Source organism: Coturnix japonica, chromosome 21 (genome assembly GCF_054131305.1).
Source record: "Coturnix japonica strain WE chromosome 21, WE-NBRP24, whole genome shotgun sequence".
Classification (NCBI taxonomy): domain Eukaryota; kingdom Metazoa; phylum Chordata; class Aves; order Galliformes; family Phasianidae; genus Coturnix; species Coturnix japonica.
The window spans coordinates 3,658,219-3,730,307 of NC_140683.1; the positions used below are offsets into that span (position 1 = coordinate 3,658,219).

A 72,089-nucleotide genomic window follows, 5' to 3' on the forward strand; every position below is an offset into this window, starting at 1 on the left:
TTACTAATGTATTGTCTCTTGTCCCTGATCCGTCATTTCCCTGACTGGAGGAAATATATTCAGCTGCTTCGCTGCCTTTAATGCTACATCGTTCTGGAGGAAAAAAAAACCTCCCATTTGGTGAAAATCTCTTACAATTCTGTCTTGCAGAATATCACTCCTGGAGAATTATGTGCAGATCATTAATAAATACATTTTTACAATGACAGCCATTTCTTCTTTGGTCGTAATTTGTATCCATTATTTGCCTCAGCCTCTCCAGTTCCCAGAGAATCCAATGGTGAGAGTGGAGGAGAGGAAGAGGCAGTGTGGCTTCGCACCAGAATCCAGATGGATTTTTGCCACGTGGATTCAGCCAGTGGTTATAAAAGAGCTGGAAATCAGTCAGCCCTGAGCTCACCATGTCACTGGGTATAGGAAGATGCTCTCACCTGCCTCCATGGTGCGGAACCGCAGCATCTCTGGGGCTCACCATGGTGAGATAAAGCTCCTTCCTCAGGCAGGGCCTGCACACTGTGCCTGGGCCCACAATGATCAGAGGTCCTGGGTTGCCCTAAATAGTCAACAAACAGGGAATGCATGAAAATATAGGAAAGCAGTCAGGATATTCTTGCTTTCAGCACTATAAACCATCAGTTTTAGAACACAGTGATTCTAAGCAGTCAGGATATTCTTACTTTCAGCACTATAAGCCATTAGTTTGAAAATACAGTGATTCTAGTCCTGCAAAAGCACGTTATTTTAGAAGGGTGCCAAATATTCCTTCTTTTCCTATGTTGTCTGTGTAACTTCCTTCATACTGGAGGCATTTCTGAAACTGCAGAATTTACACTGTTTCTTTCTGCCCCTTCAGTCCACAGACAAGCTCATTTCGCTGTTGCTGGCAGCGTTCTGAGGCCGCTTCACTTTTGGTTCTCTCGTGTTTCTCATTACATTACAGTGCAGCTATATTTTTACAGCCATACCTAAACCCAGCTATAACAGAACACGGAGAACTTTGGGAGCAGCCAGCCTTTAACAGCCCCTCTTTGGCAGAGGCTCAAGACTGCTCCAAAAAAGAAGAGGGGGAAAGAGGCAAAAGTGTGAGGGAAGCAGAAAGCCACGCAGGGAGCTGCCTGCTGACCTGGGCTCTGGTAGAATGAAGTTGCAATATTTGTTTGTGAACTTCTCAGTGTAAGAGTGAAAACTCAAAGTTAGTGCCAGGGATAAACAACAACAAAAGAGAGAGACTTTTGTACTTGCATTAATCATCTCCAACATCTCCTGCTTCTGCTTTTCATTTCAAGACCATGTGAGTTTTAGAGTGAAAATGGTCTGATGTTCTGCTAAGAGGTAATCCAGCCCGATTCTGGGGGTGAGTTTACTCCATGTGCTGTGCACCCAGCAGTTGGCCCTGGGAGGCAGAGAGGCCCAGGGACACAAATGCCCAAACATGCAGCTCTCTACAGATCTGGGCAGGCTCTGAGTGATTTTTCCTTTCCAAGACAATCCTGGATCACAGTTAGTCCAAAAGACATGCTGCCCTGGCAAAAGATAAGTCCAGAGCTCTCCCAAGTGTACTGCTGATGAATCAACAGCCACAGCACTCAGCCAGCTCAGAGTTGTGCTGGATGTACAGCAATAAATGATGTATTTTTGCTGCACAAATTACAGTAGCAAAGTTACACCGGGAAAAAGCATTAACTATTGAAAAGCAATTAACACACCAGTTCACTGCAACATTACAGTGCTTCTTTTCTCATTAGATTTTCCATGATATTTTCTGCTCCCACCAAAGTCCTCCTCAAGCAAAATGTTTCAGTACATTGTGAAAACCACTCCATTTCCTGATACAGAGAAGACAAATTGTTAAGGCTACCTGTGTGGATTCACTCTGTAAGGATGCGGTGTCTGCTCCAGGCTCAGGATGGCACTTCTCACTGGTGTCAAACTTCTTCAGTTCCTCTCAAGTACAGGATGGCAGAGCAAATTGTGGATCCCAGGGAAACCCATGCAAAATCCCACCAGCTCCTCTGCAAACTGGCTGGCTGCCTTTTGCTGCTGAGGCCTCCAGCTTGAAATGCCACAGAGTCCTGCTTTAGGTCAGTCCTTTCTATATCAGTTATTGATATTTCTGCATTCATGTCTCCCACGGTAGCAATGCTGTTTTCAGGGCTCAACACAGCAAGAGGCTCAGGGTGAGCAGGATCCAGAGGTTCCTGTGCCAAGGAAGCTCCTTCTCTCTCTGACAGAGAGTCTTAGCAGGTCCTCATGTTTTTGCATCTTGCTCCAGTGCTCATTCTCAAGGCTGACACACACAGCTGCACCCTGTGAGGCCCCTGGTAATTCATTACAACACTTGTGACTGACAAGAGCTGGCACCTTCCCCGTCAACACACACTCTGGGCCAGCATGAACAGCATATCTACAGTCAAGGAGTCTCAAAGTAAATGCTGGAGTGAGTGCTCATGGCTGAATCTTGCAAACACTGTTCAAAAGACTTGGCTCCTGGGGCTGGAGTGTATCATCTCCAGTGTGAGCTTTGCTGAAGTTAATATTAATGCTATGATATTAATGCTACAGCTAACCTAGCCAGCTGCTGCACAAGGCAAGAGGAGAGTTTATAGCTGAAAAGTCCCGGCAGCCTATTAGTTCTCTGCAGGACAGCAGTCTCCTCCTTCCAGATGCGCACTCTGGCATTCAGCTCCAGAGCATCTGAGTGCTGGGAAGATGGCAAGCTCTGCACGTGCCAAACATGTGTCGGAAACATTTCTGAGAAGCTTCTGCTCAAGCTACACATCCCACTCCATCCCACGCTGTTCCAGACATGACCGCAAACAGTGGGGCTGTGCAGCAGGGCTCCAGCCCTGAGGATGAGGCGAAGCCACACTGCTGGTGTCCAGTCCCAGCCCCCAGGGCTACTTCTGCACCAGTGTGGCTCTGAATGGCTGCATGGGGACCTACTTCTCTGCTCAGTGTGGGCAGATACTCTCCTCTGACCACATAGGCATGTATCAGCCCACGTCTGCATTGTTAACATAGGTGGGTTTGTGTTTGCCACACACAGGCCTAGCAGGCCAGAGACCAGTCCAGTACCTGTAAACAGCTTAATAAGTTTCAGTAAAGGAAATGTTGCTTGGTAGAAGGGTATGATCATAAAAAATGAGCTCTTTTTCTCTGTGTATTTAACTACCATGAAGTTACGACTTTGGTGGATGCTGCATTTAATTCTCATCCCCACAGAATTAACCAGCTTGCCAAAGCTACATATTTTCATATCCGGAAGTGCTTTTGGGAAGGGAAAACAGCCATTGGCGGAGCGGCGATTGCTGTGTTCCCACCCTCAGCAAGTTCACCAAATGAGCTCCTTTAGGGAGCAGCAGAGCAGAACTGCTGGCAGCCACTGTCCCCATCATGGGCACGTCATAGCCCAAACCAAAGCTGAACCCTGACAGAGAGGCACGTCAGTTTTTATTTGGGGGTAAACAGTATTTCAGTGAAAGAGAATCCATTAACTTAATGATGGAGACAGAGAAGTTATCCAGGGTACACCAGAGGTACAGTGAGCGATGTGCTAGCAGGAAAAAGAGGAGGAAGAAGGAGTGATTTTTTGGGGTATTCGTGTGTGTTTGCAGAGAGAGTACAGTGAGACCTCTTGGTGAGCTCTGCATCAGCCTGTGGGGTCACCATCTGCCCCTGGAAGACCGATGTTTCCCACTCTGCCTCTCTTTGCACAGATAAGTTGTAAGTGACATCTCTGTTGGTGGAGAACAAATTCTGTTCCACTGAGTTTTTGTACATTAAATATGCAGGAGATGCAGCGGTATCTAATGCTGTGTGCTCATTGCCTTTGTGATACATCACTACTAAGCAGAGTGTAGAGTGAGCCAGCCCAGAGCAAAACTATTGTTTGCAATTGCCTTTTCCTTTTGACATTTTCATTGTATATTCTTTTAGGATTGTAAATCTCCTGCAATGTCTTTACAACTCAGCTGTGAAGAGGCAATATCTAAAAGGCTGAAGAAGAAAATGTCCTGCCACCTGGGAGCTGCACGTTTTATCTCCCCAGTAACATTCAGGTGTCTTGGGCCGTTTCGGCTCTCTTCTCTTACACTGTGATATTTTTCAGTCAATGCATGCCTGATTCTTTTTTTGTTCTTTCCTGAATTGCAGGTAGCTTTGAAAAAAACACGCATGAACCAGCCCTGCCAGGTGGAAAATAAAGGCTCCTGATTGCTATCATTATTATCATACCACTAGACATTTTATTAACACTAAAGTGTGACATTTCCCTCCAAAGAAAGGCCTTCCTCTGCCCTTCTGCACGGCTACTTTATTGAATCCAAACTCCGTTTCCGAGGATCTTCACCTGTTTAAACGCTGCTGTGTTTCTAAAAGCAATTTAACCTTTCATCTTTTATGGATGTATCCTTTTTTTTATCAAAAATCCTACAGGGCCATTTTTCTTCTCATCTCCTTGTGATCTCAGTGATATTACGTGATGTAGCTTTTGAAGAAGAAATGCCGAAACAGCAGCTGCACCACCTGCAGTTAATGCAGCGGGAAGATGGAAAAGGCAACCTGGAAAAATCCCTTTTCAACATTTCTCTCACAAGCTCCTGGTAAGAATCCCCCAAACTGACAATGTCTCTTGCATAGAAATTAAGGGCAAGTGCTCGGGAAGGGGATAATGGCCTGGAGATTTTGCCCATACAGAACCCATCAACTTGTTTTCTAGCCCTGTATCCTCTCATTGCAGCAACAAGTCAAGCACCACCCAGCTTTAATTATTTATTCTTGGCCAAGGCTGCGTGTTGTCCAAGGTAACACGGTCTCCTGGGATGAAGAAAGCCATTCTGAACACAATCAGTGCCTGCGAGATGCGGTGTTTAGAGACAGAACTGTTTTCAAGGCATTGTTGGATGATTTTACTGCTTACTTACTGCATGGCACCCATGGGACTCTCAGCTCAATAACAAACAAGCAAGCGACAGACCCGAGTATGTACTTTCTTCCACCAAATCCTCTAATGCTAGTTCTGTGGAAGGGGACTGTTAAGTGCTGCTAATCAAAGAGCTCTCCTTGGTGTGGGCATCAGTCCCGACACAGGAACGATACCCACTGACCCTCAACACAGGTTAGTCGGCAGATCTTCCTCCTCTGCCTCTCCCCTTCTCTGCTTTCTCAGGTGTCAGTTTATGGTTTGGGAACTTAGCTTTAGTAAAACTTCTCCTACTTGTGCCTGTGAATGTCCTTCCTTGCCATGGAAGATGCATTTCACACTTGGATGCATGGTCGAGGTGTCTCCCAGGTGTGCTGTCTCTTAGCTCTATTCAAAACCTACATTTAGCTGAAATTTACTTTATAAAATACATTAATAAAAACAATTAAAGCCACATAGCCAGAGCATCCACCAACCAAAGAGACATCATTAACATTCCCTGCACCTGAATAACAAGCGAGGAAAAACAACATGGGGATTTAGAGTTCAACTTGCAAAAGATAACACCATGCATTAGAAGCGAATGAGCCTCCCATTGGGAGCAGCACTAGAGAATGGAAAGAAAATAAAGTAGGGCAGTGTGCCAAATTCAGGAGGTTTAAAAAAATAAGCAGCACAGCCATCACAAAAGAGTCCCCGTTTCAGCCCAGCATGGGAGGAAGTATGAACTGAAACCCAACGAGGATTTCCACGTTACTGTCTTAATTTGTAAAGGCTTTGAAAAATAACACAATGCTGAGCTGGTCTTTCTTTTTTGGGAAGAGGGGAGAGGGTCAAAGGGAACTGTATTGGTTATCAAATAATGACAGAAAAACCTATTCTCTCTGGCTCTCCTAAACTCCCAAGTGACTTGAAGGGACACAAAACACATCCAAAGAAACCCTTGCTCAGGAAAGCAAAGCAAAGCCAGCACCTTTCTCCAGCACGCTGCTCTTGTGGAGCTGCTCTGGGCCTCCTTGCTGCGCACTGACACACAGCAGCTGTCCACCAGAGGGACGGGAGCTGCACCTTGGATTGGAGGCTGGTGCTTTCCCTCATGCGGGAAGACAAGCTTTGGAGACTATAAAGCATATGGCAATAATGGCAGGATCAGATCTCATGCACTCAGGGACAATTCTGGACTCATGCCATTAAGCACACACGCCTTATAATTACTTGTCCAAGCAAGAAGGAGGTTATGCTAATGACACCCACAGGTACTGGACACAGCCTATTTGTCCACACTGTTGGGGGATGCTGCATCCATACCAAACTTTTACTTTTTTCCTCCTGTTTTCATACCTGTTTAGGATTTTTTGCCTTTTCCCCATTCTTATTCTGTCAATTTTAATTGTACAAACCCAGCTCTTCACCTTTTGTTGCTTAACAGATATAGGAGAAGGCAAAATGCAGGTAGGGCACCACAAAAGCAGAAGGCAGGTGAGCTTTGAAGGAAAAGGGATCTGGGAAAGGGACAAAAAGAAGCATAGAAATGGAGGGTTGATCTCTGTTGTACTCACAGCATGCAGTAAGCCAAGCATCAGCTACTGTACCTTAACTAGGAGCCGGTAGAAAATCAAACCTTCCCTCTGATCAATAGTATAACGGTGAGAGTTTGATTAGCCTTGGAAAAATTACAATAAGGAGAGAACTTTTTCCCTCCATGGGCTGGGTGATTTCCCTGTGAAAGTTTTTACAAGAATGAGGCTGCATATAATGCGTCTTGTTAACCCAAATTACATACACTCGAATTCCCTCTCTTTCCCCAAAGAAATCAGAGAAGAAATCAGGCGTGAAATGGCATGTGGGTGGGGCTGAGCAGAGCAAGCGCTGCACTTGTAATTAAATGAGATTGCTGAGCCCCTGCTTCTCAGAGCCTTGCAGGTTTTGTGCTGGGCTCTGCTCACTACCCAGCAGCACAGTGATGCAGTTTGTGTGCAGATTCGGAGGACTCTGTTCAAGAGAATTCATGCTGCAGGAAGGGGAGGCTCTGTCCATTCTCTAGGTCAGGAAATTCTCAGACGGAAACGTGATGCTGCAGCCCCAGCTTCTCTGCTATTGCTGTATCGTCCATTGCTTTGCCAAGTCTACTTCCAGCACCCCAAGCAGCCCCGAGCTTCTGACCTGTTCACTGGAGACAGGAGCAAACTGCAATTTCAATTTCTTCTAATCTTGCTCATTGATTCTACCAGCAGGTAACTGGCCAAGTTCCTCCCCTGAGATGCTGGGTGCCCTTCCTGCCCTGTCCTTTCTGCAGAAGCCCACACCTGAGGGTGCTGTCTGCCTGCTCTGGCTGGATGAAATTCCTGGACCTGCTTGCTGCAGGTGGGATAGTGTATGTGATGCTGCTTTACAGCACACCGTGTCTGCATTTCACACTTGAGAGTCTTTTGAGCCTTTGGTGGCATAATGCTGGAGTTTAGAGTCTGCACCTGTAAAATTTTGCAGGAGAGAGATGCTAGATCTGGGACAAGGGAAGGCTGAAGAAGATTCATTTTAGGCCTTTGCAACCGCAGTTTGTGAGGAGTTCTGCTTGTGAGAGGATCAGCTCCCCTCATTGACTGACAGCTACTAAATGTACCAGTAGCTCCAAAGGAGATGTTTTCCGTGCATGTACCTCAGGCTGCCCCTGCTGATCTGCTGCCCGGGGTCAGGTTTATCTTATACTCTATAAAATAGCAGCATCTTCAGCTGCTTCTGAGAATCTGCCCTCCCCTGCAGTCATCAAAATGCACTCCTCATTCACAGCCTCCTTCCAACACTGGGAATATTTCGACCCTTAGCAACAGGTGATGACAGGGCACGACATGTTGTATCAGTGTTTCAGTCTCTAGAAGATTAAGATTAGATTTCTCTCGTTTTTGCATTAATGTCCTGTGAGATACGCAGGGCTCAGCTTTCAATCAAAGTATTGTGTTTCCCACACACGGACATACAGCTGAGCTCTGTGCGCAACGCTCATGTTGGTGTACTGGTAACTCTTTTATCTTTTATTTTAAGAACACTTTTGCTTGGGGGCCAATGTAATTTTGACCATCCAGATATCACCTCAGGAATTCACAAAATTAAACCAATTTTTTATTACTGTTCCCCCCATAAACAGTAGAAACAGCCTTGATGAAGATGTGGGCAAAGATGCATATTTTTAAAAGATACTGTGTGCAGCTCGTTCCATCTAAAAATGGAACCCCAGACTAATGGACACATCTGGTTCTGTTTGGTGAGGACACAAGCAGCAGGTTGGTCTGCTCTGCTGTGTGCAAGGTGGCACAGAGGCAAGTAACCCAGCTGGCTCCAGCTGCGCTGTGTCATCAGTGGCCTCCTGGGACAGACTGAAGCCACCCAACCAACCTGGCCAGAGCATCACCTGCCAAAAAGCTGCGATGAGGTGCTGCAGACCTGTGCCAACATATTGGTCCATTTTTGAGAATTAATGAAAATGGTTGGACAGGTTTGGGATGGGGCAGGTCAGTGTGTGTCCAACCAAGGGAGCTTTCCCAGAAAGGTGACAGCTACAGAAGGCTCATCATTCCTGAGCTGTGCAGATCATGTGCTGTATAACTGCAAGCCATCAGCCTCCCTAATGAATCCCATTAACTGGATCATTAACAATGATCAGTTATACAAAAGGCAAAATGGGTAACCAGTTATTAACAGAGGACTCTTTTACTGTTTCTAAATATATGCCTGAGCAGCTAGGTGTTTTCTTGTTCTCTATGCACACATTAAAGAGAAACTGCAGAGCAATAAATGTTAGTATTTAAAAACAACCAACTTAAACAGGGCACTTCCAATATAACTTCCTCTTTATGGAGGAATAACAAAGAATCCCCAGGCTTCTATGGTTCTACAGAGACTATAAAATGATTGTGAGTTTAACTGAATCTTTCCTGGTTTTGAAGGTAAAAGATTAGTGCATGTCAAGGGAATACGCCTTGCTAATACTTAGGCTCAGTCCAGCTGCATTTTTCCCGTGTTTTATGGCATCTGTTTTTGTCACTTTCAACAGCTAGGTAAAGCCCTTAGATAAGAAACATACCCAAAATTAACTCTGTAAAGAGACGAGAAGTTGGGCTGACAGTTTCCCATTACAGGCTTTGTAGAGCTGGGAACTCTGATAGCCAGAGATGTGCAGCACTTGTGCAGTAAATGACACCTTTCCTTGTGAATTATTCATACTTAACAATCAATTTACTGCTCGGTAAATGTATTTAATGAAGAAAACTGGCTTAAAGTAGTGAAGCGCAGTGCTGTGTTCAAGGGCAACAGATGCAGTGCCCTGGGATCATCCCCTGCACATTTCTGACAGAAAGCTCGGGCACATGAACGAACACAATAAGCTCTCTGATGTACTCCTACCAGTATTTACTTTGTGCTAACAGCACAGGCTGGGACACCAACCAGTTAGAAAGTGCTGAACATTTAAGTATACCTACCCCCAGTACAGCTGGTTTTCTCCATAACCTGCTCAGCATGAACCTGAAATCCTTCCTCAAACCACAGCCTTGCTGGTTTGTGTCACCTCTATTGCTGTGACTCCTTATCAGAGTAATCCTGTGCTCCTGAACTCTGAGACTCATGTTCTCCCCAAACATCTCCCAGCTGTTTTTATACAGAAGTGCATCCTTACCTTCTTTCCATTGTAAAGCTCCTGGGACTTCTCCTGTCTCTCAGGGAAGGAGAACAGAGAGCTCTTCATGCTCTCCCAGCCTTACCTCCTTTATCCGTGTTTAGTTTTCCACAGCCCTGCTTCACAGGTCCATGCTTTCTGATCTGCAACTACCAAATGATATGATCTAGTGTCTCCTTCCCAAGAAGGAAGATTTCCTTCAGTACCAGCCAGTATAAATTCCTGTGTTTGTTATATGTGATAGATTTGTGCGTTCTCACATAACTTGCAAATCCCCGAATGGAAACACAGTAGTTTATGGTTTCCATTCCCCAAAATAACACAAATCAGGTTCTGCCTTTCCCAAAATAGCATAAATCTGGTTCTGCTGTCTCCAGTACGGCTTTGTGTAGCAGCAGTTAATGCTCAGAGGTGGAACAAGAGATACACACACATGGCCGCATTCATTTGCTGCAGTTTCTTTTTTTGCAGCTTCCCACGTGAAATGCAATAACTTCTGCTTTGCAGTCACACACATTCTGTGCTCGTTTGGCGCTGCTCGCTCAAAGACTTCAAAGAACTGTCTCCAAATAAAGTTAAGTAACCTCTGGACAGCCTCCATGTGGCGGCTACAAAGTAAACTCACGTCAGTGGTGGAAACCGGACGCAGGAGTGCTGCCTTGGTCTCTGCTCCAACCCATAGAAAGAGAGAGAACAGAGAAGTTTGGAGTCCTGCCAGAAACTCATTCTCCCTTTTAACACCTGGCATCACCTCCAGTATAATTGTGGAATTAAAATGGATTATATTTATATGCAGATCTTGTAAACCGTAAGAGCAGCCTGGCTTTCAGTCTTTTCTAAGCCAGCAAGTAATGATGGTGTCTGCATGTAAGTGGCAGCAGCACACCTTACATTCCAAACACAGATCCCCAGGAGCTGGAGCTGTTTTGTGCAGAGAAAGTAGTTCTACAAATAGCTGCAAATGTCTTTTCTGTGACTTCTCTTTTGTGCTGGAGCAGCTGGGGGGGTGAGGTGGGGGCTCTGGAGAATCCTGTCAGTGCTGGTGGGTGTTGGTGCACACAGGCTGTAACCTCTGGGACAAAACAGAAAGGCAAAAAAAGAGAGTATGCACACAAAACAAGACAGGGAACAGCCTGCACTCGGGGAGCCAAAGAGTAAAGATCCACAGAAAAGAGCATTGTACAGCTTTTGTATTAATCTAAAATGGATCCCTGAATTCTGTAGGCACAATGGAGGTAGAACTGGAAAAGACATAAAGATAAATGAAGGCCACAAATGGGGATTACATTCAAAAGGCTTTTGGGATGTGTGTGGTTCCGCCTATTTCTGTAACGTGAATGATACTGGCTGCAGCATAACTTTTGCCATCATTTATTATGTCGGATTATGTTTTTGGAGCCCGTGTCAAGTGTATATGAAATGGAGAATGTCCAGGTCTGTATTAATTAGGATCGAATGAAAGAGATCGTTGGAACATTCGCAATTGATTTCTTTAAGCATAATACAATCTCCAAAAGGCCCCAGCAGCTGGCCAGTGCAGCAGGCCGTTCCAAGATTTCTCTTCCAAAGCCTGCCCAGATGAAAGTGAGCACTGCAGACAGCGCTGGAGGGGAAGAGCCTTGTTTCAAAGAGCAGTGCAGGCTCGTGGGTATGAAACATCTTATCTCCTGAGTCCATGGGTAGCTCACGCTTGTCTGCCTGCCTCTCCAGAACCAGTCAGATCATACACTAACAAAAATGGATATAAAAGCTTTTGAGCTAGTTCTAAGGGCTCTGTGCATGTGCACTAATAAAGGCAAGTCTGTGGTCAGCTGGGTTAAATCCACTGACAACAGTTTGTAACTCAGTACAAAATGTTCAGCAGGTCTAGTAGAAAATCTGAACCTGCCTGTCCAGAATAAATGCTAAAGCCACGTGAAATAAAGAGTTCTTCTGCCTTGAAAAAACTGTTATCCATCCATCAACAAACCCTTGGAATCTCTAGGTGTAAAAGATGAGATTTCCACAGGGACGTGGTCTCGGCAATGCCACCCGTTTTCTCTCCTGTCTGACTGTGGGTGACAGGTCTGGCCTCTCAGAAATCCTTCTTCCCTACATGCACAGAATCCATGTCCTGACTGCTCGGTGTCAGCTTCTTGCCCAAACACAACCTGCAGAACAATGTTCCAGTGTAGCTTCTTTGTTAGCCTTGATTTCCAGAACAAGGACAACAAAAAGTGAAGGATCAAGCATATGGAAATGATGTGAGAAAGCTAATGAAATTACTGGTGGAAAAGCCACTCCCGGATGCTAGAGGCTGTAATCAGAAAACTCGGTTGAAACCTGTCTACAATGATCTCACATCTGCACTTCCCACATGCTGAGGTTAAGCAGATGGACCACATCACTGATGTCACGTTAGTTAGGCAAAAACCTGGTGCTAACAATATTCTGAAGGTGTGACAAGCTAAGGTGGATCTGCCTGAGCTGCTGAGTAGCTCCAGAGGCACAGCTGTGTGGGTCAGAGCCATTCAGCCAAAATGAATAAACCAGAGCTGCCAGAATCTTCTTGTAAACACACCAAGATCAGAACTGATCACAACATAAAATGTCTCTTGAACTCAGTTCTCCCTTAGACATGAAGAAGAACAAAACATTTGACAGAGCTGCAGATCGGGAAGGAAGAATTCAGATGTTTGACCCTGTGTAGGAATCAGAAGGAACAAACTGTCTGTAGCTTTAAAAGTTCTGGTCAATACAAATAATATATGGATTAGAGCTTCTTATCGTCATTATCCCTTACTGGACCAACATGCCTGTGGAAATTCAAAATGCCATCCTAGGAACATTCTAAATTACCAGAGAGTGTCTGTCTTCTCACTGCTTTCAAACAGTAACCACAGAACATTATGGATACTATGGATAACAGGCTGGTTAGTTCTGTGCCAATGCAAGAGAAGGAGATGGTTATTTCTTTGCTTACTGTGCTGCAGATTCACTGTGACTTCCCTAGCGATACTTCCCAGTAATCTGTCTGCACCTGGAAAAAGTCAATGCTGATTTTTATCGATTAAATCAGGTCAGCACAGAACTGCGCAATGCTTTCCAAATATTTATATTCTTCCTATTTTAGTTGTTACTTTTTTTTTTTTTCCTTTTTCTTAAGTACGTGGCTGAACTACGCAATGTCTGGAACAGGTCTCTCTTTTTGATGAAAAGCTTAACTACTTCTTTTTCTCTGGAGGCTGGTACAAAAACTTTACCTTCTGTTAAGTGCTGGATTTTACAGTCTAATAAACTGATACTGTGCCATGTAAACAAGCTGTGTAAATATGCAGAGAGAGCCACACCATTTACAGAGATCTTTATAACAGAAGAAGAGCTCCCACAGAAGTGGCATTCCCAGGAAGTAATTGTAATTTGCACAGCATTATGCATCAGCATGCTAAATGGTATTGTTAGATCTGAATATACTGACAGCCATCCTTTCCCCATTTACAGTAATTTTCAGACAAATTACTGGTAACTCACCTAATGTCATGACAGAGTCAAACTTGTTTCTTTGCCTTCCAGACTGCAATCACATCATTTTAAGCATCTCAGCTAAATCCTGCAATGAATGAAAGACCATCTCTCCATTTATGGAAGTGAAAACACGAGCGCTTGCAGCCCGGCTTCTTTGTTGCTTATCTTCATAACCACGGCAGCTTCCTGTGTGTCAGAAAGATGCCCTCTTTATTCCCTTTTTAAAGTGACTTGCCAATCCTAAGATACTCTTAAAACACCTGTTTATTAATTGTAGTACAATAATCTAATTCTTCTGCTTCTCTTTAATTAGGATGAGGACAGGCTGTGCTCTGAATAGCCCCTGCTGTCCATGCCAGTAGTGAAGTATGGCAACGGTGAGTGACCAGCCTGAAGTGCAGTGTATGGGTGTATGAACAACTGCTGTGGTTTGCTCCATGTAGGTTTTAAACAAAGATGCTGCAGGCTCAGGAATAATGATTTCAAGTATGGAGGTAATCAGAGTTCCAGTCAACTCACTTGCAGAACAAAACAAAAAGGACTGGTAGGTCTGGAAAGGGAGATGTAATATTGAAAACTTGGAAAGCAGAAATGCATACAGCTCGCTGCTGTATAAATTGTACACACCAAATTGTAGATGCATGAGCATTTCACACACAACCAAGCCCTGGCAGCTAATGTGAATTGGGGACCTCGCACAATTATTTCACTCTGTAGCTTTTTCAAATGCAAGTCAAAATGGTCTGGAAAATGCACAGACCACCATTTTGCCCGTTGTTATTTTACTATGGATATTAGTGTTAAATACACTTCCAAAAACAAAAAACGTTTTTCCATATTTGTTGTGATAAAATAATTGCCACCAGGAATGATGTAAATGTCTGAAACCTCCTTATTCAGAGTGGACACATTGTAATTCACCTACATTCAATAAAAATCTCTCCTACAAAGCATTATTAATTCACTATGAAACCCATAAGCACGTGCACTTGGAACTTCTCTTAATCACCTGATGTCTTTGCTGCCATCATGCCCAACTCTGAAGCCTGTTTCTTTCTTTTTATTTTGTTGTTGTTCTTTTTCTTCTGATCAAACAAGGTGACTACTATAGCTGTCTATGTTTTAATCTTTACATTTCAACAGGGAAAAATAGCAAAGTGTTATAAGAAAGAGTTCTAAATGTGTTCCTAACAGTAAGAAATTATAGCTTGGAAAACAAAATACTCTAGAGGCACACTCACAGAACCTTCCATCAATTCACTTTTGCTTCCATAGCAAGTGTTCAGCGTTGTTTCTATAATGATCCTTAGCATCCTCTCCCCAGATTCAGATAATATGAGTGAAGAAACAACTCTAATGAACTGTAACTCTGAACTGCATTGCTGCCCAAGTAAGCTGTGGGTGCTCAGCCCAGTTGGTGTTTCAGGGTAGGCTGGATGGGGCCCCGGGCAACCTGATCTGAAGCTTTGTGTCCCTGTCTGTGACAAAGGGTTGGAACGAAATGAGCTTTAAGGTCCTTTCCAACCCAAACCATTCTCTCATTCTGTAATTACAAATCACTTACAACGATACTGTCCCTCCGTACTGTACATCAAACTATGTCTATTCAGCATTCTTAATATCAAATATTCTTTCTTTGCTTGACAAGAACAATCCAGTTCTGTACCAAGGTGACTGGAAATTTTTTCTAATGTATGTTCTACTTGTTTACTCTTTATTGTGTGTGAACTCGAAGGCAAAATATCTGCATTATCTTAAATAAACTAGATAAAGTGTATTTCAAAAAGTTTCTTGAGTCAAAAGGTAGCAAATCATTGTATGTATTTTCCATATATAGGTTTCATTATATTCTCATTCTAAGTTACTCTTTAGTCTCTTTCATATTTAAAAAATGAACTACACACCTATCATGCAAAATGTAAAGAAGTATGTTCAACTAGATCAAATTAGATATACAGTAAAAATACACTTCCAAAGAAATATCATTTCCATTTTTTGTTCATGTTTTTAACAGAATTTCAGACTATTACATCAAATGTGGAACTGTACAAGTATGTGAAGAAACATTAGGATTGCAGTAGTAAAAAAATGTACAGCATTCAAAACCAACAAGCTCTAAACAACCAAACAATACCACAGGATTGAAACAATCATGGGGACAACATAGGTCATCGGAGCCAGTGAGTGAATCCTAATGCACCTACATAAAGACCCTACGTAGAATATTGTCTCTTATTTATATGCAAAATCCCTGATTTGATTAAACTGGACAATTTATCTAATTGTCTCCTATAGGTTTCAGGTAATATTAACACCAGAGGATTCCCCTTCATAAATTTCAGTCATTTGAAAAGGCAATATTGAGAATGGTTTTGAAAGGTATTTCCAGCTGTGTGGATTCAGGTAGTTAAAACACAGGGTCACAAATGAGAACCATTGGAACTGTTGTCTGCTCTATGAGCCGTAGCACTTCTGTTTTTTAAAACTTCTTACAGGTTAATACGCAGCGTTTCTAATTACGGGCTCTATCCATTTAACACTGGACCAACATTGCCTTTTAAATCAAGAAAAGAAACAGCTAAGCATGTAAAAAATAAAAATAAGAATCTCCAAGGTAGTTGACAATGAGCAAAACTTTACACACAGCAGAATCTCTGTGCCTGAGTATCTTCAAAAGGCAGATACGTTCTCTTTTACAGTTTATAACAAGTACAATTTACTAATCAGACATTTCTGCTATGAGGAAAAAAAAAAAAAAAGCAAAAAAAAAAAAAAGCCTTGAACAAATCTGTAAGGGCAATAATTAAACCTAAATTAGCTTTTAAAATGTTCCATGATTGTGCATGAACATAAAGAGCTATGCTAGTCTATTAGTTTTAGAGAGCAGAATGTAATCCCCTTCACAGATCTAAGCTAGTTATGATTTTTAGGACTATCTTGCCTTTCAGAACTCACCTGATTTTTTTAAAGCAAAAGCATGAAAAAAGGTTAATAAATGACTTGATTATGTCAGCACTTCTATCCCACAGTCCTCCTTCTCTGAGATCTCCAGCCAAGCTTGAAAGGAATGTGGCTTGCACAAGAATGGCAAATTTTCAGCTGAGAAAGCTGAACAAATACAGTGCTTTTAAAACCAAAACATCATTGCCAAAAGGTCTGGCCCAATAAATCATCTTCAGTACTCCAAAAAGGGCAAAGAACACAAATCCTGGCACCTATAATTTTGATCCAGTGGGAATGACGGATTAGCGTTAGAGAGCCACGTAACACTGACCGAAAACAGTCGGACTGCAGCGGATTTGGAAAGGAACAACCACACACATGTGATGTGCAACTCAATGTCTATAAAACTACTGGGCAAACAGCAGAGTGTATACTCATTCTTACACATATTTAAACTTTGCTGAGGTATTTCTTTAATTACAGAAAAGCATCTTTAAGAACAATAGGAAAAAGAACTCAAAATATCAGTTATATTCTGCACTATTTTTTTTCTCCTGGAGAATGAATTCAGTCATATTGAGAGGTCCATAACAGTTAAACGAATAATCACTTTTATTGGTATTGATGATAATGTAATATTCTTCCTTGGCTTTTTATTCCTTCAAAGCATTAAAAAAAAAAAAAAAAAAAAAAAAAAGTAAGGCTGTGACTTCGTAAAACATAGTTTTGCCTCATTTTTGCCCACCAATTTTGTAAAATTACCTGAAATACATCTGTCTTTTTCCTAGGGAAAATATTACCTAATGCCACCTCTGTAACAGAGCGCTCGTGGCCGCACAGCCATCAGGTACCTCGCCTGCCTCCACCGTGGAAGGGGACAAGCCATCTCTTTTGCTAAAGCAAGACTGCTTTCATAAATGCCAGCTGAAGTCAAGCTTTTTTCGCACAACAAAATTAAGTATATTTTGTCTGTTTGAATTTTAACAGTATCTGACGATTTCTATCTGCAACTAACATTTATTTCTCTATACTGAAAATAGCTAGACTGTTGCACGAGGCAGACTTCTCACCCATATATACTTTAGGAACAGGAGGAATGTATACATCACGTTAGAGTTATTCTAGGCAGATATAATGTTTGAAGTGCAATTTTCTAATCCTTTTAAATACAATCAGCCTATCTTGATTGTGAAATTCACATTAGACGTAACTGTAGCCATTACGAAGTAGTTTCCATAAGTGGTTTTATTATTGGTTAGATTTTACAAATTCTGGTATTCAAACAGACTTTGACTTTAAATTTCTAAAACAACAAAACAACCAATGAAAGGCTTAGGACTATTCAAAGTAACAAACTCTTAGCATTTTTGCCCTGGTCATAAATATACAGAGAGAAAAAGAGAGAAGTGGACATGGAATTCAAAGTATGTAGATAAAACAGTGTATAAGGCACATGGCAGTCTTTGAAAATACAGAAGCTTTAGCCAACTTAAATTAATTGCTGTTTCCCTTGCTCAGTCCACAAAACTGTACAGTTACACAAATGTTGTGTTGCAATAGATCTTCCAAGTTATTCTTCAGTCCATACTCTGTAATACCAGAACACTACATTTCCTTCTGTTTGCTTAGGAGAGATCCTAATGGTGGTTAGTCAGTTGCTCAAAGCCTCTATTAAAATACACTTGGAATTTCAACTAATAATAATTTCTTTTTTAAAGAAATTATTAAGAAAGAGTCATCAGAAAAGATTTGTAAGAGTTGTCTGTGAAGGACTTCGGGATTCATGAACCTCAAGACTTCCGGGCACTGACGTCAAGACAGATGTCACAGTAGGCATAGTAGGATTAGTCAAGTCCGTTAAAGTAGTGGGAGTGCTGGATGGACTCATGGAGGCATTGGATATTTCTGATGCAGGACCTGATGGGGTCCCTGCTTGGAGTGTTGAATCTGAAGTCTTATCCACCCCTGTGTTTTCTTGACGTAAGAGGTTCCGTCTGAATTTGGCTCGAGCATTTTGAAACCAAACCTGAAATAGTTTAATATAACAGGGTAGCATTTAAAGAGCTGCAGTGTTCAAAAAAGCAAAAGCAAACTCACAAATTCATGAAAGCTTGAATTGGGGAAGATGCTTTTATGGTAACATGTAAGAAAAGTAGCCCCAGTCACAAAAAGCGTCCCCTGGATGCCTACAGAGTGCTCCTCTTTCCCTCTTCTGCAGTTCTCTGTGTAAATAGTCTGCCTGGGACAGAAACGGGCTGAGGAGGGAGAAGAGTCATTCTGTTAAGGCTGCATGTGAAGATGCCTGTAGGTTTTGGGGTCCCTGCAAATGCTTGACTTCTCTCACTCAGAGAAGTACTTCTCAGGACGAGATAGAAATCAAGTGTCTGATGAATACAAACTAATGGGTTCGAGCACCTCACATCTCAAGTCCACCTCCCATGGCATGCAGCAGTGACCAGGCCTGCAATGCCCTGACTGCTCGCGCTCCAGGAGCTTTCCTGGGGTATTTCTCACACCTTAGCCTCAGCAGTGCTCTCGCTTTTCTAAAAGGACTGCCCCTCTTACTCCTCTTTCCCAAATGCTTCAGCTCCTATACCACGCTCAAATTTTTAAATCCTGGATTAATGGTTGAAAATGTGTCCTGAGTGGTATTAAATAATCACATCACATTTTAAAAAATGTTATTTCAGAATAGATGATATCCATATACAGCAATATTGTTTCCAAGATTTCTACTTCCTGCATTATTTATCTAACTATACGTAAAGGACAAAAATAGAACTTCAGCTTTTTCAGTTAAATTGCAGCATTTAGGTCTAAGTTAATAATGTTTTCCATGCAGAATTTGTTTAAAGATATAATACTTTTCTGACCTATTTGAAAATAGATATAATAAAATTTATTTCTGAAACTCACACAAAATCTAGGTGCAGAATATTACACAGATTACATCTGAGAATGTCATTAAAGACTCCACATTCAACTTGTTGATGGCATCCAATTTTACTGCTACGATTAGCCGAAATTTCACAGCGCTTGTTTATCAGGAGGCCTTCTGTCACTGCTGCCTTCTTTACAATTGACTCAGTGCTGATCCTACTGTTCTCATGTAGACCTATTTAAGGAATAAGACCAAGTCTTTCAATTCCAGGTGTAATTAGCTTTATCATCTCTGTGTCTGTCAGAGAAAGGAATTGAGAGAGTCAAAGTACCTTCACAGCCTTATTCCATCAGATTTCTCCCCTGTGGCTCATACAGGAAAACTGAATGTGCAGAGCTCATGAGGCTGTGATGTGGTCACAACATCCTACACTGAAATTCTGACTTTAACTCTGAGCCAGCACAGCTCCTGCTGCAGGATCTGCCTTAAGTCAGACTGCTAGCAGAGTAATGATACACAGTGATGATGTAGTCCTGTGAAGTCTCCTTTTTCTCCTCTCATCTCACCAGCTGCAATTAGAATTGATGAAGATGTCTCAGATATTTTTCCTCTGACTGGTTTAATTCTCATCTACGGATGGTCCAGACCCAAGTTCCACCTGTTTCACACTCCTGCTTTTTCTCAGGAAAGCCAAGGGTCTGTAAATGCATGCACTCTCCCCTGCACTTTCTCCCGCCAGTACCACAAGGAAATGACTCTCAGGCACTGGTTCTAGTGGTGGCCATGAGAGCTACATTCATAACTCACACATCCACAGGTCCTTGTTCCTGAAAGTTTAGTATTTCAAAGCAGTTTATGACAGTGCTCCCTATGTTAGAACACTTAAAGAGTAAATATTGGTTTCATATACATCAAGAAAGCAAAAAACTTCTCCTAGAACAGCACTTGCAAAAATATATGCCTTATGTTTTTATACAGTTCGTTATAGCGGTGATGCTGTTAAAGGCCAGTGATGCGGTATAAAAACAATAAATGCAGTATTTTTGCCTGAAACATTCTCAGCCAGCATCTTCCTCTCGCATGGCTGCTCATTCAGCGCCCTGCAAGGAGTGGAAGAGCCACTGCACGGCTCTGAGCCAACCTCCTGTGCGGAGTGTGCAGGTGAACCAAATGACTTTGCTCTGGTCATTCAAGCTGTAAAGTCTCAAGCACCAATGAGTAGGAATGATAAAAAAACAGCAATTGTATCTCTTTGGGACTGTTTTACCTCTCAATAAGAGATCATTTATATTTGTACCACAAATGAATTAATTTGGCTTTGATTTCTTTTTAATACCCTTTCCAAAAAGGATCACGTGTACGAAGTTTAAACATAAGTTTAGAGAGTGCCACTATTGATATGTACCATAGTTACATCATAATTAAATCAGAAATAAGTACCAGTCCAGTTGTGTACATGCACTCCTCTGTGTAATTTTACATTTGTGTTCACTGAAAATAAACATGTTTATTTACATAAGAGTCTCAAATATGAGTAAAATTTGCATTCCTACTCACAGACAGTTTTCTTGCATAAAGTATGTAGAACTGCAGAACAGTATTTTGTTCAGTACAGCTGCTCCTTAACTTTCATAGGGCAAAAGGCTCTACGATATTATTTCTGATTCTGATATTAAATGTAGTAAGAAACTGAGCGAGACAGTTGGTGCTTCTGTATTCCCCTTCATCTTCCACTAAACATGAAAACCTGTGCTCAGATGTGCTCTCAGCCACTAATGCTGCTCTCAGGAGCTGTGTATGTGAAGTGATTCATCCTCTCTTTAATAGTGTTAGCTCACATCAGGAATAGAAAATATTTCATATTCTTGTAAGCATTATAAAAATTATAGACAATATGACCCTTTCTCCTTCTTCCTCACTGAGTTATTGTCAAGGTTTTTCAGCTAATGACTACAGAGCTCTTTAAATTTGTCTAATGATAAATATTTGTATTATTACTGAAAAGGCATCTAAATATTTCTTAGCTGAAATTCTGAAAATTCTGTGTTTTATTATAGAAATGAATAACAATATAATTACTGTAACAGTGATATTCCAGTATGCAGGTAAGATACAGAAGTATTTAGCAAAAGCTTCACATTGAAGAGCAGTGAGAGAATTGGAACTGTTGTTTTGTGAGCTGTAGGAATGCAGCCCCAGTTCTCTACTGCTCTGCATTGTTACTCACAGCTGAGCAAAGCAGTATGTAGGAGCTGCCAAGGCAGGACTGCTGCCCCATGCAGAATGGTGGCAGCGCTGCACCTGTAACAGCATTACACTGAAGTAAAGAAATAATAATCCAAATATACATAACTGAAAGAACTGTTCCTGAAGGACTTAACTCACATCAATTACACAATTAGGAATCTGGCCTTCTGAAAAATAAATAAAATCATTGAGAAGTATGTAGTGCTTTTCTGCCCAACTGTATCATTATAGGGCTGAGCTATTTCAAACCAAAGGGGGAAAATATGGATGAAAACTCCCACTGAAAAATAAAAGCAGCTGTGAGCTCCACTGATGCTCCTACACTGCGGTGAGCAGAGCTGAATGCCTGTTGCTGGTCACTCGGCTGCTAGGCAGAGTGGTGCTGCAGTTAAAACGTTATACTAGTGCTTCAGAGATCTGCACGACTAGTTCATCTCTCTTTGTCTCCATTCTCCAACTGTAAAATGGGAATAAAATATTATCTCCATAAGAAAGGAAAATATTGACAATAAATATGCTAAGTACTTTAAAGAATTTTGATACTGTCCTGAATGAAGCCAAGTAATCGCCTTAGATAACTTAGTTTTTTTGTCTGTAATGCCTCTATTGTTGCAATGGTTATATGCTGGTTGTACAAATAAAAATGTAAAGGATGTGCCACCACATAGCAAACTGTTCAATCACTGCACATGCATTCTGACTGTTCTGTCCCCACTATTAAAAGCACAGTTGAAAAAGAACTGTAGGATATTAAAGGAACGAAGTCTCAGTAAGTCATTTGCAGTCTGCTGTCCTAAAGCAAACCTTCATCACAGAGGAGTGCAGGATACTCATTCATGACTGAGAAAATGTTCATATTTGTTGACTACTGGAAAGTTAGCAAGGTGTAAATGTATGCAGTAACCTTTGTAAGGTCTTCATAGCAACATTACTGGAGAGTGATTCCAAAAGGATAAGCAGTGTACAAGACACCCATTGAAAAACAATGGTTCATGTTCCTAAACTGCTTCTACCATAGGTTATAGTATTCCAGACTCCTGGGTAGAGTGGATGTACACATAACTATAGCCAGCAAATCATATGTTCTTACATCTACCTATTTCCACCTTCACTTTCTGACCTCACAAATATAAATATCAGTTCCAAATGAGTAACATTTTTGCCATTTAGTTGGCTTACCATTAACTGGTCACTTCAATTATGAATGATAGATCACAGCAGCGGGCTTGTGCTCCCTAGCTACAGTACCAGATACATACACAATAAATTGCAAACACAAGGCTAAATGAGAGTCAAAATAAATAAAATGGGAAGTTACTTTAGGAAAACAGTTTGCATTACAAGGCCATTGAAGGAGATGTCATTCTTGAAGCAGGATGTTACATTTCCCTGCCATTCTGCTTCTGGTCTTGGCTAGCCAATGACTGATTGTATACAAAGCCAAGACAGAAGTCAGGTCTTCCAAGTCTAATATTACAAATCACTAAGAAGATGGACAAACTGTGTACTGATTTACAGATAAGCAACCTTCATTACATATTATATGGCACTGCCTTTACATTAAGGGCACTATATCCATTTCCTAAAACATTAGGAACTCAGCTATGTGTGCTTAGAAATCCCACTGGTTTCAGAACAAGAGGATTTGTTTTCACCTCATCTGCTTCCTTATGCTTTCTATTAAAATACAATCTGCTAATGATATATGAAGTCATTATCGTTCATCAGGTGAACTGAGATCTGAACATGCAGAAAATAAAAGAGCTTACAGGTACACCTAGAAGCAGCATAGGGAAACCAGAAAATTTCTCCCTACTGGAATGTGTGCACATGCATTTAGGAATCCATGTGCCTCTAATGTGTAAGACAGACTAATACTGATGATGCTTGTTTAGATCAATAGTGTCAGTGAATTACTTTGCGTTCAGTAAATGACACAGATAGAATGCCAATCTTTCTGGCACAGAAGGATTAACAAGTGACACTATCTCAGTAACCAACATCATGAAGAGTTTTCCCCAGCAAGGAGCAACATTGAAACTCGTACAGCTGAACTTCAGTGTTTGAAAAATTACCTCCACAGCTTCACAAAACTGTATTACTTTCTCTCACAGGTCAGAAATAAACCAAGTGGGCACAAAGGTTCCAAAACAATTTTTTATAAATTGTTGTTTTCATGGCCAAATTAATTTTCAAACAAAAAGACCAGAAGAGTATGGAGAAGAAAATGCTCCTAACAGACAGGAAAACTCAAGTGATACAAGATAAAGTATCGCTCTGAGTCATTTTCTTGAAGAGCCTCCAACAGATCATCCTCTGTGTGCAGTCCTCACCACCATCTATTACCTCACAACTCTCTTCAGCTTAGGGTGCCCAGAGATAAAGGGGTATTTAACTGTGGAAGTTAAAGAAGTGAAACACTGATTACCAAAACCATGAAGAAAAAGTTAGTGAAGTTGTAAGGGATTGCCAACAAAATAAGTAAATAAATAAAATAAAATAAAATAAAATAAAATAAAATAAAATAAAATAAAATAAAATAAAATAAAATGGAAACAGAAGCAATCAAATTGAAATAGAGACCGAGTGGAGACACGGAATCCAGTTTCGGAGATGAGGAAATGTAAATAGGAAGAACAGAACAGATAACATGACTTAGAAAAGAGTTGGAAGGACAGAACCATGATGTGAAATAAGAGGAGAGATGGAAGTTAGAAGTCTGTGCAGACTGAGGAAAGAAGCCAGAAAGATGACCAAGACAGAGGTGTCCTCCAGACATGGAAGGGATTTCTTCACACACTGTGAAATTTCTAAGATAATTCGGGTGTGAATACACTGTAACAGACAGCAGATGTTACTGAAGTGTGCAAACCAATGATGAAATGAAGAAGTTTCAAAATAGTGATAGCTAAAGGCAGAAAATCCTTTCCACCACACGCATGGATAAAGGAGAGCTGCTACAAAAGACACTATGCCAAGTGCCAGGATGCACACCAGTAATGAAGGAGGAATCCGTTCCACCACCGCAAATCAGCTTCATAAAAACAAACAAAATCCAGTTCTGGAGGATCTAGCCAAGAAAATGAATTACACACAGTCTTTTATTAGCAGTTTTTATTAGGAAGCCTACAAACCTTTAGGTATTAACTCTGTAAGACCCACAGTCTTTCCAGTAAAGTCAGGTTTTTCTATATTTTCTGTCTGCTGCCCTCCATTTGGCTGTGAGTGTGTGAGAGCTATCCACTGTGCTTTCCCAGGAGTCCACCTCTGAGCTCTAGCTTTCTCTATGAGGCCCCCAGACTTTATTTTTCTATTATTAAGATCCATTGAAAGATTTCAGTGCTGGATCCTGGAATATCACAGCTCCTACATGTCTAAATTTATCTCTAGTTACAGTTATTGAATAAGGCCCATTAAAATTAACTCATTGAATAAAAACTATAAATTAAAATGGAACTGAGCCAACTGATTTTCTTACCTTTCCTTCTCATAATAACTCAAACAAAACATGTACCCTCCCACATGAAAAAGTACTTCCAAAATACTGTCTTCTTTCATTCTAAGGTCTACAATGCAACTAAACGAAACATATCTTTGTGAAATCAAATATGTCCTCTTGCATTTTGACAGAAAAGATATCTTTCCTGTCCAGAAAAAATAGATCCAAATGCCTGATTACTTTCTTGTAAAGAGAACTGCTCACATTAATTTCTAAATTAAAACCTATTTACATTAACTGAAATAATTTACTTTTTCTTGCAGCAGATCAGAAGTTGCACTAGAATTAACTGACTTCAGGAAAATAAGTAGACCCCACAACTTCACAGCTGCCATTAAAAATTATAATGCAAGTGATCTGCTTTTGGGAAGCTGAAATCAAACAACTTTTCTCATACTTTCTAGAATTAAACTGAATTCTCACAGAAAGTACGAATGACTATGAAAAGCTCAAGGATAAGCAAAATCCACAGCATTTCCAAGCATGAAATTGATATTTTATTTACTTTTCAAGACAAAATACTGCTCTTCTTACCTGAAGAACTCTTTTGGTCAGGCCAGTTTTCTGAGCTAGCTGTTTCAAGTCCTTGGCATCAGGATTGTGGTTAATAGCAAAGTATGACTTCATTGTCCGCAACTGGTGATGTTTGAATGATGTCCTCATACGCTTTGTTTTTTGATTGCTGGGGTATTGCTGGTCTCTATCCAGGTGGTCACCATCGTTTTCATTGCAGCTTAAAGCTTAAGGCAACAAGAGGAAAAGGCGTGGAAATCTATTGCTCCGTGACCAACATTGTTTGCAGTTCATCTGAGTGCAGCAATTAAAATAACATACCATGGCATGTATTGTACTGGTACAAACCCTACTTGCCTTCCCCTCCATTTCTGCATCTTCTATGTTTCCCTTACAATAACCAGCCTGCAAGGACCCTCACCTGCCTCTTTATGGCTTTTAAAATGTCAAGTCTGCTTCCTTTTTTCTTTCCTCCATCTCCACACAGCCTTTCCTCCACTTTCTGTTTGTAGGACAGTAGCTGTCCTCAACTCTGTAAAGTGTTTTAATGTACTTTGTATCACTATAAATTGCATTGTAATGTACAAAGAAAGCTGTACAATAGAGTCCACTTAAACCTCGATGGAACAGACCAGTTAAAATTATAATTATTTCCTCCATCAAACTAAACCCTGTAGAGTACAAGAGAGACCATTAAATGAAACACTATAAAAGAAATAAAGTTTGTGGGTACCAGACAGCAAATTATAATTTGACTAGCTTGAGAAATAAAGCTGTTAATACAATATATCAGCAGCTCACCAAATTAAAAAAAAAAAAAAAAGCTTTTTATTATTAATATTTCACTCTTTAAGTATTTGAAAGTAATAGTTTGAATGATCCGTTCTGTTGAAATCTCTTAAGTCACTGAATGGGAATGACTGATACATTTGCACAAATCAAAGTCTGCAAGGGTCCTCTACGACCAAGGAACACTGCAATCATTATCCAATTGTATTACGTGTTGAATGCCAAGAAAAACAGTCTCATAGACCAAAAGTCGATCTTGATTTACATGTGCACACAGCAAATCATAGAAAAACTCTGGGAAAAAAAACCCCGAAAACCTAAAACCATTAAGCATCAAGCTTAGATTCACTAAAAAAGTCATGGATAGATCTAAAAATTAGCTCTGACAAGATGTCATCAATGTGCTTCTTCTGCACCAATATCTGCAACTCCCTTTTAATTTCCTTGTAAGTCTTATGTTAAAAGTAATGACAACTCACTACTGTCTGTTCTCTGTTGCATGCAAAAAAACCCACCCTCACAAGCACATTTTAAAATGTGAATTATTGCTGAAACTCATAAGCAGGTAAACAGGTTTTGTTCAATTATCCACTCCAGCTGGTACATGGGTACATCTCACGGACATGCATGTATTTGTAGTCTAACCTAACTTCATACTATTCATCAGTTTTTCATCCCTGCTGCATACATATGATTTCTGGACAGTATGCATTAAAAATGCTTTCTAAAAACCTATATAAAATGCATGTGCTTATAAGAAAAAACTGCAAAGAGATACATTGGAAAGCAGTTCAGCAGCATGTACCGTAACTGCTCTGTGAACTTCAGCTTTTCAAAAACTTTTTACCAGCTGTGGCACAGTACAGATGAGGCCTGTGAGAGCTCAGTGCTACCCCAACAGCCATTTGTTCCATAGAGCGATTAAAAGCCTTGAATATGTCTGTGCTTCTGTACTGATACAATTAAAAAATAATAAATAAATTAAAAAAGACAAAAATAGCACACGTGTATATGTTTGTATAAACCCTTCACAGTTATCTTCCATATGCCAAATTCCCAGCAATAAGAAGCATTTCTGCTTCTTGCCAGGTATAGGACTGGAAGCGCCTGAACTTAGAAGGTGTAAGACACACAAAAGAAGATGGTAAAATTGTGGTATCCATGGAGCTGGACAGAGCACAGCAAGATCTGTCTTTTGGCTGAAGAACTGAGATCCTGGGCACAAAGCTGCAGCGATCCCACCAGCCCCAGACTCCTTCACAGCTACAGTTCTTCCTCTAAAGAATACTGTGAAGAATAACTGGAACTATTTTGCTTATAGCAAACGGCACTATGGAAATGTAGAACAACATGGCGTTTGTTGTCAAACACACAGAATTTCATATATTAGGAATAGAGAAGATCTCTGTGTTCTCTTAAACTCTTTCAAATTCTCCCAGAAATAACAAGGCCAAGAGTTGGGAGGAAATGCACCAAAATATCTGTCCAGAGGACTGAGATCTGTTCATGTTGATATGTAACAAAACAAGACCTACAGCTGCAAGTAGCTGGATTTTAACTTCTGTAAAGAATGAGATACAATCAGGACCCAAGAAAACAGACTTGATTCTAAATTCTCCCAGAAGGGAATGGGGAATCAGTTTTTCATCAAGCCCTTGCTTGACAATGAGCAAATTTCTCTATAAACTTTTCATAATTCTTAATAAAAATAATACTAAAATAACAGTAAATGTGCAGCGCTCTTGTCCTTTGCTGGGAAGAAAGTCACAAAGCAGATTTTGAAGTACATGAGAGTGTCAGCTGCTCCTCACCAGGCACCACCCGGCTTGACATTAGCGCTGATCTTACATGAGGCTGTGGTACTTGGCACCATCTCCAGAATGTTGTTTCATTAGATCTGTTCTGATGTACTTTTCTTGCACAACATGCAACGTCTATGGGCGCTGCAGGCATGGAGGTGCAGAAGCACATGGAGATCTGCAGAGTGGAGTTTCTGCAGAAGACACCACAATGTCAGACACCACACAGGCTCCTCCTGCAGCCCCCTGTTTTCAGGCACTTGCTCCCTGTTCCTTCATGTCATTTCTGTGTGTCTCCCAAAGGAATTGCTCAACCACTCGTACTTACAGTCCCCATTCAATTGCATTACCTAGGGCTCATGCTGGGAATTTCAGAAATACAACTGGTAAAATTCAGGTCAGTCTGAAGAGTTTTAAATTAACCAACATTTCATTTCTGCTTTGTGATAAAACAAATTCTGAAGTGGTGCCAAGTATCTCTTAGATCCCAGATCTATTTCTGCCCCAGTCCCACACCAGACCATCACCCTCTCATCCCCTGGCTGCTCTCAGCTTACAGCCTCATCACAGCATTGTGACACAGATGTTCTTTTGGCCACAGAAGGTGAAGTCCACTGAGAGCATTACTAGAAACTGGGTCCTGCTCTCTGAGTTCGACACTGGTGATCAAAATATCCTCTGCAGAATAATGTGCACAACTGTCCCTAAAACCAACAATGTGAGAACAAAGAGGGATGCGCTGCTATCCTTAGAGCAAATACTACTTGAAAAAGAAAACTTGGAAGCATTGTTTCACACACTGATCACCAGACTATGCGTGCTGGGAGTCAGAGCAAATCACGTGCTTGGTAGCTAGCAGGTAGGTAAGTTATGGCATGTGAAGAAGATGGGAAAGAGGAACTTCCCTGGAAGGAACTTCTCTTTTTAATAGTTTGTGTGACATGCTAAATTACCCAAAAAGAAAGCAAATGAATCCTGATGCTGAAAGAATGATGAAACAAGAGGCACATTAGGAGCATGCATCAGCCCGCCATTCTCATGGCTCTGGAACATGCACCCCTTTCCTTCTGCAAGAGACCACTGCCTGGACAGGGAACTTGGGTTAAGGAGATGGGGCAGGGCTGAGGACCTGTTTTTTGCAGGGTAGGAGCACGCAAAGGACCCCGTGGAGAAACAGTGGCGTTGGAAGCATCCTTTTTCCCCAGTGGCAGGAGAGGACATTCAGCCACCGGAACCCTCATCACAACCAGGATTAAAATGGAAAGGCTTCCTTGCGGGAGCCTTGGGATGCCCGGCAACACCCGGGAGAAGGCACCGGGCAGGGCTGCAGAGCGAGGGGCACGTAACGCTGCCACAGCCCGGTGCACCCCGAGAGCGGCCCGGCCCCACGACGCCTCTAGGGGGAGAGAGCGGCCCGGGCCGGGAGCGGACAAAGGGCCCGGGCGCTGCGGGAGGAGCCGTCCGCGGAGGGCTTTTCCCCTCAATTAAGCCAATTGAATGGCGCTGAATGGCCGGTGCGAGCGCGCCGTCAGTCCCTGCGCTCCGCTATTAACCCGGCCGGCCGCGGATCCGCACTGCCCTCAGGGGCCGGAGCGGGCGGAGGCTGCACGGGGAGCCCACGGGCCGCGTCCCACGGGACAGCGCCCGGCCCACGGCGGAGCCTCGCGCCAGCCCCGCGCCCACTCTGCTGGCGCTCCCCCGGCCGGCAGAGCCCCCCGGAGAGCGGCTGCTTGTGCCCGGGGTGACCCGTCGGAGCGGTGAGGGGAAGGAAAGGAGGAGGGAGAGGAGGGAACTCTCATTTTTCCTTAGGAAATTGCTGTGAAACGTCCCCTATTTTATCTGTGACTTCTGTTTGCTCGCTCTGCAACTGTACCCGCGGGAACGCTTATTTTGAGCTTTCAGTCCCAGGGGGCGTGAGGAGAGAGAAGAGAAATTAGCTCTGCAAAACTTTCCGGGTTTTCCCGAATTCTGTCGGGAGAAAACTTTGGGTAGAGGCGCCTCGCAGGGCCGCAGTCCGCACAGCCCCGCGCTGCCAAGCGGGGCGCCCCGGCCCGACCCCGCAGTGCCCCGCAGCACGCAGCTAGAGATGGAAGGAAATGTTTCTCGGCACCTTTTCTGTTTGCACAAATCACGGGTATTTTATCAGCTCGTGCCGCCCCAAGCCTCTACATCTATCATGTTAAGGGATATTTTACTGTCTTCATATTAAAGACAGACCAGATAGATATGAATAAAATATAACAAGCTGTGGGAGGTTTGGGGCCTAATTCACAAAGGGAGTGTTCAGAATTCTTTACAGGTGCGTCTGTGTTCAGCAAGCTTTCAGCCATTGATTTACTGACCTAAAAAAAAACAAAACACAAAAAACATCAAAATCCAACCCAACAAGTGAAAAAAGGGATGATGATCACAGAACACACTTTGGGGGGGGGGGGGGGGGGGGGGGAAGAGGAAAAAAAAAATCACGAAATCTTTTTGAAGTTTCGGCATCCTTCTAAGCTATTTTCCACTTGTCAGGCTCCATCCACATCCAAAACCCATCGTCCCCGTGCAAACAGCGTTTCGTTTAAGTAGAAAAAAAAAGAGGCAGCGAGCCAGACCAATTCACGTCGCAGATGAATGTTTGCTGCTATTTACGAAATAATTCCCATCTCAACCCCGGCTGTATTTACGGGTCCCCCTTTTCCCACCACCTCTGGGTGTAGATTTATTTACACGAAGTATTCTACACAAATTACCAGCAACAAACACTCTCGGAGGACAACACGGTTCGTTTCTAGTGCAGTTCTCATAAGGGAAGGAGAAGGTCCATTAAAGATAACTCGAGAGAAACGATCACACACTTTTCAACGGTCTCCTTTAGAAGACACAGAATAGAAGGCTTTGCAATCATTTCCTGCTTTGTGAAATTTTAAACCAACAGAACACCCGCTCTGATTTCCAAGCTCAATGGCACTTATTACCATATAAATTAATTGATTATTGGTTTAGTAAGCAGTTAAGTAGATAAATAGTTTCAGTAGAGAAGCTGAAGATTCCTCGAAGACCCGTTAAGCTCCAGTTACGGGGTCTAACCCAAAATTAGAAAAGCAAAACGGGAGGGCAATTAATTTGGAAACGATTTGTTAAGGTACATTTAAGGACGGTTCCTTCGGGAGGTCAGGGAGCGGCAGGACTTTCTCAGGCTGCGCTCCCAGCCGGGACAGATGCCGCCGGTTCGGTTACAGGTCCTTTGAAACTGAACATCTGCCCTGCACAGGGAGACAGCGGAACGGCAATTACAGCCTAATCCCTCCGAGAAGGAAACGTTTCTAAACGGGCAGGACGCACATTTTCTGAACGTTTGAAAGCTCGCAGTTACACACACCCTTCACCACTGGGACACCTACGGACTTTTGTACGGATTTCCAAATTATTCAGCTATCGGTCAAACCCACGATAGGTGGCAATTCTGTTCCTGAGGTGTACTTGTCACTCGGAGGTACTTCTTTTCTCCTGGCCATTTTCAGCGCAAACCATCGGCTCTCGTTCCCCGTTCCCCACACACTCTCCCTCCCTTCCCGCTGCCCGGCCCGGCTCTGCTCCCCCACCCCAACAACTCCACCTCCGGGAGGCAAAACGTGACGGACAGACGTGCGCCCTACGGGACGAATCTGAGCCCCGCAGACTGAAAAGAAAACGCTCTCCAAACAACGGGAAACATCGCAAACAATACGGAAGTGGCACAACGAAACGGGTGCAGGAGTTTCATCCCCGAAGACTGACGGGACGCCTTATGGGTGCTCACGTCTGAAGGAAACCCCACCTCCGCCTTGAGTTCTAACAACACCGAGATCTAAACGTTTTCTACCGTCCACTTTTCCCTATCGCACACAGGGAGCAGCGCCGGCGATCGCGACCGCTCTGGCGAGGGGAAGAGGGAGGGAGGCAGGAGACTGCTCGAATTCCTTTTCCTACAGAATTACAGTACTGTTATGGTGGGGAGGTTAAACGAGGAAGGACAGGACATCAGAAAGTTGGCAGCTCAGATACAAAGCCTGAGACACGGAGTTCCTGCGGAGTCCGCAGGCTTGTGGCTGCCGCCAGGTTTGCCCCCTTTCTTCTTACTGCTGCTCTCAGTTAAGAGGAAGGGGCTGCGACCCGAGGCAGCGAATGGAGATGCTGTGAATATCCTGACTCCTCTGAATCACCTCTGATGCACACAAACCCGGCCGAGCCTGGCACTGCAGGAGCAGACTCGAGGCTGCGGCAGCACCTGCTTCTTGAAGCCCCTGCAGGCTCCGCGGGCACCGCAGCCCAACCCGCCGGGAAACAGCTGCCCCTGTGCCTCCTCTCTCTCTCCTTTTCCTTCCTAAACTCCGAGGCGCAAGAGCTCGGGAGAAGGACAGAATAATTCACTCATCAGCAGCCTTTGAGGGTGTAGCTACTAAAGAAAATTCACAGCTCTCTGAAGTGCTAACTTACAATCTCTGGTTTCCAGATTTTATTTCAGGCTACACCCTCCCCCCCCCCCCCCCTTCTCCCCCTCCTTAACCAGATGACCTTGCTTCAAAACATTTTATTTCCAGCTGAAGTGAAAAATGCTAACATATTAGCTTCTGTAATTGCAGTTTGACAGCACTTGATCTCAATAATTATGCTGCAGCTAAACTATTATTAACGGTTTAAGCTAAAATAAACGGAAATCCCCCTTTGGAAGTGAACAGAAACAAACTGTTTGAATTGTTGTTGGGGGAAGATGGGGTCTCTTACCTGCATTGTAGGCCGCCAGATCTGCCCCAGGCCCCGGGCTCTTCCTTTTCCTGGGTCTCCCTTTCTGGACAGTCCCCACGCCGTTATAATAAGGCAGTCCCAAAGTATTGGCAGAGCCCGCACCCAACGCTGGGCCCTTCCCAGCGGCTACATCCGAGTGATTGAAATGCACCTGGTACTCCCCCTGGATGAGAGTCTCGAAATGGAGGCGGCAATACACCAGATTGTCCTTCATGCCGAAGTGGTCGCCGGTGGTCAGCATCTTGTTGCAAGTGGTGCAAGTGAAGCAGTTTAAGTGATATACCAAATCCCTGGCCCTCATAACCATTTCGGAGGCAGAAATCCCCAGGTGACATCTCGCACATCTCTGCACCGAAAATCTCCTGCAAAACAGAACGACCGGAGGAGGCGGTGAGAGGCGCGTCCCGCTCTTCGTCGGGTCCGCTCGGGAGGCGACAGGAGAGGGGCCACGGGCCGGAGCCGCACGGAGCCGGCGCCGCTACCCGCCAGCGGCCTCGGGACCGCTTCCCACCGGCAGCGCGGCGGTCGGGCGCCATGGAGAGCTGCCCCCCGCCCCGCGAACCGCCCCGGCGGCGCGACCGCAACCGACCGGGCGGACAGCGTGCTCCGAGCCCTCGGCCCCGCGCGTGGGAACGGCGAGCGCTCCCGGTACCGCTCCGCTCCCTGCCCCGCGCGTTCGCGGAGCCCGCGTGCAGCCAAGGAGAGCCGCGTCCCTTCCCCTCGCCATCCCGCCCCGCCGGCGCTTCGGGAGCTGCCGCCCCCGGGGCCCCGCGCCCTCCGACCCCTACGCAGCCCCCAGGACCGGACGGGGGAAGTCCGAGCGGGTCCCCCCTCGCCGGGACAGGCTGTACCTGTAGTAATCCTCCTTGCAGTAAATGCTGCCGTCCTTGCTGAAGCAGGTGAGCTCGGACTCCAGGTTGAGTTTACATTCACAGCACTTCAGGCAGCGCATGTGCCACTGTTTGTCCACAGCCAGGAGGTAATAACGGTCGGAGATTTTTCCCCCGCAGCCGGCGCACAGGGCAGCCCGGTCACTGCTGATGGAAGGCATGGTCTGCTGGGGGAAAACAATTTCGGACCGTTAGCGAGAGGGAGAAACTCGTGCGCTGCTGCGTTCCCCTGCCCCTGCACGGCCGCGTGTCCACCCGCTGCAGCGCTGAGCGCGCCGTGGGGGCTCCGTCCGGTCCGGCCCCGCGGCTCCCCGGGGGCAGACACTGCCCGGCCCGGCGGGAGGGGGAAACGCAGCAAGAAGGAACCTGGGAGGCGTCCGGATGAGACCCAGGAATTCTTTCTTTCTTTCTTTTTTTTTTCTTTTCTTTCTTTCTTTTTTCTTATTTTCCTTTTCTCTTATGAATTTGCCAATCCCAGGAACGAGAAAAGATTCTCCTCAGCAGCCAGGTGCAACAATTAGAATAGGGAAAATCGCAGACAGTTCATGTTAAATTTGATTATTATGGATACACGGAGAGTATCTGCATAGTTAATACTCTGTGAGTGCGTATACGTGGAGCCTGTCCGCGTGTGTATTTTCCTAGCTATAAAACTCCAAGTGAATTACGATCAAACCCCCAGCAGCCACAGTGGCAGAGACGCAGCTCCCTGTAAGCTGCTTCCAAATGCACCCAAAGCTGCCGTGACCCAAAGCACGGGAGGGACCGGTAAATAAAACTGTGAAGAAGACGAGCGTTACTAAATCTGAGGTGCAGAATGTTTTATCGGGAAAACGAAATAGTGAGGAATAAAATGGGGAGAAACAACAGAGTGCTTTAGATTACGCTCGGATAAACTTGGAAGCAATAAAACTAAATGTAACCCCTATATAATTTAATAGTTCAGTGTCAAATCACAATCCAATCGAAACCCCCTGGAAAAAAAGAAAAAGAAAAAAATAAAAAAGAAAAAAAGAAAAACAAATACGTACAAATTCCGTCAACTCCTAGAAAGGGGGGGGGAAAAAAAGGAAAAAAAAAGGGAAAAAATATCGGAAACCGTGTAAGTGCTCTCATGTGTTTCACCCCACACCCTAAAACAGAGTTCGAGCCAAGAGGTTCAGACAAGCAGTATTTACGGCAGATCTGGCGATGCACTGCTGTCCACTTCATTCTAAACTTACTGCTATCATGGCACTCTGCTAAAAACACACTGCAGACTTGTCCGTGTGCAAGACAACTCGAAACACTTCCCCCCCACACCCCCCCCAAAACACGCAGTTTGTTTTGATTCGGGAAGGGGGGGATCTGTTTGTTTACTTTTTCCTCCTCTAGAGCCTTAAGTCCCTGCGCAAAGAGAGAAGAGAGAAGGCAGCTAACGGGGAGACCGAAAAGAAACGGAGCTATTTGTCCAGCACAGGAGAGACTGACTACTTTCACCCAGCAGTTCCAGGGATCACAAAACCCCATCACTGCGAGCACTACTGTTGGCAGTACATTTCCACTATCAGAAGTGCATGTAAACACAACGATGGCACTAGTCTGCTGATGCCTAATTTCTTTAAGGCATTAACTGAACTCTGATTTGGGATCGTTTTACACGTGAAGTAGTTTCTTTTAAATCAACTTCAATGAAACACAACTTTTCCACTTTGCTTATCCAGTAACTAAAATATGCCCAGAACTGGTATTTAAGAATCCAGTATTCTATTCCACTACTAATTACATACACATGTAAATACAAATAAATTATATCGATAGATAAAAATATCACGCCACAATATTTATTCCAGCAAAGATGACTTGATATTGTTTAATTTCATGCAGAAATATTAACTTAAAAAAAAAAACAAAACAAAACAAAACCACAAACCCCCCCAAACGCTTCAGATGAGAATTGATGCTGTGGTACAAAGGCTGCTCTAGCCCATATTTCAGGATCAAATAATCTCACTGTCACTTTTACGTACATTTCTACATAACATTTAGAAGTAACACATTGATAAAGTCTTAAAAGCCATGACCGGACACCCTCCTTGCACATCACCTTACAAGACAGAGTTACTAAAATATGCCATAATTTCACTCCAGAATTTACTTTACTTAAAAGAAAAAGAAAGAAAAAAGAAAAAAAAAGAAAAAGAAAAAAAAATGCGGTAAATATTGACTCAGTCAAATTGATATTATTCAGAAATCTCTTCCACTTTGCTGGCTTAATTCTGGCGCGAAGGATGGATGCGTCCCTTTATTATATAAATGCATTAACATGCAAGCACTACCCATCAGCAGATAGAAGATAAAAAGCGGCAAAGTTACAAAGATTTGCATCCATTTCCCTGAAACTCATCTTCCAGATCCGTTTACCAGGTTCATAAATCCAGTGCTCATGGATCTTTCAACTATGAGAAATTATGATTTAAAGGTGGTGGAAGTTTGGGGGTTTTGTTTTGCTTATTTTTTGTTTGTTTGTTTGCTTTTGTTCGGGCTTTTCTTTTCTGGTCCTACAATGCCTACCTCAGTGCAGACACCTCACCTGAAAAACAACACCGGATTGGATTCTCTGGTATTTATTTCCATTCTGCAGACAAAAAATCTGCTGTGCCCAAACGCTATCGGTACAAAAACATACTTTGCCTCTCCCTAAAAACTTTTGAAGGCCGGACAGGCTGGGGGAAGGGAAGGCGTGCTTGGACGCTACCAAAAGGCTGCTCCAGCTTTCTGTTTCTTGTAAGAGCAGCACCGTTTGTTCCACCCAAGCGTTACTATTACTATGCATGTTATTAATAATTAACAGTTTCATGCCTTTCCCCATGGTTTTACACAACCTTTTGGAGTGCCTTCCTGTTTAAATTTCTTCCGATTTAGTATTTTGCATACGTTTCCCCCCGATCTGTTATTTTAAAGGAAAAGATGTATTTTTGAAGGGTTCGTTACGTTTAGGGAGTTGAACGACTCTCCCATTCCTTCACCTCCTACCGTTTCGGTCTCTCCCCTGTCTATAGCCGAGCTGATGGCCGGTGCTTCGCTTTTGGTTCTCCGATCCATCTCGTCGATGACCCCGTGCATCTCCGAGCCGGACAGGCTGTGAAAAAGCATCGCTGAGGAAGACGAGGAGGAGGCCCCGAGTTGCTGCTGCTGCTGACAGTTGTCGGGGTCCCTGCAGGAGCCCAGAACTTGCATTAAGCGGAGCCCTCCCCCATGCATCTAGCACGGCCGCCCCGTCTCTCCTCGGGCTCCGGGCTCTCCACGCGGCGGAGATCTCCGGAGCGGGGCGCAGGCTCTGATCCGAGGTTTCGAGGGGACGGGGTGCAAAGCAGGCGGGCGGAGGGGACGAGGGAGAGGGGCCGAGCGGCGCTGCGCGCTCCGGGACGCCGAGCTAGGCTGTTGCGCGGCCCCGGCGCATCCCTCCGGGAGGATTCTTCAGCGTAGGGCTCATTGCCCCAGGTGCAGTCCCAGGCTTTACGCTCTGGCCCAGCTGGCAGGAGGCTGGGCAGGCTTACGATCGGGAGGAATTAATAAATAAGAGAAATAGATATTAAAAAAAACGCACCATCTTCGGTGAGAAATAAAAAGAGTAACGACCAGCCCCTACATCGTACTGTGCGAAATTTGGAGGAGGAAAGCGAGGGAGAGGGAGGCTGCAGCAGGCGGAGAGCAGGCTGATGCTGCAAGGATGGGGCGGGTGCCCACCGTACGCACTCACAGTCCAGAGGGCTGGCAGCGGCAGCAGCTCAGGGGCAAAGTTTGCTCCTTCCCCCGCTCCTCCCCCAGCCTGCTGGAGCTCATTGGGAAAAGAAAAAGCCAAGGGGAAGGAGGAAGAGTTGGATGGGCACCAGATGGGACGGGCACTCGGCGGCCCCCCTCTCTCCTTAAAGCGGCGCGGCCCGCGGGCCCAGGAGGCTGCTGGCGGGGCACTGCTGGCGGGGGGCGGCCGCGCCGCGGGGGAGCACAGCAGAAGCGGCAGCAAAAGCAGCGCTGCTGGTGGTGCTGCTGGTGGCAGCGGAGCTGGAGCCGCCGCCCGCCGCGGTGCCTGCGAGCGGCGCGTCTGCAGCTCGGGCGCCGCGCGAGGCTCCGCGCCTTTTCTACAGCCCCTCTGACATCATGTCCTGCCCTGCCGCCATTGGCTGCCGCCGCGCCCGGGCCCGCCGGCATGTGCTCGGGGCTGGAAGCGCGCAGGGGCCGCGGCCCGACTCAGCCCCGCCGCTCCGGTCCCGGCCGCGCTGCTCCCCGGCACAGCGCGCACAGCGGCTGCGGATGCCGGATGCCAGTTGCCGGTTGCGCTGCGCGGCGGGTCGCGTCCCGCGTTTGGCGGCGCTCTGGGGGCTGCGGAGGTCGTTAGTCCTCCGAGCCCGAGGCACTGAGCCCAGTGACAGCGCGCAGAGCCTCCAACAAGGCCCTTTCCCAACAGTATCCGCCATGAGGACATGGCCGGGTGTGCCGCCCTTGGCCGCGAAACCTTCTGCTGGTGGAGGCTTCTCCTCCGCCCGCGCTGGCTGTGGGAGCGGGGGCTGGAGGGGCCTGCTCTGAACTTCAGGAGCTTCGGGAAGCCTCCAGAAAAGATGAGGAGCGCACAATGGGAAAGCATTCATCAAGTCTTAATATGTACCCAGAAGGTGGATACTGAGGGTGCAGTAACTGGTGCTAAGGATGTCGAATATCACAGTTATGATTATATTAAAAAGGCGGAGCAGTGGAAAGTAAACCTGAACACAAGATGATGAGACCTGATGCTTTATCTGTGCCCACAAATGATTACATGGCTTAGTGCACCAGAGTTATGGGTGTGAAACAGGGATGTGCCACTTACAGGTGGGGTGAAGGTATCGCCGTCATTGGAACAACTTCATTTACATTGAAATCTTGCTAGGTTTACGTGTTCTGTTCTTAGAATAATCAAGGCTTTTTACCATCTTTGTGTTGAACTGCTCTGAGCAGTTAAATATACTTGCACGTCACAGAGGAGAACAAAGTAGAGATGCGTATGAAATAGCCACCAGAATGCACTGGAAACCGCTCGGAACACAAGTTATTTGTCATCGCTGGGAACTAGTCAAAGACCGTCCTAAAGTCACATCTTGTAGACAACAGATGTTCATGTTTCAGTTCAGAATAGAATTCTACAAAGAATTACTAGCACTGTGTAATGGTTATGTCAATAAAGTAATTTATCCCTTCCTTACATTACAAGACATTTCAAACACCGTCTCAAATGGGAGGTTTGCCTCCAGTGATGCTGATGTGGAATACTGCTCACTTGACACCACGGACAACACATCTTGCTGTGGAACAGCAGCAGCGCATTGCCTTAACTCAGGCAATTTGTTGTATCCTTATTGATAGCTACATATTGTACTACACTAAAGATCTTTGAATACCAGTTCAGTTCTGTGACACACATAACTGATAACATAGATTTTGGAAGCAGGAATAGTCATGGATTTGTCCACCATCTGACATTGCTGATTTTCTAAAAGATTTTATATACATATTTTGAATTCAAGTACGATATTTTATGTAACTTATGTAACATAAGTGGCTGGAACCAATAAAACCAACAGCGAGTCAGACAGGTATGGCATGACTTCCAACTCACAGGCCATCTCTATTTGCCTTCTAAGTGGATATACAAACACATGAAGACATCCAACCCTTGCTACCAAAACACAAGGAGAGTAGCAGAATGTAAACACAAAGCTGCTAATGTACACACTGACACATGAATGACATTTACATTGTTCAGAATAAAATCCAGGGTATTCTTGAATAATGAGCAACAGAAAAATTGTTACAGCAAAATAATCTTTACAATCAAATGCAAATTCATTTGAAGTGAGAGGTTTTTTTGTTTTTTTTTTTGTTTTTTTTTCCTTCACTAAAAAATGGTTCAGCTAATAATAAAGTCTTTTAACCTGTATTTTGTTATAGGTGACAGGTGAACAAATCACAGGTCTTGAGTTTCTCTACCCTGCCTCTCTTGGTAACGTCATCTCCAGTACCATCTGCTACCTACCAGACAAACAGACCAACCACATAATGAGGTACCAGCTTCCACCCAGCTACCGTGACTAAATCAGAACAAAAGACTCAACGCCTCCTTCAACAAAGGAACACAAGTCTAAGCTGTCTTTGCTAATTGCTGGGTTTCAGGTTGTCTGTTACAGATTTTAAGTGAGCTACAAACTTCCATCAAATACTTGTAGCTGTTGGATAAAGGTACTAAGAATAAAAGATAAATGGAAGCAAAAGGTAAGAGATAAGAAAGCTTAGGAAATAAGTAACTACTTATGGTAATTTAAGGGCTGTGAAATAATATAAACATGAAAAACCAGGGGGCAGAGTGATTGATATCTCATATGTTTTTGATGCCCCTACGGTTATTAGACTGCAATATATGGGGGTATACAATAAACTATGAATTAAAATGTAATTGTAGCTTCAGGCATCTTCTTCATTGTCTGCTGTGGTGTTATGTCTTCATGCACCGTGATTGACAAGGTGTAATTAATCATCTTACTCAGTTGTAAATATGGGCACCCTTCACAGTAGGCATCAGGAAGTGTGTACCAGCAAAGGAAGCAATAGCTGACGCTGATATACCATTAAATCAAAATCAGAGCGCTTATATGTTCAGAAATGTGTGTTTGGTGTGATGCTGTTACCATTTATTTCTAAAATACTGTACCAACAGATTTACTTGATTTGCAAGTTAACTACAACATTAACTGGTTTTATTTATTTTGTCTCTTCTTCATTTTTATAGGCAATGATGTTGTTCTCCTAAAATGTGAGACAGTTTGCTTCTTGTCAGCAAGTGGAGCTCAGCTCAGCTTCATCTCCCTGAGCTGCTGGAGGCAGACTAACATGCTACAGATCCACTTGTGCACGATAGGCTGACTTGGAATGATTCTGGGAAATTATTGCTCCATTCATATATCACTCTTTGCGCTTCCTATATACCAAATGAGGCACTTTGGGTTATTTTAAAGTGAAAGAAAATAATGAAATAAGCTTATTAAGAAACACCATTCGGTATTTTTAAAAGACTCTTCTTGCCACAGATGCTGTCCCCAAACTGTAAATGAGCATATTTATAAAGATGTTTTTAGTATTCCGGGGTAAGAAACATTTAATATCTGTTTCTCTGTCTAAATGATTGCTATCCCTACCCAGTTAGTGCAGAAATGGTGTATGAGTCACAAGAAATTAAGTGGTTTGTCTCAGGAAAATTTGGTGGTATGCATTTTTTTTGATGCACGTAGAGCTGTTGAATGAATAATTGGCAACCTATCTAATGTCTCTTGTTTTAAAGCTGTCTAGTACGTTTGCTGTATAAAAAATGTCTTTCAAAGCTGCTAAATATGTAACAAAAAGAGGTCGCTATCACCATTCTGACATGAACAAAGCCATACAGCAAGCAGCCTGAGGTACTTCCAGCATGGTACTAATTACAAACACAATAAAAAATGAAAATTTGCAAACTTCTCAAATTCCGTTTCTTTGCAGCATTAGCTGATTAATGTTATATAAAAACATGCAGTAAAACCATCAGTCTAGGAAATTAGCCATTAGATATTACCTAAGCCAGGCATTCTGGGGGGAGTGGGAAATCTGTTGGATCTATAATTTCACCGTTTACCCCTGACTGAATAAGATCTCTAGCTGTCTCTGAAGCAAACCAAGCTTAAAACAGCAACACGCTTTCAAGAAGACGATTGGCTAAGAATGGGTTTTATTTTGATTTGAAAAACTGTCAATCATAGATAAAAAGACCAAGTAATATCCTTATATAATATGAGCTAATTATATTTGTCTGATAAACCAAGAATATGCAGGAAAAATAAATCATAAAGTTTAAAAGGAAAATATTCAGAATGTTTTGCCCAGATGTTGCATAGAAATTGTTTGGTGCTGGTACAAGCAGTAGGTTTCAGACAAATATACAAGCATGTATCTGTATGTGCAAGAAAGAAATAAGATACCCGTAATCTTGAATATTTCAGTTTATACAGCCACAGCTATTTAAACAATTCCAAAACTGCCTCTACGGGTGTTAGAGTGGGAGGGAAATCTTCAGCCACATGATCTTCTCTCCAGAGTCCTGTTAAATCCACTGAACTTAAAACAGAACAAGAAGTGTGAAATATGGGTTTGAACATGTTATGTCAGAAATGTAAAGGTTGGAAGCCTTTTTAGTAACTGATATTAATATTGTATTAAATGTTATGAAAAGGTAGGTGTTGGAGAGAAGGGCTGGGCTCATGTGCAATTTTGTCAAGGTTTTTATCTGTGATTATGATTCCAGATGTATCTATTCCCTGAGGAGAAAAATGAAGTAAAGTTGGCATGTGACATGTGTTTTAAGGTGTTTGGCACAGTTTCCCAAAGTGATGACAAAATGTTCATTTTTATTATAGTGAATGGGTAAAGAAAATATGATTCTGAAGGTCAGTGGCTGTATATTCAGGATAGCTATAGAGGGTTTTCTTTGGATGGATTTTTGGTGCTGTGTTTAGATTTGATTGCCTGACTTGAGATTCTACTATAGTAAATAACAGAATATTTTTACACAGTATGAATTGTTAATTTTTAGTCATTTGGTAAAATTCATGCACCGAAAATGGTGAAGATTGCAAAAATGTCTCTTCTTGGACCTGGCGGTGTAGCTGCTTCTTAATAATGTATTTTTAATTTATTTTATAAAGACACTATGCAGTTTGAGCTCACGTACCTGTAATCTGTAGCAAAACATTTCTTAGTGTAAGTGTATGGATTATTTTTAAAAAACAAAGCAGTGACTTTTTTTTTGGTGAAAATTATTTTGTCTAAATACACATTGAGACTTCAGATGAGAAAGTTCCCTGCCATTACCCAGCTCCCCTTCTCTTCCCTCCAAACCCCTATGAGTGTAATAGTATCAGTAATTCCATGCTGACAGCAGGGCACCCAGGGCTACATTACCAGGCAAACACTCACTCATAAACATTTTACAAGTTCAATACCAGCCAATCCTGGAGCTTTGGGAGGCTGCCCTGATTGGGTATATCATGGATTTGGTAAACATAGCTACACAGCAAAAATAAGGTTTGTAGATAGAGTCCAACAGTATTACCCCCGCTGAATAATCACAGACTAAGAATATGATTATTTCCACATTTCATAAGTAAACTTCCACAGCTCCGTGTCCATCTGCAAATATTCAGAGTGATGTGCTCTGAATGCCCTCCTTTCTATTCTACAACCACATTTCTTCATGAATTTAACCACATCAGAAAGCACTTCAGATTTCCAACCCAAATATTAGACGCATTTAATGTAAGGAAGCTTCCTTTATTGGAGGTGATTGGGAACATTTTGTATTTTATAGGTATATTTAAGAGGTTAGCAGTAGGGGGGAATCGTCTGTGGAAAATCTGTCTACAGCTGAAATTTTTAGATGCAGAAGTGTTGCTGAAATGCCTAATACATACACACACTTTTATTAAGTAACTCACAAGAGTATCCTCTTAGCTACCAGATACTCTTTTTTTTTAAGTCGAATAACATTACTTTCAGTGGTATATACTCCTTTTTATTCTGCTGTGTGCAATTAGAAGAAGATTTTCATTCTCAAGGGCTTTATTTTTTATCTACAATCTCGTTTTCTTTTGTATAATCTTCTTCAACTTTATTTTATCTTCAGTGCATGAACGAGAAGCATGAAGCCACTCATCTGCTAGTAAATTATTGATATAGATTTACAAGTTTGCACAGATTAATTTTACATGGGGTAATTTTTATCCACTATGAAATAGCAATAATTAAAGAATGCCAAAGGTTTGAGGTTTTTTTTTTTTTTATAATACAGTTTAGAAGTTCATATTTGAAGTCATTTTTATTTAGAATCCTACCTATACTTCAGTATAAGAAAAATAATAGGTAGTGTTTAAAAATTAGTACTCTGGTATTTTTCAGATATGGAAATGTGCCTGCCTAATGAAGGCAGAAGACTAGCTCACTAGATTTATTTTAAAGGAATACTTTTACATATTCATAAATTAAGATGGCAGTTTTCAATGAGACACTTATTACTATTTTATCTGTTATTTGCAAGATACCTGACCATTTAATATTTGTCCTTTATTATTATTTTTTCAGCTGATCTAATTGCACCTCTCTATTTTGCACTTATTTCTCTTTGCAAACACTACATTATTCACTCTCCCTTGTGCTTATTAAACAGTGCCACCTGCACCAAATGAAACAAAGCTTCTCCATCAATCTATCCCAGCTAAAGCACCCCGACTATATATTATAATTAATTGAAGCTCAATTGAACACTTGAGTCTGAACTAGATACAGTAACCTGGAAAAAAAATCATTAAAAAAAATTAGGATGTACTTTAAAGAAATCCTTTAAATGAAAATGTTCACTCAAAACTGAGAACCTAACCTTGTACCAAGCACTCTTCATCATCTCCACACAGTACCTCAAGTAGCAATTAGCAGGTCCTTTAATTAATTAACTATTCCCTGTACATCACAGGGATTTTTGTGGCACTAACGTCATCCTTCATAAGTGAATACCAAATCCAGTCAATATTTTGTCACTATAAATCCTTATCTGGACTACCTGAATGCCCACCGCATGTCTTCGAAAACATGATCTGAAAACACAGAAAGCAGGTATGGAAAGCAGATGCAAACTTTATAGCACCAGCATAGGCAATTAGAACAGATGCAGCTGAAAGAGAAGAGGTAAATGCAGACTCTCACATGTAAATATTTGCAATCAGGAGAAATTAGGTAAGATACAAACTGAAGTAGAAGTTATGAATCTTATCAATATAGCTAAGTAAAATTATATTATTAAAAAGCTGAATATGTATTCAAAGTGCTGTAGGCTTTGCTCAATGTGCTGCTTATCTTTAACACTGTCTGCTCTCAGACAAGAACAGATTAATTAAATGGCAGGTCAGACACAATAAGGTGAAAGGGCATTTCCAACCAATCAGTGACATTTTGCCAATTTTATACTCTGCAAACTTTTTATTTAAGTATATACATGGCTGATTATTTTCATGATATTCATATTTAGAGAAATATGAAGCAACTTTAAGGGAATTAACACCTAAAATGAGATAGAAAACATGTATTGTTGATTTTTAAAATTTACAAAAGATTCTGCATGTAAATTTGTTTATATAAATATGTATAAGAGACATGACTATGAGGCTATTTGTGTGTGTGAATGAACATATGTGTGTATATCCATCTATCTATTTGTAGATTCAGACACAGACATATGTCATCATTTCTTAGAGGCAAATATCTGCAGAAATAATTCTTTGTGTTCAGTAGTTTTCTTTAATGTATAGTAAGTTTATCTTAACTGCTCTCTGTGTTCAGGGAAGATCTTGTGAATTTATGCAATGTAAAGCATAATGAAGTCACATAAAGCATGCCTTCTGATTTTGCAAGAATTATGCATTAGCGCTCCCTTTCAACACATGCAGTATTTTGAATTACAGAACAAACTTTATGGTTAGTCTTCAAATAATAAATAGTATGTAAGGTGGGCTTGAAGAAATAGATACAGTAGAAATATCAAGAAACAAAAAAGGAATTATTATGCAAATATTTTGGGACTTTTGCCAAATGGTGATATGGTAAGAAAACATTTAATTGGAAGTACTCGTGAGAAGTAATACTTATTAAACTACCAAAAGACAGTAATAGCACCTCCGTAAGATCTGCTCTTTTGTAAAAAGAACAGAAATTTCTACTTTCCCACCGTGGATTCTCTTCAGTCCCTCTCACTGCAACTTCACTTCAAAATTTTTTTGCATGAGCACAGTGTAAGATGCAATGTAAAGGTCAGTGGATTAGCGATGCTTGTACCTCTGTTTTTTTTCTGTGCAAATCTGCTCTTATCAATAATTCACTATTCATGTTCTACAAAGACTGTCTTCACATTTTCAAATTAGCATTTAAAATTAAACAAAGATAATTTAAAAAGGGAGCACCTAATTTCTGCACTTTGAGTTATCATGTCATCATTTACTACACAATTTTTCCCACAGATTTGGCAAATGAATACTCTGTTTCAATACATCAGTCTCAAACAAAGGTGGACTCTGATGCAATTTTTCACTGTTCATTTCCCTGAATCTTTTGGGATATAAAGAATCGCGAACAAATACTTAACAGTCTGATCAATAATCATTGACCGTTTTGAGCCCCTCGTACCCTAACAAGCACAGCTTGATCATGTATATTTGATCATTGTAAAATTTCAAAGCATCTTGATACAGCAGAGCAAGTCTTTCTATGGGATCTTTCTGTTGTTTCATAAAGTACACATTTCACAAGATTTAGCTTTACAATTAATGGAAACGTATTTCACATATATCTGATGAAGGACAAGATCATTAATTTCAGTGTTATATATCCACAGTATTTCTATCAATGCCAAATATAAAATGCTATTATAACATTTAGGAGAGGAAACTCTAGATGTGCCTATGGATTCAATGTACCCCAGAGTACAAATCTAAGAAGCCCTATTGCTATAAATCTTGCATTGCTGTTAAGTGTTGGCATGCACATTACACCGAGGTGTGTTACGTTTATTTTAGTGGAAATATTGGAGTAAAAACCTCTCCTTTTATATCCTTTAAATATAAATTCATATATGTGGGGAAAAAAAAAAAAAAAAGAAAAGAAAAAAAAAAAGCCAGTTCACATCTGTGTTAGCCCTCAGTCTTATTAATGCCAAGTAAAGAGATAATGATCCAAGTAAAAATATTTATAGTGAAAATGTCTTTGCAGAACTTTATTATTGTTTGCAGTTCCACATCCAGTGTTCTTCATACAGGAATTTCACATTATCATTAAAATATAGCATTGATGCCACATTTGTATAGCTGCCTTTTCAGCTTATAATCATAATGTTTATTCTAAGTTTCAGGGCTTATTATTTTAGACAGATATCAGTTTAATTAGCTTAAGCTGTCATACTCTAATAAATACAGACGGGTTGCCTGGTTCGGGAGGAGGAAGGTGGCTGCAGATTTCAGAAGCAGAGACAGTTAACGCTTTGTACATTATCATGTAAACAGTAAAAGGACAAAAATAATTACCTGATAAACTTTCCATTTCTGACTCTCCCCTATATGCTTTTTGACCAATTTTTCTATAGAAAATCCATTCAGATTAAGCAAGTCCTTTAAATATCTGCAGCATCTGCTGGTTCAGACACCTTCCTTTATGCAGAGTACCATTTTCATATGATAATACATGTAATATGATATAGAATGACAGAATGCATGACAGTTGCCCATAATACATAGAAAGTCACTCAAAGGACAGAAGCGACATTTGGATAATTAGCATCCATTGGGCAGTCAATCATGCGAATAGAAAAAACTGAACAAAACCCACAATGGAGTTAGAAAACAAAAGGGACCCTAGCCAGTCTCAGGATTAACTGCTCTAAAGCGATCTAAATGCTTTTGTATCTAAAGAACTGAGGCTCCCAGGGCTGCCCTGTTCCCCTCTAGATACCCAGGGAACTAATTGTGGCGATCAAAGTTAAAGCATTCTCTCTTCTTTATAGGCAGCTAAATACACAGAAAAATTATTTCTCCATTCGTGTTCATTAAACTATTTTAAAGTTAAAAAACTGATGCCATGTTCTTTTGCCAAGTGAAATGAGCTATAGCATTGAGATTGTCCTGCTTTTATAGGAACACGACAGCACATTTAATTTAAAGTCTGCCTTTGTTTAACTAATATTTCTTTGCTGTTGTCCTGTCTGCTATATCTTTCTTTTTGCATAACGAAGGCAATTTTCATTTTCCTGTGTGAGAAAAACCTGAAAACAGTCAGGACTAACAATAATAGCAACAAAGCCAATTAACACAATTAAGCAGGTCTCATAATTTCTTAGTAACTATCACTTGATAAAATAAAATACTTTTTCATTCAATATATGCAGCTCAGATTATTTCCTTCCCCCAGATTAGCTGGAAGATGAGTGCAGCCTCCTTTAAAGCTCCATCTAACACAAGAGAGAGAGAAAGAGATACAGAGAAAGCCTCAGGATGTGGAAAGTCATGAAAATACCTACCCTGGAGACAGTATTCCCATAGGATCCTTTTCATACAGATTCCAACTTGCCTAATGCCCTTAATGAATGAAATAAAGAGAGAATTCAGAAAGGCCCATGCTGATGGCTCCTGCTGGAAAGTGTGTGGTTTGAGGCATAGCTGCAGCAGTTCTGGGAGGGAATCGGCTCCGGTCCCCATCAGCCAGGCAAACAGGAATCACTGGGGTGAAATCTTCCCCTCTCACACATTTGCAATTGACTTGAAATAACATCACGACACCTCTGATAATTTATGCCTTCTTACCTTTTGTTGTCCTTTGTAATTAATATTTGTAGATCTAGATGTTTCTCCCAGCCACAGATAACAACAAGGTGGAAGGGGTGGAGAGAGAATGTGTGCGTGTGTGTGTGCGTGAGTATGTGTGAGAGAGAGGGGGAGAGAGAGGGAAAGGGAAGGACAGAGGCTTTGGTTATGTGTTTCTGCGTGGGGAATGGTGTGTTTGTGTATTTGCCTCTGTGTATTTGGGGCTTTGTAAACCTCTGGAGATCTAAAGGCAAGATAGAAAACGAGAAGTATGATGAGCTGGATCTCTCTTGTCTGTTGTTATATGTTTTCGGTAGCAGTGACCTTCAACCCTTTTGCTCTGTGTCGGCCACAACTTGAGTCCCCTTGCCCAGCTGCTGTGCCAGTGTCAAAATGTAGAGAGGGAGAAAGGGATAGCAGAGGTAAGGAGACAGAGAGAGATTGAGATCAGAAGGGCTTTTTGCCCAGTCAAATGGGCCTCCGGTGACAAATCAATCACGGCCTGTTCAAACCAATGATGCTGCCAGTCTCCAGTTCGCCAACCCCTCCACAGCCTCCCCCGGCTCTTCCTGCCTCTCTACATGACACTCAGCTGATGGCTGGGGCTCCAGTCAGAGCAGGCTGCTTTTTACAGGTTGGTTTGGTCATTAGCATTGTTTCCTCTCTTTCTCCCTCTTGCTCAGTCTTTCTCAATCATCTGTTTATTTATCCAATATTAAAAAGTAATATTAGAAGAGGGATTGTGACACACAGAAATACTTATAAATAAGTTCATATATCGCCTTGTTAAAAGCCTCTAGATTTATTAGTTTGTTTGACTTTATGTGTCTAGGAGTAGATACCTGTTTTAATGGAATTAGCAAATTTGATCAATATAGTCAGGAGAAAAGGAATCTCGTCAGTGCACCTCCTTCTCCCTTTATTTACTTCATGCTAGTAAAAATGAATTCAGTGATGTTTAATTGTTTTTTTCCACTGCACCCATAGGACAGGAATTATTTTTCATTTAGCTATTTTTTCTTTCTTTTTTTTTTTTCTCCCCCAGGCATTTGCTAAAAAATGATATTTAAGTCTCTTAAATCTATGAGGCATATTGTTAGCTGAAAAACATTCGTACTGCCCCTGAAATTCTGTCTTTTGAGAACTATATGGTGATGAAGACCAAAATAAGGTAGAGCAACAAACAAACACAAAATGACTACTTAATCATAATGAACACTTCTTTCAATAACAGCTTTCATCGGGACATTGTTTAATCTTTAAAATGTTAAAAAAGAAGCAGTAATATAAGAAGATCACTTTAAGAAGAACAAAGTATTCTCTTACAGGCTATGTGATCTTATGGATTGCATTATCCATTTTTTTTTTTTTTTCCTCTCCCCATCCTCCAAGCCCACAATGGGAATGGGAATAGTGTCAAAATAGGGTCTTAGTAGGGCATATATTGGTCCTAGTCCTTGCTAACTGTAATCCCTGGGATAGAATTCTCCTATGCGGGAGAAAAAACAAAGAAACAAAAAAAGGATATTGCATGTTAAGAAACAGAAGTCTCTCCTTGTCCTCCCTCTCTTGTCCTTAGTGGTAGTCCCTTCGTTTAGAGATATCTCAAATGTCAGGGGTGCCAGCATATTTTTGTTAACCAATTTGCACATTGGCTAGCCAAGAGCAACAGGCCAGTATGAGACAGTACAGTGGGAAGGAACTACGATAGTAATGTGTAGAATGGAACTGAGCTCTCCCAGGCTCTGTAAAGAGAGCTTGGGCAAGGTACAGAAGCCTCAAAAATATAGTACAATATACTTAAAAATGTCTCCACTATCTTCTTTCTAATATGACTGAACTCTGTGAAACTGAAGTAAAGTGCACATAGCACGTAGCAGTGTGGGGTGTTGAACAGCCTGTAGCTGGAGAGTGCTTCGGTCTTTATCTTCAAAGCTGTCCTGTCAAATACAAGGTCTTTTAAACATCAGAGGGATAAAGTTTCTGATTCTGAAGGGTTCGTTTTCCTCTTGGTTCTCCTCAATCAGAAGTTAAGCCCATATGACCCCCACAGTAAGCCGGCTCCAGGATTGCTGCCCTGCTACTTGCCCCATGATTTGGGGATGCTTGTGTAGAGCAATCTTGATTTGCTCACTGTTTGTTGGGTTCAGTTTTCTTCACGTCAGTTCCTTCTCCCATCTTACATGTCTTGAGGCTTTTGCTGTGTGGCAGTGAATTGAATCTTACGAACTTAAAGGAAAATCATGACTGGGACTTAGAGAATATTAATCTGTTGCAGAAAATGCTGAAATCTGAACATGTGAGAATTGAACTAATGAGTTTTTTCCTCATTTTAGACCCTCACTCTCTTTTTAGCTATACCCTAATTGCAGTGTTTCCTGAAAACATAGTCTGAGCACTCAAAAAAATCTAAATGCACGCCTCCATTTCATTGCTTGTACCAACCTTCTACCAGCATAATATGAGAAATTAAGATGATTTACAGAATAATGTACCTTTCTCTCATCTTGCTGTCAATAATTAAGTAGTACACCAAAATCTAGTTGATTTCTAAAATGAAAATTCATTACATTTCTGGAAACTCAAACTATAAGCTCCACGCATTTTAATTAGATTGTCTGTTTTTGCATTTATTACTAATACAGTCCTCTTAACTATGATTTATTTGCTAAACAAAGTGCCATAATCCGTCACTTATTCATCTTAATTTCAGCAAAATTAAAGTAGTAGCTGTTATATTACACCTAATTGCACTTGCAATGAAAAGAACGGAGATGTTAATCAAAATAAATTGAAGATAAACAATAAAATCATTAAATCTTTGCCGCAGTAAGTGTAACTAATCAGTTTTGACTTGAAGCGACCGAACACAAATAATGAATCTGTCAGTGAAGACGCGCTCATTAAATACAGCCTAGTCCGCTAGGGTCCTGCAGGCAGCCTGTAACACACATCCCTGTGTAACCCTCTGGTGCCTCTCTGCTATTAGGTGAAAGGAAGAAAGAAAGAGGAAATTGCATACCATTTTCTGGACTGAATCTATCTGTGTAATGCAGTTTGATTAAGTGAAAATGCAAATACCGTAGGTATTTAGTAAGCCCTGCAACCACTGTGTCAGCAGCAGTGAAGGGCTATTTTATTTAGCAACCAGCAGGTCAGAGATTAGAAAAACAAACAAATAAGCAAACAAAGTAAACAAAAACAACATAAATACAGAGATATGAATAACTCAGTTCAAAAAGTTACTGGAAGTATGAATTTCAAAGCAAGTCTCTGAACTTGGTATCACTGTATTAAATAGGTAGGCGTTACACTAGCACAATATCCTGATTATAGTCCTCTGCTATACCCGCAGCGTAGGGACAACGCTTGGATTAGTAACAGAAGCTGCTCTTGTACTAATTGTCTTTCCATCATTTACCACTTCTGTCCTTTCCAGCTTATTACAGGTACAGAAATGGGAACTCCGGTTATTTCCAAATCTGTTGTTATGCTGGCAAGGAGTTCTGCATCTCAAGAGCCTGGTGAGCTGAGCTAGAGCAATCAATGCTTTCTACATCAGCTTCTAAATTGTTTATTTAATTATTTCAGCTTCCCTAGTGGAGTATTTGTAAGTAATCACTGGTGAGCAGGAATTTACATAGAAAGAAGAAATATTTCTTAAAATAGACTTTGTGTTACTTCTTCATCTGATATGAGAGAGTTAAGTGTAAAATACAAGCAATGGACCTGGTTCTGTGATCCTTAGTTGGGTTCACTTAGACTGAACTAGGTGATTATTTCACAGGACAGCATGATTAGTTTCTGAACTGCAGGCAGTGGTGTGTTTTGTTGTTGTTTTTTTCTCCTGTGTGAGTGTTGTTGGTTTGTTTTAAACATTCCTTTCTGTGTTGTATCAGTCAAACATTATTATATCAAATTATATCAAATATAATTCAGCTTAGAATACTTACCAGCACAAAGGCTGTCTGACTTGTTTTAGGATCATAACATATCCAATCAACATTTTACAATGCTAATTCTTTCTACCATATTTTAAACAGCAGTCAGTCCCAATTATGTAGCAATAGTCCAATAGTTAGCATGCTCTAGCTCAAGCACATCAGAGAATTACACAGTTTTTAGTTTACTTTTTATTATCAGTGGATAAGAAACAGTCATAGAATCATATCATACCATAGAATGGCCTGGGTTGAAAAGGACCTCAAAGATCATCCAGTTTCCACCCCCCTGCCACAGGCAGGGTTGCCAGCCACCAGCCCAGGCTGCCCAGAGACACATCCAGCCTGGCCTTGAATACCTCCAGGAATAGGGTATCCACAACCTCTTTGGGCAACCTGTTCCAGTCAAGATAACCCAGTGCCCTCTGAGCAGGAGGATAAATTCAGCTCAGCTTTCTTCTTTCCATAGGTATAGTAGATTTTTGGGTTGTGCCAAAGGAAAGTGATCATGGTTTTACAACCTGAATTCAGGGTTAATGTGATTTGAGTTCCTTGAATGATTAACATAGTTCTGTTGTTGTTTGGAAAACTTCTAGCTGATGGACCTTATGGTTATTTTCTATATCTTTCCAGCATTTACAAAGCTTAACTTAGGACTCAACATTTCTCAATGCCCTAATTTAGAATGATTTACAAGGGCTCTGCTCATTCAGTGAAGGTAGGTAATTCGGGAAATTAAATATTGCCTTTTCTCACTGATAAAATCATAAGCACTTAACAGAAGTAGTTAATATTACTACTTCTAATTTACAGAAGAACTAATAAAGTCTGCAAAGTGGACGACAGAAATAGGAATCAGGCAAGGATAAAAAATTAGCAAAAGAATGGATCTGATCCCAGTTTGCTTAGTCAAAAACTCCTGACTTCAGTAAAAATCTATCTTGAATAAAAATGATAGAGAGTTCTGCAGCCATATAGTAGTTACTCTGAGAATCTTATTCCAGTTGCTTTCAGCAGATCTCTAAAAAAAAAAAATCACCAATACAAGAGGCACTAATTGGACCCCATGTTGGGAGACTTTGCAGAGGAGCTTACAATTGAATGGGCCTAGGAAACTGAACTCCCTCTCCTATCTAGATATGGCTTCTTGAGGTCACAGTTAAAGCACACCAGGGGGTCAAGGTAGAAGAAGGTTGCTTTTTCTTTACTAATGTTTTATCTTCTCTGAAGCTAGAATACTACAATATTCAGGCTTCTTGATATATATCATCTTTATGCTTCTTCTACATTTTATCTACATGTTCCTTTCTCTTTTTCTTTCTTTTTTTTTCCTTTCCATACGTAAAGAGTTTTGGACTTTATTCAAGCAAAACTTATTTTCAAAACAAAAGCATTGATCATACATGGTTATGATCCTGAATGTGCATAGTGATTACAAACAGAGGACAATTTGCTGAAAAGGAAAGATTCAAGTTCTCTTTAGCCCTGTGCTAGCAGGGTGGTTAGGTACCTATGAAGAGCTTTCAAGAAGACAACGAGAGATTTTAGTTAGGATAAGAGGAGGCAGGTTTGGAATAAATAAGTAGATCTGACAGTAGGCAACATAGTGATGACATTACTCCAAAAGCAGATTTAGTCAGATGGAGGAGGAGGAAGCTGGGGATGTGAGGAAGAAGAAATGATAAAGAGATGCAACAGAAGAACAGGGTCATTCATACAGAAGAATGGGGTCATGGAAATCAAGGACACAATGCCAAAAACGAGGATTCAGACAACAATTGTGAATGATGAAACACAAAAGAGGGTGAAATTGGAAAAACTGGAGTAATTCTCATCTTTACCATGTAAGTCTATCCCATATATAGTTAAGACAAAGGTACTACTTTGGTGATAGTGTGTAAGTCGGATGGTTTGTGTAAGTACATAAAACACTTAATCATTATAGACCTATTAAAATAAAACAAATCAAAACAAAACAAGAACCAAAAAAACAAAACAAAACAACAACAAAAAAAAACAACAGGTGAACACACTTCCTTGTTTTCATGCATGTTTGCATGCAAAACACTTTGATGGCCAACCAGTGATTTATGACAGCAACACAATAAGCATTACTTAAGCTCAGACTGAAGGTAACTAACTTTAGAATTAGAAAGATTTCCAACTGTATCAGAGTGTAACTTCTCAGTACAACAGTCTAGGAGATGATAATGTTGGCAAAAGAACATAATTATTTTGAATGCCAGGATTCCTCATAAATATGAAAAATTAATTATGCAAACTTGAGCAACGTGGTTTTCCTTGTGACCAAATGTTTTCAGTGTGGCATGATTTATTTCAGTAAAGCACTGGATTTACTACTGACGTTTCTATTTTTCCACTTTTAAACATGGGCCACTGGCAGACATAATTTGGCAATTTTATTATGTCATCTTGCATGAAAACATAAAATTTACAATGTTAAGAAGTTTCAACACTACAAAACATTAAGTTTTCCTCTCTGATAAAGCCCAAGGATCTGAAAGTGATTTAGGAGTTTCTAGACCAAACACTTATATATAACACAATTGTTGGGGAGTCTATCATTACCAGTCACTTCATACCATGCTTGGGCTTTCTTTCCAACTGCTTTTGTTTATCACATAAATCACCAGAGTCCATGCAAAGACATCAGTCTCTTACGGATTTACTTTTAAAATCCCATAATTTTCCTGGTTAATTTGCTGATTCCCACAAACATTGCAATGCAGACAGACTACATTTGACTGTCTAAAATGGAATCTTAAAAAAAGATTTTTTAATCTTAAAAAGACTTAAAAAAAGTCTAATACAGTGGCCTGTCCCCATAAATGATTATCTGAAACCCCAGAATGTTTTCCTGGAGAAAAGCTTCTTAATACCAGGCAGTCAGGACATGGCTCATCTCTCCTTGTACTTTGTGTCCTAAAATTAAGTAATCTTAGCACTCTATCCAACAGAGAGAAAAAGGCACCTCCATTCATTTTAGGGTAAGGTCCTAAGCTCTCTGTTTCTGTCTGCTAATAACAGAAATTCTACGCAACTAGCCTAGACTGTTCTAGCTCTTTAATATTGCACACCTGAAGTTAGGTGAGATTCACACTAGTGCATGCATCCCTTAAATTGTTCACACCAAGTAATACAATCAGATATATTCAGAGTGTAAATTTCTAGTTACTTTAAAATATTTATAAATGTTTGGATCTTATGATAACTGAGGCACAGAATTCACGGGCTATTTACAAGCTGTGCTAACAAAGAACTGAAAACAATTCTTGATTACCTGCTTCCCATTGGACTGGGCATCCCATTGCTTTTGCATGGTATGAGAAGCAGTTTATCTGTTGTATGTCTCTGTAATAGCTTACATATTTATTTGGGTAAAATTTCTCCGTTAATTAATATAAACATTTTACATTATCTTTCAACTGGAATTACGTGTTTAATAGCTTGATTAATATTGTGTCTCTGGAATATCTGTGGGAATATTTATATCCACTGCATGTTTTTAGACTGAGAAGGTGAGAACTGAGTCCAGCATTAGAGATGGAACCATACATTTAAAAACTCATCATAGTTAATATAATGTTTGTGGCTATTTTTAAATTTAACACATTTTGCATGGATAATGCAAATTAGAGGAAGATATGCTCTTGAACACACATTGCATTTGTGCACCATTGGTGTTTATTCCCACGTTTTTATAATTAACAGATATTTTAATGTCAATGAACGGGGTATATTTGAAGTTAACCCTCCCCCCACCATGAGTTTTTGGTCTGTTGAAAGCCTACCTTTTATTTTCCTACTTGCTGACAGTTTTTTTTGTTAGAAACAGTAAATGTTAAAACATTCAAATTTCAACTCTGACCAAATCATCCTAATCTAAGTGATATGCAACTGTTACTGTTTCTTACTACTGACACATACAGGTCTCCATGTTGACATTCTCAGAACTACTCTTCATCTTCTATAGAGGGTAATTGCTCTCCAGTCCTTTAGTAGACAAACTGCTTTTAAACATGTTGCGTATTCTTGTTGGTATTTTTTCTAGATCCCCTCTGAACTTATTCTCTAGTCTTTGGAAGTGTTTTTTTAATTTAATATGTGAATGTGTTCCAGCACATCTTCCTTTATTTTTCCTCCTCTACACTGCCTGGTAGGAGGAAGTCTGGTAGATCTATTTTGCCTAAATTTTTATGTAAAATGCTAATGCAAACAATTCACTTCACTCTCTATGTTCTCATTAGCTTTCTCACTTTTCTACCATACAGTCCACTGGACTTACAAAATCTCTTGCAGGCTTTCTGCTTCTTAGTACTTGAAAAAATCTTGTTTTCATGTCAGGCTATCTGCTCCTCAAATCCTCTGTCATCCTTCTAATCTTCACTGTGTATCTTAGCCACAGTATTTTATCCCTATTGACTTCAAAAGTTAAATTTCTACCTCAAGAAAAAATATAAGTTTGACTGTACTAACTTCTCGAACTTTCCTGTATCTACATCATTCATTTTTGCTTGTCAGCTTCCTTTTTTGTTTAGGATTATGCATGCTTTCTGTTACACTGTTATGCTTGCTCAAGTAGCCTCCATGCTGAGTCTAAGGATTTTAATTTCCTCACTTCTGACTTTAGGGTCTTTTTAACTAGCTTCCTCTTTTTTTTCTTTTTTCTTTTTTCTTTTTTTTTGTACAGTCTCTCCCCTGAGGATGTTGAAGTTAATTATACAGTGGTCACTATTACTTAGTGGTTCAACTTTAGTTACTTTATAAACCAACTCCTGTGTATTACTTACGGGAGGCTTTTCTTGACTTTGTCTTCATAGCTCCACGATTAAAACGACAAATATATATATTTCAAAACCTTTTCTTTTTTTTTTTAAACATTCCAGCAAAATTAAATGGGAAGTATAGAAAAAGACATATACTTAAGGATAACTAATAGCAAAGACCAGGGGCATTACCGACACACTGGTGAAATGCCACCTAATCTTCCTAAGATTACAATAAGTCAGATCTACTAATGATAGCTTCATTTTAGAGACAGAAGTATTGAGATATTCCCTCCATATGATTTTAAATGATTCTGCAAAAGATTAAGAACCAGTTAGAAAAGATCACATCCACCAGGACGTTATCCCCATTTCAGAGGAAGGGAAGATAGCAGCAGTCTTGCAAAAACAGTCTGCAGCAGTTTACTATTAAAAGTTCCTTTATTAAATACAGAAGGGGATGGATTTTCATAGCTCGTGGTATTTCCTCATTATGTCTCAATGTGGTACAGTTACAGTAATTACATAAATAAAATTGACGTATAAAATGAGTGAGGTTTGGAGAAGTGTACTTTGGTTTGCATCCTGGGATTTTTTTCCCCAGTGTGGAATGTAACCATAAGTGTCAGAGAACTAATCAAACTGACATCAAGAAATAACTCAGCGCTCTAATTCTTCTTGAATAACACCTACAGTGTGGGAAGAAACCTCTCCTGTCTTGTGAACCTGCAGTCTGTCAAGAATTAAGCTGAGCGTTTTAAGTAATTTAATAAACAAAAGACATTTATAAATGACAATAAATGGATAATCTCCAGGTTAGCCAGGAATCCCTACATTTTTAAATCAAATTTCCACATGTAAGTACAAAGTTAATATTTGTTTGTAGTTCAATTTTCATTTGACTTCATACTTTCTTATTGCCAAAAGAGCTAGCTAACATCACAGAAGAGCTACTTGATTTTTTTCATAATAACAATTTTAAAATAATGGTTTATGACAATATGTTGTCCAATGAAATCTTAATAAGTAGTGAGCCATCAATAGTTATCATGTTACTGTACAGTATGGCAAAAAGGATAAATAGATTCCTTGTTAGAAAGCCACTGAAGCTGACACTGCAAGTGGTCTTTTGGTTAATGGTGATTTTTGTGATTATATTTGAAGCCCGGTTCAAAATGTTTTATTGCTATGTAAGAAGCTGTAATTACTATTGAAAACACAAAATGGACAAAGCTGAAAAAAGCAGAATTTCATCATGGGTGGAAAAGCAATGTATGGAAAACTGTACTGCTTACACCAATACTGCATAACCGCTATTTTTTTATTTTTATGCAATAAAACATAAAATCATGTTTTAAACAATACACATAACTAAGACTGAAACATTATATTTTGTAGATTCTTCTCTCCATACATTCCTAAGCACAACATTTAATGCTGAACTGTCTACTTCTCTCTTATTCTAAGACTTTGACAGACCCATCACCTAAGAGTTCAGTTTCTAGGCTTTTAGAACAATAGAAGCTCAGACCTATTTGGAAAAGAGATCAACCAAAGAAAAAACAAACAAGAGGATTTTTTTTTCATGTAGTTTTGAAAGTTTAAGGCACATAATCATTTTCAGTGTTCAGATAGTGAATATCATAGTTGATAAAATCCAGCTTATATGAAGGACACTTTCTACCACTCCTCGGGAGAATTTTAGCAAATTATAGGGCCTGAAGTTCACTGTTAATTCAATTGGAGTCAGATATCATAAGCAAAAGAATGGTGAGAGGTACTGACAAGAACCTTTTCTGAGAAGCCTAAGTATGCTTAATTTTAGGAACAGTAACTGAGGAACCCAGAGATCAGCACATGAATACTGGCCTGCAGCCACTAACAGAAGATACCTTGTTCTGATCATTCAAAGATATGTGGCCATTTCTGCAATGGGAAGAATCCAGAACAATTTGAAAGCTACAAACTGAAGCACCACGTGATCTCCCACAAAGCAGACGTTCTTCAGAAAGCTCAGTGTTTCATAGTTTCTGTAGTTCTTCAGTTGGGCTCCAGGTTGAATTGTGAGTTTTTTTAATCTATATTTTGCTTTCAAAGAAATATACTGGCCAACCAGATCAATAATTCTTTGACCTGAGCTTTATCGCCAGCTATGGGTATTGAGTGATGTGGGAAGGAACACAGACTTTTTCAACACTCCAAAATGAAAGCTAAAGAGAAGAACAATTTTTAATAATCATCCTCTGACGTCAGTTTGGGTGCTTGGATTAGTTTTCTCTCAAAAAAGAGAAAATGGGGGTAAACTGAAAGAAAAAATATGGACAAATTTTGTGTTTCTTTAAAAATAATACCTAATTTTAGTAATTTTAACACCGTTTTTATGGTGGCAGTCTTGCAATTCCCTAATCCCTCAGGTCAAGACGATAAATGCATGCTTAAAGACCCTGAAACAGAAAATATGATCAATGTTGTAAGTGATCCAAGCAGTGCAAATAACAAACAGGATCAAATAGATTTTTGGATCAGAGAGCTCTGGTAGACATTTTGCTAGTTTTACAGGAAAACTAATTCACTTTTCCTTTTTTTTTTTTTTTTTTTTTTAATTTAATATTTCTCGTAGGAGATTCTGATGGGGGAAAATGTAGTCCCTTAAGAGACAGTAGCACAAGGAAATGTTTGCCATATTTAGATCTCCTTTCACTAAAAAATGAAGAGGTCATTTCAGGTCAATCATCCTGGGCTCTTTTCTTTAAGGGAATGAGTCTCCAGCATGGCTCTTTATATTAAAGGACTTCATGGGCCTGAGTTATAGCTATTGGTATAATCACAGGTTTCAGAAATAAGAACAGTTATTTCGTATTTCTTTGTGAATGGAGAATGAAAAGGTCATTCAGTGTATGGTACTTCAAACACTTAAAAGGAAAGGTATTTTACTGCTTACTTAGCTTTTTATGTATGATATAGAAAGTACGCATAATGTCACACTGCTATGCAGACGCAGAAGGAAAGAACCTTTTTTACTTTATGAGAAAACCTGAGATATCCCTGTGTTCCTTATTTGACAATGAAACCATAAGGTCTATGAAATTATGGATGACATGAAGAAGATAAACAGTCCTTCCCTGGGATTTCTAATGTAAGATTTAGTGGAGATCAAACTAAATAATTGTGGCAGATTCAATGCAAACAAACGGAAGTGTTTTTTCACCTGGCCTTCCATTAACCTACAGAAACTCCATGCGAGGAAATGGATTAGATTTTGAACTACAGATCTAAAGGCAACAAATTCATGGGAATATAAAATTCACCCAAAGGTACTATATAAAAACAGCACTGAGAAAATACTTGAATTTATTGGAGGCCTGGAGAAGATTCTACATGCTTCCCTGTTCTTATACACTTCCTTCAACAGCTGCCAGTATCCTGTGTTGGAGACAGAATGCTGAGCTAGACGGACCTTTGGTTTAATTTATCAGTTCTAACAACTTTCCTTTTTTCTCTGTGTTTGTGATAGTTCTTGCAATTGGTTTTGTGTTTCCCAAAGATAAGTTGCACTTCAAAGTTACAGATTATTGTTTCTCAACCTGTTGCAGAAAACAAGTAAAGGTGGCTATTTCCACCTATATGAGTAGGTACATATGCTGAACTATATACCCCTCTTGTTTCTGAGCACACCCAACTTCTCTGAAGGCTTAACCAGCAATCCTAGCAATGCCTGATGAATCATAGTTCGGGAGCATTGGGAACAGTTGTTTTTTTTCCTAAAGCAACATATGTGAACGCTTCTGGAGTCTGCTTGTACATATGATGGGCCAATGACCTGATCCATAACTCATGAGGCATATTTGTTAACGACAAGAATTACAAGCTTGAGGTTGATTAAATAACTCATGCATTGGAAAAAAAAAAAAAAAAAAAAAAAGTTTAACAAGATTTCTATTGGTTTACAAACATTTACAAGGATTTTCTTAATCTTCACCCACTGAGAATTGTGGAAAACGATACATGCGCACTGTAATCAATGTTATTCAGGTAGCAGTATATTCTGTTTCAAGGCATAACCCTTTAGGTGCAGCTATTGATTACGAAGGCAGCATTTTATTTCTTGGCACTTCCATTGTGTGAGATGCAGCTGAGACAATTTCCCAAGTCAATCAAGATTACAGTACAATTCAGGAGGGCTGTCACTAACTGAGGAGAAGCAGTAGCTACGTTCTCATGTGTTTTTATTGTTGTGGATATCTGAGGTATTAAAATATAGGTTCAGCTACATTCACCCAAATTCATCCTAGAGGATATAACGTAAAATCTTTATTTCTGTTGTACTGATTTAAGCTTTTTTGGTCAAACTGGAAAGCATCCTAAGGCTTTTACCAGTCTTTTAATTCCTAGATTATTTTCCTTTGCCTGAAGTTTCCCTTCTGCTTCCCTTTTGTATGCTATTAATGCTTCATCTCTTTTGGGACGGCTATTCACAGTTAATCAGCTGATCCATTCTCAGACATTCAAAAACACTGCTCCATGGATAGGCCAGCAGGCATTGCTATAACCCTTATGTGGTTAAATCCCCCACTTTCCTTAGGGGCTTCACCACAGCTACTGCCTTGTAACACTCATACAATTACCATCAGACAACTGGACCAGCTGCAGATGTTACTACCATCAACAGAACTAGAGAAAATGTAATTTGAGCTACCTAGTGAGAAGCTTATTTAGATAAACATACCAGGTAAAGAGAAAAAAAAACACAATGTTCTACAGTTTGGAGGATAAATTAGGTAATACTGGGCAGAGAGACAGAAAAACTTCCTTCACTTGAACAGGAACACCTATACTATATTAAATGATTTTATTCTACTCATATTTATTAACTTAATTTCTCTTTATCAAACACTGGCTTTCAGATCAATTCTGCACAGCTATTCCATAATCTGTGTAACTGTAATACTGCTCCAAAGTTCTAGCATTCACATCACATTATGCAGGCTGAGAAGCTGCTGATGAATAGGCATCTACAAAGGGCTGCTGATATTTCCTAACCCCAGGGTTAGGAAAATAGTCTCATTACAGATCAGTTACCTATAAAATACACATTTCACTGAGAAACATTTAAAGGTGATTCCCAAACACTACTTTTAAAAGCCATTTGTTCCTCGCATTTGTTAGTTATCAGCCCTCACCAGTTTGTCCTCCAACTGTACTATCCTGTTCTCTCAGCCTACTGCATGAAATTCAATTGCTACACCTCTTAATACCCAGGTGAGGACCGGTAGCGCTCCTTTTTCTCGTCACCCCAAAGATTTCAACTTGCAACTGTAACTATAACATGCAGGGCTCTGTGTGATTGTTTACCTTACCTTGTGCTTATTTCCTGAATGAGGACCCAGTGGACACAGCAGTGCTGCACAGCTCCCAGCTCAGCGCCAGCCCTGCAGTGAGCACTCAGCCTCCACAGCAGCCTGAAGCTCACAGCTTTCAGAAGAGAGCTTCTAATTTTTAATTTTAATTCTGAGCTGCAGATTATCTCCAGATCCAAAAGCTGGAAATTGTTAAACTATGCTAGAAATTGCCTAAAGATTCCTCAAAACCTCCTGAAGATGTTCAGTAACGTGGGGGTACCTGTTCGTTCCCGTTTGCCAGCTCCAATGAGGCACAGCTTCCTGTCTCACTCTAACTTCTGGATTAATTTGTGTCTCTTTTCAGCGGGCTGCATTTCACCTCTCCTCCACTTCTGAGAAGCCTCCAGTCCCCGTGTGACCTCACTCGGGCTCGCAGTTGTTCCTAGCCACCCTTTAGCAGCTTCTGTTTCCGTGACCAACTTGTCTAAGTGGTTCTGGAGGAGCATCAGCTCACAGCCCCATTAGCGACAAGTGCATCTTTTCTCTCAGCCTTCTCGACTGATCTCAAGCACCGGACACTTCTTTCCGCCCGCGGACTGCAGCGTGTTATTGCCACGCACAGCGCCATGGAGCCGGCTCGGCTCCTCGCAGGGCTTTACGGTCCTGACCCCGCACCTACAGCGGGCATCAGTCCCCACAGCTCTGGGTCAGGCTGTGGCACACCTGGGCCCTCACAGGGGGCGGCTGATCCACCAGCTCCCACCGCCGGGACGTGAGGTACAGGAGCAGCCAGGAGATGAAGGTACGGCTCATTAGCCGGCCCACACCTGACGTACGGCGCCGCTCCCCGCTCCGCCCGCCCGAGGTGCGCCGTGTGGGCGGGGCCGTTGGGCGCTGACCCCGTCAGCCCCTTCCCGCCGCTGGGCGCGCGGCAGCCCGGCTCCCGGCCCATGGCTCCGCCCGCGGCCCCGCCGCACTACAGCTCCCGGCAGCCCCCGCGCCGTGACTCGGCTCGGGCGACGGCGGCGCTGCCCGGGATGGAGTGAGGGGGCGAGTGGAGGAGAGAGCGCGGCCCGCCGAGCTTCGGTCCCCCCCCCCTCCCCCTGGCTTTCTCTGGCTCGGGCCTATGCGGCCCCCCAGAGACCATGGGATCCAGGATCAAGTGAGTGCCCCCCGGCCCCGCTCGCGAGGCCCTGAGGAAAGCGGGAGGGCTCTGGAGTGAGAAGGGGACTTCCCCGCCCTCCTTCCAGCTCCGTGTGGAGGCCGCGCGGGCGGGACCCCGGGCCGGGCCACAGGCCTCGGGCGTGGGACGAGGAGGACGAGGGGGCAGCGGCGGGAGGGCCCGTACGGAGCGGCTGGAGCTGCGCGGCCCTGAGGGGAGCGGGGCCGATTCCTGCCCGCGGGCACCCGGCCCGGCCCTATGGGCGGCAGCGAACAGGGCCTGGCGCGGGGGCAGTGTTTTTATTTAGTCAGTGCAGGCCTTTAGGAGGAGCGGTGCTGCTGGAACGGGAACGTGTCAGCACTGGTGACATCTGTTCTGGGGGCGCGGTGGGGTCGAGGGTGATCAAAGCCTCATTGCCCGCGTTAGTGCCCTGAAGGAAAGGGGCAGCCTGGCTGTGGCACCTCTAAGCTGTGCTGCCAAGGGAGTTCGAGGGAAGAAGGCGAGAAGTGCTGGAGCTGGTTGATGTGCCAGGCCCGCAGGTCTGTGCCCTCAGTACTTGTTTCATTTTCATAAACTGGGGTTGTGACATATCGGTAAGCGCTGCCGATCCCTGTTCATCCATGGTGCTGTTCCAGGTGAATTCTGTTCGCCTGAGGCTGCTGGATGTGTGATAACGCTATTGCCAAGCAGTGTGCTGATGGTTGCACTGAGAAGGGGCATCCAGTCAGCCTGCATTTCCTGGAGCAGTGTCCATGGGTGCTGCTGAGCAATTCCTTTGCGGCATTTAACACCTTGTTCTTCACGGTAACAGAGGGCTTTAACTTTTTACCTTTGTTGTTTATTGTAAGACTGGAGGACACATCGTTTGCCTATTACTTTCCATTTCCCAAGCTCCTAGGCTGGGTGGACTTAGGTGTGCTGGTGTTTCCAGCAGATTCAGATGGCTGCTACGTGCTTGTAGTGACAGTGCTGAGGTAATGTTTGGCTACAGAAGTAAACTTGTTTCTTTTTATCGGAGGGAGGGGATACTTTTTGCACTTCTTTGGAGTGTGTGCTCTCAGCTGTTGCTACAATAAATAAATAAATAAATCAAGGTCAGAAAAATGAATTAACCTTGTTACATTTCAAGTAAAGGTAGAATCTAAAAGTGTTGCCAGTTTGGCAGCAGAGAAGATTTTGTCTGCAGTTTGCAGCTGTGGGCCTGGCAGCTGTCACTTAAAGAGTATGGTCTGAAGTTACTTTTTACGATGATCTTGTTTTAAATCAACCAAAAGGTCACAGCTTACTTAAAACGTGATTCCTCTGTATATGTATAAAATCCACAAACTTTGCTTGCCTTCTCTTGGATTTTGATTGATGCCGAGGAGTTTTGAAACCCTACCAAAAATGCTGTAGTCAGGTTTCTTACTTCTTGCTCTAGTTCGATAGTTATGAGGGATGTTAAACTTCTGGCACGTGACCTGCTCTGCATGAAACCTAGGCATATGTGTCAGTTATATTTTTGATGGATTTATAGTAATGAATCATTAGAGTGAAAGATTGCTTAGAGGAAGTTACCTGCATCTGCATCAAAATGAAGTGAAAGCAATCAGGACGTTGCTAGAAATCCAGTAAGCGTTTGGCTGGTGTGGTACCACAGGTGAGAAAAGGTGATGCTGGGTTATGCTGTTGGGCTGAGCCTTGTGTTGGAGCATGTTGCACACAGTGTGTGCAATGTGCTCTGTTCCAAAGAAGCTGACTGAAATAGGAATCTGCTTAGCACGGCTGCTATCGCTTCTTGGTAGCCTTCAGTATTAAATGTATTTTAAATGTATCACTACCAATCTCCATTTCAGAGGCAATTGTGTTTTGCTGCTGAAAGAAGAGAACCCTAACACTTGTCTGAGACTTTTACCATAAAGCTTGCTATGTACTGAGATGTAACATTATCTCCTTAGGGAATGGAATACAAGGCAGAAAAAGTTAAAATATGGAAATAATAAGGGTTGGAAAAGTGATTTCTGAATTGTATTAGCAACTATGGACTTGTTCTAGTATATTTTTCTTGAAGAGTTTGGTGACCATCTTGCTACAAGACTGCTGATAACCGAATAGTGTTGACTCCTCTTATACCTCTTTTTTAATTTTTTTATTTTTAAAGGTGAATGATTCTTTGTGTCACAAGATCTATTGCATTTTTCCCGTGTGTAGGGAAAATGGTGCTGAGAGAATTCAGCCACATTCAGAAAATGTGGCTTTATGTATGTCAGATGCACGCTTCCATACCTACAACTTGGGAGAGAATTTTCATTTGATTGCTCATAAGTCTCTTGCATTTTGGTTACAGAAATAATTTTGATTGTAGCAGTTGCATAAGGCTTAATTTAAAAATATCTCAATTTAAGATTGAATTTCCTATGGATTGCTGTGATACTCTACAGCTGTTTTTATATCAAATAGATTTGAAGTAATTCCTACAAGTAAGGTTTATCACAGGAGTAATCTTTTCTCATAGAACTAAATTACTGTCCATTAAGAAACTGCGCTTTCCTGATTATTCAGTTATCAAATAAATAGTGTATTTATGTATGTGTTCTATGTATTAATGTTTTTAATCACATCTGTGTTGTTCTCTTGATAACGGACCGTGGCTCTTTAAGCATTACCTGGAGGGGAAAACCACGTGTGAGTTTTGAGGTCCATAATGCTTTGGAAACTGTCAGTGATAAGATTTCAGTACTATACATGCATGGCATTAGATGTCTGCAGAGGAGTCTAACAATCATAAAGAGGATCTGCAAAATATACATATTGTGATGCATGTTTATGCTCTATTTGCAAAGTGTACGAAGTCTCACAGTGAGTTGTTTCCTTAATTTGACAGAAAAGTAATAAAGTATTAAGAATTTGACAATGGCTTCATTCTCATACTGAGGTGTTAGCTTGTTGAATGCAGTCTTTAATACCAAGTTTCTAACTTGGCAAAGTAACTTTAAGTTAACTGTTTGTAGAAATAAGTGGATGTTTGTCACGGGATATTAAATATAAAATTTAAAGTCTTTTGGTCTGAAAGTTTCGTTATATAGTATGTGCCCTTTCCAGCTGCATGAAGAAGTATTTTCATTAAAGAATTTAAACATAGACTCTAATTTAATATAAAAAGATATTTGTTATTTTATCTATTAGTTGTAAAAGTATTTGAAATCTATAAAATTTAATAGAGAGAACTTAGCACTAAAAATAGATGTGAACAAGTATGGTATGGTAGGACTGCACAGCAGTATATTTTAAGGGAAAATTCTTCTCTGATGTTAAGTAGATGCCTTATTGTGTAGTCATCCTGTGCCATGATTGTAGGAATGTAGCTAAGAGTCTCAATAGCTGAAGCAGATGATGTGCTGCAGCACCTCTGCATTGCACAAAGAGAATTATGCGGGTTTATTCATAATGCAAAGTAACAATTATTTGTTGGTTTTAGTTTTCTTGTAACTTACCAATGTATTTTTCTGAAGAATGGTTACTACATGCAGATCAGATGGGAACTGTTGAAAATAAAATAAATTGAATTGTAAAGAATACTGTTGCTGTTGAAAGGTGCTCTGTGAAACTGTAGAGTGTGATCCTGTGCTACTGAAACCAGTGGCAGGTTTTCTATTAATTCAGATAGGTGTAGGGCTTGGCTTAGTGCCACTTCAGTTCCGCTAACTGGGACTGTGGCATGAGTAGAAATGTTTTGTTTGTTTGTTTTCTAATCAATTTTGCTGTTGAAGTAGGGTGAAGATAATATAAATTCCCTGAAGAATGGGCTCAGCTTCTTGACATGTTAATGTTTTTGGCTTGAGATGCTGAGTAAGATGAGTTTGTTTTCTTTCTTTACTTTAGCAAGCTGGATATGTAATCAAACTTAATAGTATGGCCAAGAATTAGAATAGATGTTACAAAAAGGGTGTTTTTTTTTTTGTTTTTTTTTTTTTGGCAGTGTTTCTGAATGACAGCTCTGTGACACTGTAGTATCTAGTCAAAATAATTGAAATGACAGAAAGGATCTGTGCTTGATCTCTGTTGGTTTTGATTTAATTGTACTTTCCTAGTAGAACTGACTTAGATGCTATTTTTGCCAACTAACCTGAACTCAGTACACACCTGTTGCATACCTGTAAGGCTGAAAAATCTGAGATCATCGGGTCATGAAATAAGATAACCATTTTTATTGATTTGTCATAGTAACGTGTACATTCCTCGAACCCTTTTAGATCAAGTAATTAAAAATCATGTTTTTTTTCCTTTCAGACAAAATCCGGAAACTACCTTTGAAGTGTATGCAGAAGTAACTTATTCAGGCGTCAGCTGCATTGGGAAAGGTAATGTTTTACACTGTATTTCTATTTCATGGCAAAAACTATTCTTAAGAACAATGCAGTGTAAAATAATAAGATATATTCAATATTATGCTGTTTTGGATTTAAAGATGTCTTACTGGTTCTGCAAACAGAATCTTCTACAGTTGGAATTAATAATGAGAGTCTGTCCTTGTTTGTGGAGGTTTCAGCATTTCTTGTCTTTTAAAACATAAATAACTCTTATTTCACTGAGTTGAAGAAATAAATGTGTTTTCAGGTTTGTATTTGCTGCTCACATAAGGAACGGTGAAGTTTAAACCAAAACATACTCCAAATACCTTGCTATGAAATTTGATTTCCTTACTGTTTCTTATGTACTCACAAGTGTTCTGTGTTCATACTCAAAATTTCTGAGAAAGATTCATGTTTATGCTAGAGGAGTCCCATAGCAGCTGAAACCAGCATGTAAGTATATTTGCAAATGTTTGATTATAACTTTTTTCTTTGTGCAACTGTTGAAGTAGATAAAATCAAGTTGAAATTCCTATAGCCAGAACTTATTTCAAGATGTTGTTTTGTGATATCAGTTTCTATGTTATTATGGGAAGGAGAGATGTCGAACAAGACTAGACAACTTATATTGAAGTAATAATGTACATTTTTATTTTTATTTTTTTAAATGAATCTTGTGTCTTGTGCATATGGTACAACATATCAGTAGAAAGGATTTTGATCTTTCACTGACCTGAAAACCACTTACCTCCTTCTCTGTCTGTGGATAAAGATTGTAACTATCTGTGAAAGTAGAATTGCTGCAACTTTTTCCTGTAGTGCCAAAACCTCCGTAGAGTTGTAACTGGAATACAGTTTTGGCATGTTCTACTGTTGTACACCGTCACAACTATTAGATGTAACTGCAGGAGCCCTTTTAATAACTAATCTTTGTTTCTGCACATCTGACCTGGATTCTAGTGCCAGAAAATCTGAACAAATCTGACCGTAAACATTACATTGTACAGTACTAGTGTCTGGGTATAATCTTCTCTTTGAAGTGTGTTTGCATCCCCCTGGAGGGATTAATTCCCTGCTGTGGGAAGGTGGGTTAAAAAGCACTGAAACTACTTTACAGGTTTTTAATTGGAGAATTTAGTATATGTCTTGTTCTATAAACCAACTGATTCTGTAGGAGTTTCAGTTGTGTTTTTAAGTTTGTTCTATTCACTTGTAAGTGCAAAATTGTCGGTAATAGTTGCTTTTACTGTGTAAAAAATAGTTTACATATCTGAAGTTAATTAATTTTCTGAATAATCTTTAAGCATTTTTCCCACATTCTTAGAAAACATTTAAAATATGCCCTTTACTCTCAGAAGTTTTAGATCAGTGTATCTCCAAATATTTTGTTCTTCTGTTCCCATCAGTGTTTGTTGTTTGAGTCTGCAGTCTTCCCTTCTTCATTGGTTAGCTATTCTATGCTGGAAAACCTAGAGTTTATATCTGTATTTTACTGGAGTCAGAGGAATGTATATTAAATGATGAGGAACAATTACTATTTAGAAATGCAAAACATAAAAAATGTATAAGGAGCAAATTGTCAGGCATGTTTAAAAACCTTTCTTCCTATGTCATGGATTCTGAAATTAACTAAGATAACTGATTTTGAAATTTATGTCTGGTGTGATAATAGTATTGATCACTTAAAGCGCATTTAATTCTTACATCAATTTTTCTAATATACTTTTAAGGAGAATGGATTGCTCCAAAGCTGTAGAAAAAAGTTTGTGTAGGAAAGGATATTTTTCATGTGACTGTTAAATATCACATGCAATTAAAAGCTTTAATATATTTCATGGTTCATTTGCTTCTTGCAGGTATGGGAAATATTGACACCTGTTATTAACTTCTAGCAGACAATTGTAAATTCGAGTAGCTTCATTGCTTGTATAATACTTAACAATCTTACGTTAAATATTTTCATAGTCAAAACCTTTCCAAATGGTTGAGAGCATTATGTGTTGTCTACCACGTAGAAAATTCCATCAGTTTCCAAGGCAGGTGACTGTTAAAAGAAGAAAGATCTGTCCTGGGCTTCGGGAAAGATATTGATAACCCGGAATGTGTTCCTGGAGGGCCGCAAAGATGGCGGGTGAGCTGGAGCATTTGCATGGAGAGGTTGAGAGTGCAGGATTTGTTTGGCTTGGAGAAGACTTCAGGAGACCTGTGCAGCAGCCTTCCATGCCTACGAGATGTTTGTCAAGGTGACAGGCTCTCATGCTAGTGCGTTGCAGGAGGACAAGAGGCAATTACATAGATTGAAATAAGATGTTCTAAATGGATATCAGGAGAAACACGTTCACCATATGTGCAGCAAAGTGTTGAACACTGAGGCAGGTTATGCAGTCTCCATCCTTTGCGATTTTAAAGGCTTGACTGTGTAACGGCTTGAACCTGACCTTGCATCTGACCCTGCTTTGAGCAAAAGGTTGGACTCAAGACCTGAGGTCCCTTCCAGTTTGAATTGTCATACGATTCGATTTCTAGAAATGTAAGTTCCAGAACACGCAGGAGGTGCTTTCTACTCCTAGTAAAGGCATGGAAAGAACTTCGTCAAAATCATGAAAGCTGATAAATCGCAAATGGTTTTCTTTGAGTCTGGACAGAGCTCTGCCAAAGCACAATGTAGTGTGTGAAATGAGAAAGGAATGATTGCTGGGTCAGCTCAGCTGTAGGCTCTCTGGCCTTTTCCCCTCTGAATTGTTTAGAAATAATTAAATATCTGTGCTCAGCATTGGTAATTTTTGTATTTCTGGTGCATGAATTCTTCAGTATATTACAGTTTTCCTAATTAAGTTGTATCTTGAAGTTATGCTGGTGATCTTGCATTTTATGCATTTGTAGATGATCTTGTCTGGATACATGTAGTCTTTTCTTACTTATTTCAGTCGTAACTTTTACTGAGTTTTCACAATGGGACCTTTATCTTTGGTCTTCTTTTATTCTTAAGAATTATTTTATTCAGTGCATAAGTTAAGAGCAAAATAGATGCTTTGTATGAAATGCTATTCTTTAACTGATTTTCTTCTCCTGTTTTAAATCTCATGTAAAGGAAGGAAGAATGCATTCCATGAGATTATGAAGTCCTGACATCTCATTTATGTTTTTGTCTTGACATCTTGTAATATTAAAAATTCAGAGACATTGATGTAAACTACAAGGAACTTTAATTGTTTCTGTTATAAATCATAGTTGCTGGACTTCTGGTTATTCAGTATTATTCTGTACTTTTGACATAGTGTGTGCTTATGGCTGTGTTACTCTGGAACTGCATTTGTTATTTTTGAACCTCCGCTAAAATACTTTTTTTCACCAAACTTTCGAGATGCACTAGTAGAAAGAAATGAATAGCAGCTTTGGTTTAAATACCCATCTAAAGAAACCAAAACTGTACTAACTACTTGCTTTCACTCCTCAAAGCACTTTATGATCTTAAAACTGGTGCACATGATTCATCAGAAATGTGTGACAAATTTGAGGATTTTGCTGGACCTGAGCCAAAGGTTCTCTCTTGTTTGAATGGGCTGTAAGGAGAATTGGAACATAACTGTCAAACTGTTGGTGCAGAAAAAGAATTTGTTAGTCTAAAGTAACAGATCAGAATAGTCTCTAAAGTATGAAAATTTGAAAGTAAATGCTCATAAGAGAAAGGCACTCCCCCCACAACCCCTATCTGGGAGGACATAGCATGCTTTTGTATAGGGTTTTTGTGTTCTCGCCAAAGCAGACTTTATAAAAGTGTGTCAAAGCTGTAGCTTTGCCATGTAGTGTGCCAAAAGGCCTTTCTCTCCAAGGACCTCATCTTTCATCTTTTTGTGAGTGTAGCATAAATTCTTGCTGTGTGTTCAAGGAAAAAGCTGAAATGGTCTAGTACAGCTAAAGGATTTCTTTCTTTTTTTTTTTCTTTTTAAATCATGTTAAGTTAGAAGCCTAAATGTGATAGCGTGGACACAGTATAAGTGTGTTAGAGTTTAACAAATGTTCACTGGATTAGTAAAGGAAATGTAGTTTATACAACTTCTTTTATGACAGAATTTAAAAGGTCTTGCTGTAGACTCACCATGTGCTTCTTTCTTTTCTTGAAAACATACCACTAAGTTGAAAAGGGAGATGAGTCTTAGAAGGAAACTATTAACTCCGAGGGAGTTTATCATTGTTTGAGAGAAAGGATGGAATTTGCATTTGAATTGGCTCGGAGAGTAGCATGTACTACTAATCTTGTTCCTACTAGAAGCTTGTGAGTAGTTTAAGTACTTCCTTCTTTACTTTTCATGTTCTAGCCTAGTGTGGTAATAGCTCTTCCCTCTTCTCCCCTCCCCCTCGGTAGATCACAAATGTTATAACTGAAATTTATCGAAGTCCTTCACTCTACTGGGAGATATCATGATGTACTTGGGCTCTGAAAGTGTTCTACAGTTGTCCCTGTGGTTTCCATGATAGGACTTTTTCAGGTAGAGAGAACTAGCAGGCTTTTGCCTCTGTGGAGTGCACCAACTGCTGCCCCTTATCCTATTCTCTTTGTTATAGGTTGTAATTTTAGGTAATACATCAGTACCTACTAAAATTGGTGTATTTTCTTGAACATAAACTAAGTTACTTGAGTAAGGTTAAGAGCTAGTAATTCAGAAGTTTG

At 41.0% G+C, this 72,089-nt stretch overlaps 2 protein-coding genes and 1 long non-coding RNA gene across 38 annotated transcripts in view; 2 read left to right on the forward strand and 1 right to left on the reverse strand.

The window, feature by feature from the left end:
* Positions 1-17,264: 17,264 nt before the first annotated feature.
* Positions 17,265-47,984, reverse strand: LHX2 (LIM homeobox 2). 6 transcript variants are annotated; one of them, XM_015879388.3, is made up of 5 exons: positions 47,858-47,984; positions 33,390-33,595; positions 32,518-32,900; positions 25,199-25,404; positions 17,265-18,063 (listed from the first exon to the last, which is right to left on the reverse strand). In XM_015879388.3, exons 2-5 carry the CDS (start codon positions 33,587-33,589, stop codon positions 17,776-17,778), a joined length of 1,077 nt encoding a protein of 358 aa, XP_015734874.1. In that variant the 5' UTR covers positions 33,590-33,595; positions 47,858-47,984; the 3' UTR covers positions 17,265-17,775. The 6 variants fall into 6 exon arrangements, with proteins under 6 accessions (XP_015734874.1, XP_015734873.1, XP_015734872.1 ...); XM_015879387.3 differs by lacking the exon at positions 47,858-47,984 and adding an exon at positions 36,444-37,521 and having other exon boundaries at positions 33,390-33,592; XM_015879386.3 differs by lacking the exon at positions 47,858-47,984 and adding an exon at positions 36,444-37,521.
* Positions 39,526-40,942, forward strand: LOC146757440 (uncharacterized). Its single transcript, XR_014936207.1, has 2 exons — positions 39,526-39,713; positions 40,228-40,942. It is a non-coding gene; the product is annotated as an uncharacterized LOC146757440 (long non-coding RNA).
* A 14,944-nt stretch (positions 47,985-62,928) lies between the features above and the next one.
* DENND1A (DENN domain containing 1A) overlaps positions 62,929-72,089 on the forward strand; it is a 176,974-nt gene continuing 167,813 nt past the window's right edge. For 30 of the 31 annotated variants that reach the window (XR_014936214.1, XM_032448081.2, XM_032448087.2 and 27 more), the window contains exons 1-2: positions 62,929-63,086; positions 67,356-67,426. Coding sequence is in view for 17 of the 31 variants with exons in the window: in XM_032448081.2 (XP_032303972.2) it covers positions 63,070-63,086; positions 67,356-67,426 (88 nt within the window). In the remaining 14 variants the exon portion in view is untranslated. Of the gene's footprint in view, positions 63,087-63,570; positions 63,626-67,355; positions 67,427-72,089 lie in introns of those variants that run through there. The other variant, XM_032448082.2, reaches the window with a different exon arrangement.

Coding starts and splice junctions, on each gene's coding strand:
- LHX2 (XM_015879386.3), bottom strand. CDS start 36,671: ATGCATGGGGGAGGGCTCCGCTTAATGCAAGTTCTGGGCTCCTGCAGG. Junction 32,901..33,389: donor TGCAAGGAGGATTACTACAG/GTACAGCCTGTC, acceptor TCTGTTTTGCAG/GAGATTTTCGGTGCAGAGAT. Junction 25,405..32,517: donor TCTGGCGGCCTACAATGCAG/GTAAGAGACCCC, acceptor TGTTGCCTTAAG/CTTTAAGCTGCAATGAAAAC.